The sequence below is a fragment of the Castor canadensis genome, chromosome 6, assembly GCF_047511655.1.
Source record: "Castor canadensis chromosome 6, mCasCan1.hap1v2, whole genome shotgun sequence".
NCBI classification, from domain to species: Eukaryota; Metazoa; Chordata; class Mammalia; order Rodentia; family Castoridae; genus Castor; species Castor canadensis.
In genome coordinates this window covers 54,605,373-54,677,461 of record NC_133391.1, presented here as the reverse complement: position 1 = coordinate 54,677,461, position 72,089 = coordinate 54,605,373, and positions in this window count along the sequence as shown.

Here is a 72,089-nt window from a genome sequence, read left to right as displayed (position 1 = left end):
AGCAACATCACCTTTGTGTTCAATCACCCTATTCAAGTGAATTTCAGAAGCACTGCAGCTCTTGTGAGACAAGCATTAATATTAAAAGCAAGAGGGTCTTGCACCTTGTTAAGCATGGGGAACTGGGTTAAGTTTTCAGAGGAACGCTGCCTAACCTTCAGCCTTTTCATGGGTGAGGAACATAAACTTTTGCAAAATCACCCCATACAAGTGAAAGGGAGAAAAACTGCAGTTTTTTAAAAAAATCCTTTTATGTTAGAAACAAGAGGGTCAAGCAACTTCGTTAATATTGTGAATTTAGTTTGCTCTTGACAGGAATATGCGTAACTCTCACCATTTTCCTGGATGAGCAACATCACCTTTGTGTTCGATCACCCCATTCAAGTGAATGGGAGAATCACTGCAGCTCTGTAAGAGAAGCATTACTGTTACAAGCAAGAGGGCCTTTCACCTTGTTATGCATGGTGAACCCAGTTAGCATTTGAAAAGAACGCTTCCTGACTGTCAGCGTTTTCAAAGGTGAAGAACATCAACATTGTGCAGAACAGCCTCTTTCAAGTGAAGGCAGAAAAACTGTAGCTTTTCTAAGAAAACAACTAATATTAGAAGCAAGATGATTTAGCCGCATGTTTAGGTTTGAGAATTGAGTGTGCTGTTTGAGGCAATACGCTCTAACTCTCAGTGTTTCCATGGTTGTGGAATTGCACAATTGTATGCACAATGAGAGCCTACAAGTGAATGGGAGAAAAACTGCAGTTTTTTAAGAGAATTCTTTTATGTTAGAAACAAGAGATTCTAGCAACTTGCTTAATATTGTGAATTCAGTTTGCTGTTTAAAGGAGTACTGAATACTTCTCAGTGTTTTCCTGGATCAGCAACATCAACTTTCTGCTGAATCTCCCCATTCAAGTGAAAGGGAGAAGCACTGCAGCTCTTGTAAGAGAAGCATTAATGTTACAAGCAAGAGGCTCTTGCAGCTTGTTAAGCATGGTGAACTGAGTTAGATTTTGAAAGGAACGCTGAGCAACTGTCAGCGTTTTCATGGTTGAGGATCGTCAACTTTGTGCAAAATCACCGCATAGAGGTAAATGGGAGAAACACTGCAGATTTGTAAGAGAATCTGTAATGTTAGAAAAAAGAGGGTCAAGCAACATGGTTAGTGTTGTGAATTCATTTTGCTCTTTAAAGGAATTCTGCCTACTTCTCACTGTTTTCCTGCATGAGCAACATCACCTTTGTGCTGAATCACCCCTTTCAAGTGAATGGGAGAAGCACTGGAGCTCTTGTAAGAGAAGGTTAACTTTACAAGCAAGAGGGTCTTGCACCTTGTTAAGCATGGTGAACTGTGTTAGTTTTTGAAAGGAACGCTGCCTAACCTTCAGCGTTTTCATGGGTGATCAACATAAACTTTGTGCAAACTCACGGCATACAAGTGACTTGGACAAAAACTGCAGTTTTTTAAGAGAATCCTTTGATGTTAGAAACAAGAGGGTCTAGCAACTTGGTTAATATTGGGAATTCAGTTTGCTGTTTAAAGGAGTACTGAATACTTCTCAGTGTTTTCCTGGATGAGCACATCACCTTTGTGTTCAATCCCCCTATTCAAGTGAATTTCAGAAGCACTGCAGCTCTTGTGAGACAAGCATTAATATTAAAAGCAATAGGGTCTTGCACCTTGTTAAGCATGGGGAACTGGGTTAATTTTTCAGAGGAACGCTGTCTAACCTTCAGGGTTTTCATGGGTGAGGAACATAAACTTTGTGCAAAATCACCTCCTAAAAGTAAATGGGAGAAAAACTGCAGCTTTTGTAAGAGAATCCTTTATGTTAGAAACAAGAAGGTCTAGCAACTTGGGTAATATATTGAATTCAGTTTGCTCTTTAAAGGAGAACTGAATACCTCTCAGTGCTTTCCTGGAGGAGCAATATCACCTTTCTGCAGAATCACCCCTCTCAATGAAAGAAGTGAAAGGGAGAAGAAATGCAGCTCTTGTAAGAGAAGCATTAATGTTCCAAGCAAGAGGGCCTTGCACCTTGTTAAGCATGTTGAACTAAGTTAGCTTTTGAAAGGAACGCTGCCTAACTGTCAGCATTTTCATGGGTGAGGAATATCAACTTTGTGCAAGATCACCGCATACAAGTAAATGGCAGAAAAACTGCAGGTTTGTAAGAGAATCCTTCATGTTAGAAACAAGAGGGTCCAGCAACATGGTTAGTATGGTGAATTCAGTCTGCTCTTTAAAGGAGTACTGCCTACCTCTCAGTGTTTTCCTGGATCAGCACATCAACTTTCTGCTGAATCTCCCCATTCAAGTGAATGGGAGAAGCACTGGAGCTCTTGTAAGAGAAGGTTAACTTTACAAGCAAGAGGGTCTTGCACCTTGTTAAGCATGGTGAACTGTGTTAGTTTTGGAAAGGAATGCTGCCTAATCTTCAGCGTTTTCATGGATGATCAACATAAACGTTGTGCAAACTCACCGCATACAAGTGACTAGGACAAAAACTGCAGTTTTTTAAGAGAATCCTTTGATGTTAGAAACAAGAGGGTCTAGCAACTTGGTTATTATTGTGAATTCAGTTTTCTGTTTAAAGGAGTACTGAATACTTCTCAGTGTTTTCCTGGATCAGCAACATCAACTTTCTGCTGAATCTCCCCATTCAAGTGAAAGGGAGAAGCACTGCAGCTCTTGTAAGAGAAGCATTAATGTTACAAGCAAGAGGGTCTTGCAGCTTGTTAAGCATGGTGAACTGAGTTAGATTTTGAAAGGAACGCTGAGCAACTGTCAGCGTTTTCATGGTTGAGGATCGTCAACTTTGTGCAAAATCACCGCATAGAGGTAAATGGGAGAAACACTGCAGATTTGTAAGAGAATCTGTAATGTTAGAAAAAAGAGGGTCTAGCAACATGGTTAGTGTTGTGAATTCATTTTGCTCTTTAAAGGAATTCTGCCTACTTCTCACTGTTTTCCTGCATGAGCAACATCACCTTTGTGCTGAATCACCCCATTCAAGTGAATGGGAGAAGCACTGGAGCTCTTGTAAGAGAAGGTTAACTTTACAAGCAAGAGGGTCTTGCACCTTGTTAAGCATGGTGAACTGTGTTAGTTTTTGAAAGGAACGCTGCCTAATCTTCAGCGTTTTCATGGGTGACCAACATAAACTTTGTGCAAACTCACGGCATACAAGTGACTTGGACAAAAAGTGCAGTTTTTTAAGAGAATCCTTTGATGTTAGAAACAAGAGGGTCTAGCAACTTGGTTAATATTGGGAATTCAGTTTGCTGTTTAAAGGAGTACTGAATACTTCTCAGTGTTTTCCTGGATGAGCACATCACCTTTGTGTTCAATCCCCCTATTCAAGTGAATTTCAGAAGCACTGCAGCTCTTGTGAGACAAGCATTAATATTAAAAGCAATAGGGTCTTGCACCTTGTTAAGCATGGGGAACTGGGTTAATTTTTCAGAGGAACGCTGTCTAACCTTCAGGGTTTTCATGGGTGAGGAACATAAACTTTGTGCAAAATCACCTCCTAAAAGTAAATGGGAGAAAAACTGCAGCTTTTGTCAGAGAATCCTTCATGTTAGAAACAAGAGGGTCTAGCAACTTGGGTAATATATTGAATTCAGTTTGCTCTTTAAAGGAGAACTGAATACCTCTCAGTGCTTTCCTGGAGGAGCAATATCACCTTTCTGCAGAATCACCCCTCTCAATGAAAGAAGTGAAAGGGAGAAGAAATGCAGCTCTTGTAAGAGAAGCATTAATGTTCCAAGCAAGAGGGCCTTGCACCTTGTTAAGCATGTTGAACTAAGTTAGCTTTTGAAAGGAACGCTGCCTAACTGTCAGCATTTTCATGGGTGAGGAATATCAACTTTGTGCAAGATCACCGCATACAAGTAAATGGCAGAAAAACTGCAGGTTTGTAAGAGAATCCTTCATGTTAGAAACAAGAGGGTCCAGCAACATGGTTAGTATTGTGAATTCAGTCTGCTCTTTAAAGGAGTACTGCCTACCTCTCAGTGTTTTCCTGGATCAGCACATCAACTTTCTGCTGAATCTCCCCATTCAAGTGAATGGGAGAAGCACTGGAGCTCTTGTAAGAGAAGGTTAACTTTACAAGCAAGAGGGTCTTGCACCTTGTTAAGCATGGTGAACTGTGTTAGTTTTGGAAAGGAATGCTGCCTAATCTTCAGCGTTTTCATGGATGATCAACATAAACTGTGCAAACTCACCGCATACAAGTGACTAGGACAAAAACTGCAGTTTTTTAAGAGAATCCTTTGATGTTAGAATCAAGAGGGTGCAGCAACATGGTTAGTATGGTGAATTCAGTTTGCTATTTAAAGGAGTACTGCCTACCTCTCAGTGTTTTCCTGGATCAGCAACATCACCTTTCTGCTGAATCTCCCCATTCAAGTGAATGGGAGAAGCACTGGAGCTCTTGTAAGAGAAGGTTAACTTTACAACCAAGAGGGTCTTGCACCTTGTTAAGCATGGGGAAGTGGGTTAGTTTTTGAAAGGAATGCTGCCTAACCTTCAGCCTTTTCATGGGTGAGGAACATAAACTTTGTGCAAAATCACCACATACAAGTGAATGGGAGAAAAACTGCAGTTTTTTAAGAAAATCCTTTTATGTTGGAAACAAGAGGGTCTAGCAACTTGGTTAATATTGTGAATTTAGTTTGCTCTTGACAGGAATATGCGTAACTCTCACCATTTTCCTGGATGAGCAACATCACCTTTGTGTTCAATCACCCCATTCAAGTGAATGGGAGAATCACTGCAGCTCTGTAAGAGAAGCATTACTGTTACAAGCAAGAGGGCCTTTCACCTTGTTATGCATGGTGAACCCAGTTAGCATTTGAAAAGAACGCTTCCTGACTGTCAGCGTTTTCAAAGGTGAAGAACATCAACATTGTGCAGAACAGCCTCTTTCAAGTGAAGGCAGAAAAACTGTAGCTTTTCTAAGAAAACAACTAATATTAGAAGCAAGATGATTTAGCCGCATGTTTAGGTTTGAGAATTGAGTGTGCTGTTTGAGGCAATACGCTCTAACTCTCAGTGTTTCCATGGTTGTGGAATTGCACAATTGTATGCACAATGAGAGCATACAAGTGAATGGGAGAAAAACTGCAGTTTTTTAAGAGAATTCTTTTATGTTAGAAACAAGAGATTCTAGCAACTTGCTTAATATTGTGAATTCAGTTTGCTGTTTAAAGGAGTACTGAATACTTCTCAGTGTTTTCCTGGATCAGCAACATCAACTTTCTGCTGAATCTCCCCATTCAAGTGAAAGGGAGAAGCACTGCAGCTCTTGTAAGAGAAGCATTAATGTTACAAGCAAGAGGCTCTTGCAGCTTGTTAAGCATGGTGAACTGAGTTAGATTTTGAAAGGAACGCTGAGCAACTGTCAGCGTTTTCATGGTTGAGGATCGTCAACTTTGTGCAAAATCACCGCATAGAGGTAAATGGGAGAAACACTGCAGATTTGTAAGAGAATCTGTAATGTTAGAAAAAAGAGGGTCTAGCAACATGGTTAGTGTTGTGAATTCATTTTACTCTTTAAAGGAATTCTGCCTACTTCTCACTGTTTTCCTGCATGAGCAACATCACCTTTGTGCTGAATCACCCCATTCAAGTGAATGGGAGAAGCACTGGAGCTCTTGTAAGAGAAGGTTAACTTTACAAGCAAGAGGGTCTTGCACCTTGTTAAGCATGGTGAACTGTGTTAGTTTTTGAAAGGAACGCTGCCTAACCTTCAGCGTTTTCATGGGTGATCAACATAAACTTTGTGCAAACTCACGGCATACAAGTGACTTGGACAAAAACTGCAGTTTTTTAAGAGAATCCTTTGATGTTAGAAACAAGAGGGTCTAGCAACTTGGTTAATATTGGGAATTCAGTTTGCTGTTTAAAGGAGTACTGAATACTTCTCAGTGTTTTCCTGGATGAGCACATCACCTTTGTGTTCAATCCCCCTATTCAAGTGAATTTCAGAAGCACTGCAGCTCTTGTGAGACAAGCATTAATATTAAAAGCAATAGGGTCTTGCACCTTGTTAAGCATGGGGAACTGGGTTAATTTTTCAGAGGAACGCTGTCTAACCTTCAGGGTTTTCATGGGTGAGGAACATAAACTTTGTGCAAAATCACCTCCTAAAAGTAAATGGGAGAAAAACTGCAGCTTTTGTCAGAGAATCCTTCATGTTAGAAACAAGAGGGTCTAGCAACTTGGGTAATATATTGAATTCAGTTTGCTCTTTAAAGGAGAACTGAATACCTCTCAGTGCTTTCCTGGAGGAGCAATATCACCTTTCTGCAGAATCACCCCTCTCAATGAAAGAAGTGAAAGGGAGAAGAAATGCAGCTCTTGTAAGAGAAGCATTAATGTTCCAAGCAAGAGGGCCTTGCACCTTGTTAAGCATGTTGAACTAAGTTAGCTTTTGAAAGGAACGCTGCCTAACTGTCAGCATTTTCATGGGTGAGGAATATCAACTTTGTGCAAGATCACCGCATACAAGTAAATGGCAGAAAAACTGCAGGTTTGTAAGAGAATCCTTCATGTTAGAAACAAGAGGGTCCAGCAACATGGTTAGTATTGTGAATTCAGTCTGCTCTTTAAAGGAGTACTGCCTACCTCTCAGTGTTTTCCTGGATCAGCACATCAACTTTCTGCTGAATCTCCCCATTCAAGTGAATGGGAGAAGCACTGGAGCTCTTGTAAGAGAAGGTTAACTTTACAAGCAAGAGGGTCTTGCACCTTGTTAAGCATGGTGAACTGTGTTAGTTTTGGAAAGGAATGCTGCCTAATCTTCAGCGTTTTCATGGATGATCAACATAAACTGTGCAAACTCACCGCATACAAGTGACTAGGACAAAAACTGCAGTTTTTTAAGAGAATCCTTTGATGTTAGAATCAAGAGGGTGCAGCAACATGGTTAGTATGGTGAATTCAGTTTGCTATTTAAAGGAGTACTGCCTACCTCTCAGTGTTTTCCTGGATCAGCAACATCACCTTTCTGCTGAATCTCCCCATTCAAGTGAATGGGAGAAGCACTGGAGCTCTTGTAAGAGAAGGTTAACTTTACAACCAAGAGGGTCTTGCACCTTGTTAAGCATGGGGAAGTGGGTTAGTTTTTGAAAGGAATGCTGCCTAACCTTCAGCCTTTTCATGGGTGAGGAACATAAACTTTGTGCAAAATCACCACATACAAGTGAATGGGAGAAAAACTGCAGTTTTTTAAGAAAATCCTTTTATGTTGGAAACAAGAGGGTCTAGCAACTTGGTTAATATTGTGAATTTAGTTTGCTCTTGACAGGAATATGCGTAACTCTCACCATTTTCCTGGATGAGCAACATCACCTTTGTGTTCAATCACCCCATTCAAGTGAATGGGAGAATCACTGCAGCTCTGTAAGAGAAGCATTACTGTTACAAGCAAGAGGGCCTTTCACCTTGTTATGCATGGTGAACCCAGTTAGCATTTGAAAAGAACGCTTCCTGACTGTCAGCGTTTTCAAAGGTGAAGAACATCAACATTGTGCAGAACAGCCTCTTTCAAGTGAAGGCAGAAAAACTGTAGCTTTTCTAAGAAAACAACTAATATTAGAAGCAAGATGATTTAGCCGCATGTTTAGGTTTGAGAATTGAGTGTGCTGTTTGAGGCAATACGCTCTAACTCTCAGTGTTTCCATGGTTGTGGAATTGCACAATTGTATGCACAATGAGAGCATACAAGTGAATGGGAGAAAAACTGCAGTTTTTTAAGAGAATTCTTTTATGTTAGAAACAAGAGATTCTAGCAACTTGCTTAATATTGTGAATTCAGTTTGCTGTTTAAAGGAGTACTGAATACTTCTCAGTGTTTTCCTGGATCAGCAACATCAACTTTCTGCTGAATCTCCCCATTCAAGTGAAAGGGAGAAGCACTGCAGCTCTTGTAAGAGAAGCATTAATGTTACAAGCAAGAGGCTCTTGCAGCTTGTTAAGCATGGTGAACTGAGTTAGATTTTGAAAGGAACGCTGAGCAACTGTCAGCGTTTTCATGGTTGAGGATCGTCAACTTTGTGCAAAATCACCGCATAGAGGTAAATGGGAGAAACACTGCAGATTTGTAAGAGAATCTGTAATGTTAGAAAAAAGAGGGTCTAGCAACATGGTTAGTGTTGTGAATTCATTTTACTCTTTAAAGGAATTCTGCCTACTTCTCACTGTTTTCCTGCATGAGCAACATCACCTTTGTGCTGAATCACCCCATTCAAGTGAATGGGAGAAGCACTGGAGCTCTTGTAAGAGAAGGTTAACTTTACAAGCAAGAGGGTCTTGCACCTTGTTAAGCATGGTGAACTGTGTTAGTTTTTGAAAGGAACGCTGCCTAACCTTCAGCGTTTTCATGGGTGATCAACATAAACTTTGTGCAAACTCACGGCATACAAGTGACTTGGACAAAAACTGCAGTTTTTTAAGAGAATCCTTTGATGTTAGAAACAAGAGGGTCTAGCAACTTGGTTAATATTGGGAATTCAGTTTGCTGTTTAAAGGAGTACTGAATACTTCTCAGTGTTTTCCTGGATGAGCACATCACCTTTGTGTTCAATCCCCCTATTCAAGTGAATTTCAGAAGCACTGCAGCTCTTGTGAGACAAGCATTAATATTAAAAGCAATAGGGTCTTGCACCTTGTTAAGCATGGGGAACTGGGTTAATTTTTCAGAGGAACGCTGTCTAACCTTCAGGGTTTTCATGGGTGAGGAACATAAACTTTGTGCAAAATCACCTCCTAAAAGTAAATGGGAGAAAAACTGCAGCTTTTGTCAGAGAATCCTTCATGTTAGAAACAAGAAGGTCTAGCAACTTGGGTAATATATTGAATTCAGTTTGCTCTTTAAAGGAGAACTGAATACCTCTCAGTGCTTTCCTGGAGGAGCAATATCACCTTTCTGCAGAATCACCCCTCTCAATGAAAGAAGTGAAAGGGAGAAGAAATGCAGCTCTTGTAAGAGAAGCATTAATGTTCCAAGCAAGAGGGCCTTGCACCTTGTTAAGCATGTTGAACTAAGTTAGCTTTTGAAAGGAACGCTGCCTAACTGTCAGCATTTTCATGGGTGAGGAATATCAACTTTGTGCAAGATCACCGCATACAAGTAAATGGCAGAAAAACTGCAGGTTTGTAAGAGAATCCTTCATGTTAGAAACAAGAGGGTCCAGCAACATGGTTAGTATGGTGAATTCAGTCTGCTCTTTAAAGGAGTACTGCCTACCTCTCAGTGTTTTCCTGGATCAGCACATCAACTTTCTGCTGAATCTCCCCATTCAAGTGAATGGGAGAAGCACTGGAGCTCTTGTAAGAGAAGGTTAACTTTACAAGCAAGAGGGTCTTGCACCTTGTTAAGCATGGTGAACTGTGTTAGTTTTGGAAAGGAATTCTGCCTAATCTTCAGCGTTTTCATGGATGATCAACATAAACGTTGTGCAAACTCACCGCATACAAGTGACTAGGACAAAAACTGCAGTTTTTTAAGAGAATCCTTTGATGTTAGAAACAAGAGGGTCTAGCAACTTGGTTATTATTGTGAATTCAGTTTTCTGTTTAAAGGAGTACTGAATACTTCTCAGTGTTTTCCTGGATCAGCAACATCAACTTTCTGCTGAATCTCCCCATTCAAGTGAAAGGGAGAAGCACTGCAGCTCTTGTAAGAGAAGCATTAATGTTACAAGCAAGAGGGTCTTGCAGCTTGTTAAGCATGGTGAACTGAGTTAGATTTTGAAAGGAAAGCTGAGCAACTGTCAGCGTTTTCATGGTTGAGGATCGTCAACTTTGTGCAAAATCACCGCATAGAGGTAAATGGGAGAAACACTGCAGATTTGTAAGAGAATCTGTAATGTTAGAAAAAAGAGGGTCTAGCAACATGGTTAGTGTTGTGAATTCATTTTGCTCTTTAAAGGAATTCTGCCTACTTCTCACTGTTTTCCTGCATGAGCAACATCACCTTTGTGCTGAATCACCCCATTCAAGTGAATGGGAGAAGCACTGGATCTCTTGTAAGAGAAGGTTAACTTTACAAGCAAGAGGGTCTTGCACCTTGTTAAGCATGGTGAACTGTGTGAGTTTTTGAAAGGAACGCTGCCTAACCTTCAGCGTTTTCATGGGTGACCAACATAAACTTTGTGCAAACTCACGGCATACAAGTGACTTGGACAAAAAGTGCAGTTTTTTAAGAGAATCCTTTGATGTTAGAAACAAGAGGGTCTAGCAACTTGGTTAATATTGGGAATTCAGTTTGCTGTTTAAAGGAGTACTGAATACTTCTCAGTGTTTTCCTGGATGAGCACATCACCTTTGTGTTCAATCCCCCTATTCAAGTGAATTTCAGAAGCACTGCAACTCTTGTGAGACAAGCATTAATATTAAAAGCAATAGGGTCTTGCACCTTGTTAAGCATGGGGAACTGGGTTAATTTTTCAGAGGAACGCTGTCTAACCTTCAGGGTTTTCATGGGTGAGGAACATAAACTTTGTGCAAAATCACCTCCTAAAAGTAAATGGGAGAAAAACTGCAGCTTTTGTCAGAGAATCCTTCATGTTAGAAACAAGAGGGTCTAGCAACTTGGGTAATATATTGAATTCAGTTTGCTCTTTAAAGGAGAACTGAATACCTCTCAGTGCTTTCCTGGAGGAGCAGTATCACCTTTTTGCAGAATCACCCCTCTCAATGAAAGAAGTGAAAGGGAGAAGAAATGCAGCTCTTGTAAGAGAAGCATTAATGTTCCAAGCAAGAGGGCCTTGCACCTTGTTAAGCATGTTGAACTAAGTTAGCTGTTGAAAGGAACGCTGCCTAACTGTCAGCATTTTCATGGGTGAGGAATATCAACTTTGTGCAAGGTCACCGCATACAAGGAAATGGAAGAAAAACTGCAGATTTTTAAGAGAATCCTTCATGTTAGAAACAAGAGGGTCCAGCAACATGGTTAGTATGGTGAATTCAGTTTGCTATTCAAAGGAGTACTGTCTACCTCTCAGTGTTTTCCTGGATCAGCAACATCAACTTTTTGCTGAATCTCCCCATTCAAGTGAATGGGAGAAGCACTGGAGCTCTTGTAAGAGAAGGTTAACTTTACAAGCAAGAGTGTCTTGCACCTTGTTAAGCATGGTGAAATGTGTTAGTTTTTGAAAGGAACGCTCCCTAACCTTCAGCGTTTTTATGGATGAGCAACATAAACTTTGTGCAAACTAACCGCATACAAGTGACTTGGACAAAAACTGCAGTTTTTTAAGAGAATCCTTTGATGTTAGAATCAAGAGGGTGCAGCAACATGGTTATTATGGTGAATTCAGTTTGCTATTTAAAGGAGTACTGCCTACCTCTCAGTGTTTTCCTGGATCAGCAACATCACCTTTCTGCTGAATCTCCCCATTCAAGTGAATGGGAGAAGCACTGGAGCTCTTGTAAGAGAAGGTTAACTTTACAAGCAAGAGGGTCTTGCACCTTGTTAAGCATGGGGAACTGGGTTAGTTTTTGAAAGGAACGCTGCCTAACCTTCAGCCTTTTCATGGGTGAGGAACATAAACTTTGTGCAAAATCACCACATACAAGTGAATGGAAGAAAAACTGCAGTTTTTTAAGAAAATCCTTTTATGTTGGAAACAAGAGGGTCTAGCAACTTGGTTAATATTGTGAATTTAGTTTGCTCTTGACAGGAATATGCGTAACTCTCACCATTTTCCTGGATGAGCAACATCACCTTTGTGTTCAATCACCCCATTCAAGTGAATGGGAGAATCACTGCAGCTCTGTAAGAGAAGCATTACTGTTACAAGCAAGAGGGCCTTTCACCTTGTTATGCATGGTGAACCCAGTTAGCATTTGAAAAGAACGCTTCCTGACTGTCAGCGTTTTCAAAGGTGAAGAACATCAACATTGTGCAGAACAGCCTCTTTAAAGTGAAGGCAGAAAAACTGTAGCTTTTCTAAGAAAACAACTAATATTAGAAGCAAGATGATTTAGCCGCATGTTTAGGTTTGAGAATTGAGTGTGTTGTTTGAGGCAATACGCTCTAACTCTCAGTGTTTCCATGGTTGTGGAATTGCACAATTGTATGCACAATGAGAGCATACAAGTGAATGGGAGAAAAACTGCAGTTTTTTAAGAGAATTCTTTTATGTTAGAAACAAGAGATTCTAGCAACTTGCTTAATATTGTGAATTCAGTTTGCTGTTTAAAGGAGTACTGAATACTTCTCAGTGTTTTCCTGGATCAGCAACATCAACTTTCTGCTGAATCTCCCCATTCAAGTGAAAGGGAGAAGCACTGCAGCTCTTGTAAGAGAAGCATTAATGTTACAAGCAAGAGGCTCTTGCAGCTTGTTAAGCATGGTGAACTGAGTTAGGTTTTGAAAGGAACGCTGAGCAAGTGTCAGCGTTTTCATGGTTGAGGATCGTCAACTTTGTGCGAAATCACCACATAGAAGTAAGTGGGAGAAACACTGCAGATTTGTAAGAGAATCTGTAATGTTAGAAAAAAGAGGGTCTAGCAACATGGTTAGTGTTGTGAATTCATTTTGCTCTTTAAAGGAATTCTGCCTACTTCTCACTGTTTTCCTGCATGAGCAACATCACCTTTGTGCTGAATCACCCCATTCAAGTGAATGGGAAAAGCACTGGAGCTCTTGTAAGAGAAGGTTAACTTTACAAGCAAGAGGGTCTTGCACCTTGTTAAGCATGGTGAACTGTGTTAGTTTTTGAAAGGAACGCTGCCTAACCTTCAGCGTTTTCATGGGTGACCAACATAAACTTTGTGCAAACTCACGGCATACAAGTGACTTGGACAAAAAGTGCAGTTTTTAAGAGAATCCTTTGATGTTAGAAACAAGAGGGTCTAGCAACTTGGTTAATATTGGGAATTCAGTTTGCTGTTTAAAGGAGTACTGAATACTTCTCAGTGTTTTCCTGGATGAGCACATCACCTTTGTGTTCAATCCCCCTATTCAAGTGAATTTCAGAAGCACTGCAGCTCTTGTGAGACAAGCATTAATATTAAAAGCAATAGGGTCTTGCACCTTGTTAAGCATGGGGAACTGGGTTAATTTTTCAGAGGAACGCTGTCTAACCTTCAGGGTTTTCATGGGTGAGGAACATAAACTTTGTGCAAAATCACCTCCTAAAAGTAAATGGGAGAAAAACTGCAGCTTTTGTCAGAGAATCCTTCATGTTAGAAACAAGAAGGTCTAGCAACTTGGGTAATATATTGAATTCAGTTTGCTCTTTAAAGGAGAACTGAATACCTCTCAGTGCTTTCCTGGAGGAGCAATATCACCTTTCTGCAGAATCACCCCTCTCAATGAAAGAAGTGAAAGGGAGAAGAAATGCAGCTCTTGTAAGAGAAGCATTAATGTTCCAAGCAAGAGGGCCTTGCACCTTGTTAAGCATGTTGAACTAAGTTAGCTTTTGAAAGGAACGCTGCCTAACTGTCAGCATTTTCATGGGTGAGGAATATCAACTTTGTGCAAGATCACCGCATACAAGTAAATGGCAGAAAAACTGCAGGTTTGTAAGAGAATCCTTCATGTTAGAAACAAGAGGGTCCAGCAACATGGTTAGTATGGTGAATTCAGTCTGCTCTTTAAAGGAGTACTGCCTACCTCTCAGTGTTTTCCTGGATCAGCACATCAACTTTCTGCTGAATCTCCCCATTCAAGTGAATGGGAGAAGCACTGGAGCTCTTGTAAGAGAAGGTTAACTTTACAAGCAAGAGGGTCTTGCACCTTGTTAAGCATGGTGAACTGTGTTAGTTTTGGAAAGGAATTCTGCCTAATCTTCAGCGTTTTCATGGATGATCAACATAAACGTTGTGCAAACTCACCGCATACAAGTGACTAGGACAAAAACTGCAGTTTTTTAAGAGAATCCTTTGATGTTAGAAACAAGAGGGTCTAGCAACTTGGTTATTATTGTGAATTCAGTTTTCTGTTTAAAGGAGTACTGAATACTTCTCAGTGTTTTCCTGGATCAGCAACATCAACTTTCTGCTGAATCTCCCCATTCAAGTGAAAGGGAGAAGCACTGCAGCTCTTGTAAGAGAAGCATTAATGTTACAAGCAAGAGGGTCTTGCAGCTTGTTAAGCATGGTGAACTGAGTTAGATTTTGAAAGGAAAGCTGAGCAACTGTCAGCGTTTTCATGGTTGAGGATCGTCAACTTTGTGCAAAATCACCGCATAGAGGTAAATGGGAGAAACACTACAGATTTGTAAGAGAATCTGTAATGTTAGAAAAAAGAGGGTCTAGCAACATGGTTAGTGTTGTGAATTCATTTTGCTCTTTAAAGGAATTCTGCCTACTTCTCACTGTTTTCCTGCATGAGCAACATCACCTTTGTGCTGAATCACCCCATTCAAGTGAATGGGAGAAGCACTGGATCTCTTGTAAGAGAAGGTTAACTTTACAAGCAAGAGGGTCTTGCACCTTGTTAAGCATGGTGAACTGTGTGAGTTTTTGAAAGGAACGCTGCCTAACCTTCAGCGTTTTCATGGGTGACCAACATAAACTTTGTGCAAACTCACGGCATACAAGTGACTTGGACAAAAAGTGCAGTTTTTTAAGAGAATCCTTTGATGTTAGAAACAAGAGGGTCTAGCAACTTGGTTAATATTGGGAATTCAGTTTGCTGTTTAAAGGAGTACTGAATACTTCTCAGTGTTTTCCTGGATGAGCACATCACCTTTGTGTTCAATCCCCCTATTCAAGTGAATTTCAGAAGCACTGCAACTCTTGTGAGACAAGCATTAATATTAAAAGCAATAGGGTCTTGCACCTTGTTAAGCATGGGGAACTGGGTTAATTTTTCAGAGGAACGCTGTCTAACCTTCAGGGTTTTCATGGGTGAGGAACATAAACTTTGTGCAAAATCACCTCCTAAAAGTAAATGGGAGAAAAACTGCAGCTTTTGTCAGAGAATCCTTCATGTTAGAAACAAGAGGGTCTAGCAACTTGGGTAATATATTGAATTCAGTTTGCTCTTTAAAGGAGAACTGAATACCTCTCAGTGCTTTCCTGGAGGAGCAGTATCACCTTTTTGCAGAATCACCCCTCTCAATGAAAGAAGTGAAAGGGAGAAGAAATGCAGCTCTTGTAAGAGAAGCATTAATGTTCCAAGCAAGAGGGCCTTGCACCTTGTTAAGCATGTTGAACTAAGTTAGCTGTTGAAAGGAACGCTGCCTAACTGTCAGCATTTTCATGGGTGAGGAATATCAACTTTGTGCAAGGTCACCGCATACAAGGAAATGGAAGAAAAACTGCAGATTTTTAAGAGAATCCTTCATGTTAGAAACAAGAGGGTCCAGCAACATGGTTAGTATGGTGAATTCAGTTTGCTATTCAAAGGAGTACTGTCTACCTCTCAGTGTTTTCCTGGATCAGCAACATCAACTTTTTGCTGAATCTCCCCATTCAAGTGAATGGGAGAAGCACTGGAGCTCTTGTAAGAGAAGGTTAACTTTACAAGCAAGAGTGTCTTGCACCTTGTTAAGCATGGTGAAATGTGTTAGTTTTTGAAAGGAACGCTCCCTAACCTTCAGCGTTTTTATGGATGAGCAACATAAACTTTGTGCAAACTAACCGCATACAAGTGACTTGGACAAAAACTGCAGTTTTTTAAGAGAATCCTTTGATGTTAGAATCAAGAGGGTGCAGCAACATGGTTATTATGGTGAATTCAGTTTGCTATTTAAAGGAGTACTGCCTACCTCTCAGTGTTTTCCTGGATCAGCAACATCACCTTTCTGCTGAATCTCCCCATTCAAGTGAATGGGAGAAGCACTGGAGCTCTTGTAAGAGAAGGTTAACTTTACAAGCAAGAGGGTCTTGCACCTTGTTAAGCATGGGGAACTGGGTTAGTTTTTGAAAGGAACGCTGCCTAACCTTCAGCCTTTTCATGGGTGAGGAACATAAACTTTGTGCAAAATCACCACATACAAGTGAATGGAAGAAAAACTGCAGTTTTTTAAGAAAATCCTTTTATGTTGGAAACAAGAGGGTCTAGCAACTTGGTTAATATTGTGAATTTAGTTTGCTCTTGACAGGAATATGCGTAACTCTCACCATTTTCCTGGATGAGCAACATCACCTTTGTGTTCAATCACCCCATTCAAGTGAATGGGAGAATCACTGCAGCTCTGTAAGAGAAGCATTACTGTTACAAGCAAGAGGGCCTTTCACCTTGTTATGCATGGTGAACCCAGTTAGCATTTGAAAAGAACGCTTCCTGACTGTCAGCGTTTTCAAAGGTGAAGAACATCAACATTGTGCAGAACAGCCTCTTTAAAGTGAAGGCAGAAAAACTGTAGCTTTTCTAAGAAAACAACTAATATTAGAAGCAAGATGATTTAGCCGCATGTTTAGGTTTGAGAATTGAGTGTGTTGTTTGAGGCAATACGCTCTAACTCTCAGTGTTTCCATGGTTGTGGAATTGCACAATTGTATGCACAATGAGAGCATACAAGTGAATGGGAGAAAAACTGCAGTTTTTTAAGAGAATTCTTTTATGTTAGAAACAAGAGATTCTAGCAACTTGCTTAATATTGTGAATTCAGTTTGCTGTTTAAAGGAGTACTGAATACTTCTCAGTGTTTTCCTGGATCAGCAACATCAACTTTCTGCTGAATCTCCCCATTCAAGTGAAAGGGAGAAGCACTGCAGCTCTTGTAAGAGAAGCATTAATGTTACAAGCAAGAGGCTCTTGCAGCTTGTTAAGCATGGTGAACTGAGTTAGGTTTTGAAAGGAACGCTGAGCAAGTGTCAGCGTTTTCATGGTTGAGGATCGTCAACTTTGTGCGAAATCACCACATAGAAGTAAGTGGGAGAAACACTGCAGATTTGTAAGAGAATCTGTAATGTTAGAAAAAAGAGGGTCTAGCAACATGGTTAGTGTTGTGAATTCATTTTGCTCTTTAAAGGAATTCTGCCTACTTCTCACTGTTTTCCTGCATGAGCAACATCACCTTTGTGCTGAATCACCCCATTCAAGTGAATGGGAAAAGCACTGGAGCTCTTGTAAGAGAAGGTTAACTTTACAAGCAAGAGGGTCTTGCACCTTGTTAAGCATGGTGAACTGTGTTAGTTTTTGAAAGGAACGCTGCCTAACCTTCAGCGTTTTCATGGGTGACCAACATAAACTTTGTGCAAACTCACGGCATACAAGTGACTTGGACAAAAAGTGCAGTTTTTAAGAGAATCCTTTGATGTTAGAAACAAGAGGGTCTAGCAACTTGGTTAATATTGGGAATTCAGTTTGCTGTTTAAAGGAGTACTGAATACTTCTCAGTGTTTTCCTGGATGAGCACATCACCTTTGTGTTCAATCCCCCTATTCAAGTGAATTTCAGAAGCACTGCAGCTCTTGTGAGACAAGCATTAATATTAAAAGCAATAGGGTCTTGCACCTTGTTAAGCATGGGGAACTGGGTTAATTTTTCAGAGGAACGCTGTCTAACCTTCAGGGTTTTCATGGGTGAGGAACATAAACTTTGTGCAAAATCACCTCCTAAAAGTAAATGGGAGAAAAACTGCAGCTTTTGTCAGAGAATCCTTCATGTTAGAAACAAGAGGGTCTAGCAACTTGGGTAATATATTGAATTCAGTTTGCTCTTTAAAGGAGAACTGAATACCTCTCAGTGCTTTCCTGGAGGAGCAATATCACCTTTCTGCAGAATCACCCCTCTCAATGAAAGAAGTGAAAGGGAGAAGAAATGCAGCTCTTGTAAGAGAAGCATTAATGTTCCAAGCAAGAGGGCCTTGCACCTTGTTAAGCATGTTGAACTAAGTTAGCTTTTGAAAGGAACGCTGCCTAACTGTCAGCATTTTCATGGGTGAGGAATATCAACTTTGTGCAAGATCACCGCATACAAGTAAATGGCAGAAAAACTGCAGGTTTGTAAGAGAATCCTTCATGTTAGAAACAAGAGGGTCCAGCAACATGGTTAGTATGGTGAATTCAGTCTGCTCTTTAAAGGAGTACTGCCTACCTCTCAGTGTTTTCCTGGATCAGCACATCAACTTTCTGCTGAATCTCCCCATTCAAGTGAATGGGAGAAGCACTGGAGCTCTTGTAAGAGAAGGTAAACTTTACAAGCAAGAGGGTCTTGCACCTTGTTAAGCATGGTGAACTGTGTTAGTTTTGGAAAGGAATGCTGCCTAATCTTCAGCGTTTTCATGGATGATCAACATAAACTTTGTGCAAACTCACCGCATACAAGTGACTAGGACAAAAACTGCAGTTTTTTAAGAGAATCCTTTGATGTTAGAAACAAGAGGGTCTAGCAACTTGGTTAATATTGTGAATTCAGTTTTCTGTTTGAAGGAGTACTGAATACTTCTCAGTGTTTTCCTGGATGAGCAACATCACCTTTGTGTTCAATCACCCTATTCAAGTGAATTTCAGAAGCACTGCAGCTCTTGTGAGACAAGCATTAATATTAAAATCAAGAGGGTCTTGCACCTTGTTAAGCATGGGGAACTGGGATAATTTTTCAGAGGAACGCTGGATAACCTTCAGGGTTTTCATGGGTGAGGAACATAAATTTTGTGCAAAATCACCTCCTGAAAGTAAATTGGAGAAAAACTGCAGCTTTTGTAAGAGAATCCTTCATGTTAGAAACAAGAGGGTCCAGCAACATGGTTAGTATGGTGAATTCAGTTTGCTATTTAAAGGAGAACTGAATACCTCTCAGTGCTTTCCTGGAGGAGCAATATCACCTTTGTACAGAATCACCCCTCTCAATGAAAGAAGTGAAAGGGAGAAGAAATGCAGCTCTTGTAAGAGAAGCATTAATGTTCCAAGCAAGAGGGCCTTGCACCTTGTTAAGCATGTTGAACTAAGTTAGCTGTTGAAAGGAACGCTGCCTAACTGTCAGCATTTTCATGGGTGAGGAATATCAACTTTGTGCAAGGTCACCGCATACAAGGAAATGGCAGAAAAACTGCAGATTTTTAAGAGAATCCTTCATGTTAGAAACAAGAGGGTCCAGCAACATGGTTAGTATGGTGAATTCAGTTTGCTATTCAAAGGAGTACTGTCTACCTCTCAGTGTTTTCCTGGATCAGCAACATCAACTTTCTGCTGAATCTCCCCATTCAAGTGAATGGGAGAAGCACTGGAGCTCTTGTAAGAGAAGGTTAACTTTACAAGCAAGAGGGTCTTGCACCTTGTTAAGCATGGTGAACTGTGTTAGTTTTTGAAAGGAACGCTCCCTAACCTTCAGCGTTTTTATGGATGAGCAACATAAACTTTGTGCAAACTAACCGCATACAAGTGACTTGGACAAAAACTGCAGTTTTTTAAGAGAATCCTTTGATGTTAGAATCAAGAGGGTGCAGCAACATGGTTAGTATGGTGAATTCAGTTTGCTATTTAAAGGAGTACTGCCTACCTCTCAGTGTTTTCCTGGATCAGCAACATCACCTTTCTGCTGAATCTCCCCATTCAAGTGAATGGGAGAAGCACTGGAGCTCTTGTAAGAGAAGGTTAACTTTACAAGCAAGAGGGTCTTGCACCTTGTTAAGCATGGGGAACTGGGTTAGTTTTTGAAAGGAACGCTGCCTAACCTTCAGCCTTTTCATGGGTGAGGAACATAAACTTTGTGCAAAATCACCACATACAAGTGAATGGGAGAAAAACTGCAGTTTTTTAAGAAAATCCTTTTATGTTGGAAACAAGAGGATCTAGCAACTTGGTTAATATTGTGAATTTAGTTTGCTCTTGACAGGAATATGCGTAACTCTCACCATTTTCCTGGATGAGCAACATCACCTTTGTGTTCAATCACCCCATTCAAGTGAATGGGAGAATCACTGCAGCTCTGTAAGAGAAGCATTACTGTTACAAGCAAGAGGGCCTTTCACCTTGTTATGCATGGTGAACCCAGTTAGCATTTGAAAAGAATGCTTCCTGACTGTCAGCGTTTTCAAAGGTGAAGAACATCAACATTGTGCAGAACAGCCTCTTTCAAGTGAAGGCAGAAAAACTGTAGCTTTTCTAAGAAAACAACTAATATTAGAAGCAAGATGATTTAGCCGCATGTTTAGGTTTGAGAATTGAGTGTGCTGTTTAAGGCAATACGCTCTAACTCTCAGTGTTTCCATGGTTGTGGAATTGCACAATTGTATGCACAATGAGAGCATACAAGTGAATGGGAGAAAAACTGCAGTTTTTTAAGAGAATTCTTTTATGTTACAAACAAGTGATTCTAGCAACTTGCTTAATATTGTGAATTCAGTTTGCTGTTTAAAGGAGTACTGAATACTTCTCAGTGTTTTCCTGGATCAGCAACATCAACTTTCTGCTGAATCTCCCCATTCAAGTGAAAGGGAGAAGCACTGCAGCTCTTGTAAGAGAAGCATTAATGTTACAAGCAAGAGGCTCTTGCAGCTTGTTAAGCATGGTGAACTGAGTTAGGTTTTGAAAGGAACGCTGAGCAACTGTCAGCGTTTTCATGGTTGAGGATCGTCAACTTTGTGCAAAATCACCACATAGAAGTAAGTGGGAGAAAACCTGCAGGTTTGTAAGAGAATCTGTAATGTTAGAAAAAAGAGGGTCTAGCAACATGGTTAGTATTGTGAATTCATTTTGCTCTTTAAAGGAATTCTGCCTACTTCTCACTGTTTTCCTGCATGAGCAACATCACCTTTGTGCTGAATCACCCCATTCAAGTGAAAGGGAGAAGCACTGGAGCTCTTGTAAGAGAAGGATTAACTTTACAAGCAAGAGGGTCTTGCATCTTGTTAAGCATGGTGAACTGTGTTAGTTTTTGAAAGGAACGCTGCCTAACCTTCAGCGTTTTCATGGGTGATCAACATAAACTTTGTGCAAACTCACGGCATACAAGTGACTTGGACAAAAACTGCAGGTTTTAAGAGAATCCTTTGATGTTAGAAACAAGAGGGTCTAGCAACTTGGTTAATATTGTGAATTCAGTTTGCTGTTTAAAGGAGTACTGAATACTTCTCAGTGTTTTCCTGGATGAGCAACATCACCTTTGTGTTCAATCACCCTATTCAAGTGAATTTCAGAAGCACTGCAGCTCTTGTGAGACAAGCATTAATATTAAAAGCAATAGGGTCTTGCACCTTGTTAAGCATGGGGAACTGGGTTAATTTTTCAGAGGAACGCTGCCTAACCTTCAGCGTTTTCATGGGTGAGGAACATAAACTTTGTGCAAAATCACCACATACAAGTGAATGGGAGAAAAACTGCAGTTTTTAAAGAAAATCCATTTATGTTGGAAACAAGAGGGTCTAGCAACTTGTTTAATATTGTGAATTTAGTTTGCTCTTGACAGGAATATGCGTAACTCTCACCGTTTTCCTGGATGAGCAACATCACCTTTGTGTTCAATCACCCCATTCAAGTGAACGGGAGAATCACTGCAGCTCTGTAAGAGAAGCATTAGTGTTACAAGCAAGAGGGCCTTTCACCTTGTTAAGCATGGTGAACCGAGTTAGCATTTAAAAAGAACGCTTCCTGACTGTCAGCGTTTTCAAAGGTGAAGAACATCAACATTGTGCAGAACAGCCTCTTTCAAGTGAAGGGAGAAAAACTGTAGCATTTCTAAGAAAACAATTAATGTTAGAAGCAAGATGATTTAGCCGCATGTTTAGGTTTGAGAATTGAGTGTGCTGTTTAAGGCAATACGCTCTCCCTCTCAGTTTCCATGGTTGAGGACATCATCTTTGTGCACAATGAGAGCATACAAGTGAATGGGAGAAAAACTGCAGTTTTTTAAGAGAATTCTTTTATGTTAGAAACAAGAGATTCTAGCAACTTGCTTAATATTGTGAATTCAGTTTGCTGTTTAAAGGAGTACTGAATATTTCTCAGTGTTTTCCTGGATCAGCAACATCAACTTTCTACTGAATCTCCCCATTCAAGTGAAAGGGAGAAGCACTGCAGCTCTTGTAAGAGAAGCATTAATGTTACAAGCAAGAGGCTCTTGCAGCTTGTTAAGCATGGTGAACTGAGTCAGCTTTTGAAAGGAATGCTGAGCAACTGTCAGCGTTTTCATGGTTGAGGATCATCAACATTGTGCAAAATCACCGGATAGAAGTAAATGGGAGAAAAACTGCAGGTTTGTAAGAGAATCTGTAATGTTAGAAAAAAGAGGGTCTAGCAACATGGTTAGTATTGTGAATTCATTTTGCTCTTTAAAGGAATTCTGCCTACTTCTCACTGTTTTCCTGCATGAGCAACATCACCTTTGTGCTGAATCACCCCATTGAAGTGAAAGGGAGAAGCACTGGAGCTCTTGTAAGAGAAGGATTAACTTTACAAGCAAGAGGGTCTTGCACCTTGTTAAGCATGGTGAACTGTGTTAGTTTTTGAAAGGAACGCTGCCTAACCTTCAGCGTTTTCATGGGCGATCAACATAAACTTTGGGCAAACTCACGGCATTCAAGTGACTGGGACAAAAACTGCAGTTTCTTAAGAGAATCCTTTGATGTTAGAAACAAGAGGGTCTAGCAACTTGGTCAATATTGTGAATTCAGTTTGCTGTTTAAAGGAGTACTGAATACTTCTCAGTGTTTTCCTAGATGAGCAACATCACCTTTGTGTTCAATCACCCTATTCAAGTGAATTTCAGAAGCACTGCAGCTCTTGTGAGACAAGCATTAATATTAAAAGCAAGAGGGTCTTGCACCTTGTTAAGCATGGTGAACTGGGTTAAGTTTTCAGAGGAACGCTGCCTAACCTTCAGCCTTTTCATGGGTGAGGAACATAAACTTTTGCAAAATCACCCCATACAAGTGAATGGGAGAAAAACTGCAGTTTTTTTAAAAAAATCCTTTTATGTTAGAAACAAGAGGGTCAAGCAACTTGGTTAATATTGTGAATTTAGTTTGCTCTTGACAGGAATATGCGTAACTCTCACCATTTTCCTGGATGAGCAACATCACCTTTGTGTTCAATCACCCCATTCAAGTGAATGGGAGAATCACTGCAGCTCTGTAACAGAAGCATTACTGTTACAAGCAAGAGGGCCTTTCACCTTGTTATGCATGGTGAACCCAGTTAGCATTTGAAAAGAACGCTTCCTGACTGTCAGCGTTTTCAAAGGTGAAGAACATCAACATTGTGCAGAACAGCCTCTTTCAAGTGAAGGCAGAAAAACTGTAGCTTTTCTAAGAAAACAACTAATATTAGAAGCAAGATGATTTAGCCGCATGTTTAGGTTTGAGAATTGAGTGTGCTGTTTAAGGCAATACGCTCTAACTCTCAGTGTTTCCATGGTTGTGGAAGTGCACAATTGTATGCACAATGAGAGCATACAAGTGAATGGGAGAAAAACTGCAGGTTTGTAAGAGAATCCTTCATGTTAGAAACAAGAGGGTCCAGCAACATGGTTAATATGGTGAATTCAGTCTGCTCTTTAAAGGAGTACTGCCTACCTCTCAGTGTTTTCCTGGATCAGCACATCAACTTTCTGCTGAATCTCCCCATTCAAGTGAATGGGAGAAGCACTGGAGCTCTTGTAAGAGAAGGTTAACTTTACAAGCAAGAGGGTCTTGCACCTTGTTAAGCATGGTGAACTGTGTTAGTTTTGGAAAGGAATGCTGCCTAATCTTCAGCGTTTTCATGGATGATCAACATAAACGTTGTGCAAACTCACCGCATACAAGTGACTAGGACAAAAACTGCAGTTTTTTAAGAGAATCCTTTGATGTTAGAAACAAGAGGGTCTAGCAACTTGGTTATTATTGTGAATTCAGTTTTCTGTTTAAAGGAGTACTGAATACTTCTCAGTGTTTTCCTGGATCAGCAACATCAACTTTCTGCTGAATCTCCCCATTCAAGTGAAAGGGAGAAGCACTGCAGCTCTTGTAAGAGAAGCATTAATGTTACAAGCAAGAGGCTCTTGCAGCTTGTTAAGCATGGTGAACTGAGTTAGATTTTGAAATCAACGCTGAGCAACTGTCAGCGTTTTCATGGTTGAGGATCGTCAACTTTGTGCAAAATCACCGCATAGAGGTAAATGGGAGAAACACTGCAGATTTGTAAGAGAATCTGTAATGTTAGAAAAAAGAGGGTCTAGCAACATGGTTAGTGTTGTGAATTCATTTTGCTCTTTAAAGGAATTCTGCCTACTTCTCACTGTTTTCCTGCATGAGCAACATCACCTTTGTGCTGAATCACCCCATTCAAGTGAATGGGAGAAGCACTGGAGCTCTTGTAAGAGAAGGTTAACTTTAGAAGCAAGAGGGTCTTGCACCTTGTTAAGCATGGTGAACTGTGTTAGTTTTTGAAAGGAACGCTGCCTAACCTTCAGCGTTTTCATGGGTGACCAACATAAACTTTGTGCAAACTCACGGCATACAAGTGACTTGGACAAAAAGTGCAGTTTTTTAAGAGAATCCTTTGATGTTAGAAACAAGAGGGTCTAGCAACTTGGTTAATATTGGGAATTCAGTTTGCTGTTTAAAGGAGTACTGAATACTTCTCAGTGTTTTCCTGGATGAGCACATCACCTTTGTGTTCAATCCCCCTATTCAAGTGAATTTCAGAAGCACTGCAGCTCTTGTGAGACAAGCATTAATATTAAAAGCAATAGGGTCTTGCACCTTGTTAAGCATGGGGAACTGGGTTAATTTTTCAGAGGAACGCTGTCTAACCTTCAGGGTTTTCATGGGTGAGGAACATAAACTTTGTGCAAAATCACCTCCTAAAAGTAAATGGGAGAAAAACTGCAGCTTTTGTCAGAGAATCCTTCATGTTAGAAACAAGAGGGTCTAGCAACTTGGGTAATATATTGAATTCAGTTTGCTCTTTAAAGGAGAACTGAATACCTCTCAGTGCTTTCCTGGAGGAGCAATATCACCTTTCTGCAGAATCACCCCTCTCAATGAAAGAAGTGAAAGGGAGAAGAAATGCAGCTCTTGTAAGAGAAGCATTAATGTTCCAAGCAAGAGGGCCTTGCACCTTGTTAAGCATGTTGAACTAAGTTAGCTTTTGAAAGGAACGCTGCCTAACTGTCAGCATTTTCATGGGTGAGGAATATCAACTTTGTGCAAGATCACCGCATACAAGTAAATGGCAGAAAAACTGCAGGTTTGTAAGAGAATCCTTCATGTTAGAAACAAGAGGGCCCAGCAACATGGTTAGTATGGTGAATTCAGTCTGCTCTTTAAAGGAGTCCTGCCTACGTCTCAGTGTTTTCCTGGATCAGCACATCAACTTTCTGCTGAATCTCCCCATTCAAGTGAATGGGAGAAGCACTGGAGCTCTTGTAAGAGAAGGTTAACTTTACAAGCAAGAGGGTCTTGCACCTTGTTAAGCATGGTGAACTGTGTTAGTTTTGGAAAGGAATGCTGCCTAATCTTCAGCGTTTTCATGGATGATCAACATAAACTTTGTGCAAACTCACCGCATACAAGTGACTAGGACAAAAACTGCAGTTTTTTAAGAGAATCCTTTGATGTTAGAAACAAGAGGGTCTAGCAACTTGGTTAATATTGTGAATTCAGTTTTCTGTTTGAAGGAGTACTGAATACTTCTCAGTGTTTTCCTGGATGAGCAACATCACCTTTATGTTCAATCACCCTATTCAAGTGAATTTCAGAAGCACTGCAGCTCTTGTGAGACAAGCATTAATATTAAAAGCAAGAGGGTCTTGCACCTTGTTAAGCATGGGGAACTGGGATAATTTTTCAGAGGAACGCTGCCTAACCTTCAGGGTTTTCATGGGTGAGGAACATAAATTTTGTGCAAAATCACCTCCTAAAAGTAAATTGGAGAAAAACTGCAGCTTTTGTAAGAGAATCCTTCATGTTAGAAACAAGAGGGTCCAGCAACATGGTTAGTATGGTGAATTCAGTTTGCTATTTAAAGGAGAACTGAATACCTCTCAGTGCTTTCCTGGAGGAGCAATATCACCTTTCTGCAGAATCACCCCTCTCAATGAAAGAAGTGAAAGGGAGAAGAAATGCAGCTCTTGTAAGAGAAGCATTAATGTTCCAAGCAAGAAGGCCTTGCACCTTGTTAAGCATGTTGAACTAAGTTAGCTGTTGAAAGGAACGCTGCCTAACTGTCAGCATTTTCATGGGTGAGGAATATCAACTTTGTGCAAGGTCACCGCATACAAGGAAATGGCAGAAAAACTGCGGATTTTTAAGAGAATCCTTCATGTTAGAAACAAGAGGGTCCAGCAACATGGTTAGTATGGTGAATTCAGTTTGCTATTCAAAGGAGTACTGTCTACCTCTCAGTGTTTTCCTGGATCAGCAACATCAACTTTCTGCTGAATCTCCCCATTAAAGTGAATGGGAGAAGCACTGGAGCTCTTGTAAGAGAAGGTTAACTTTACAAGCAAGAGGGTCTTGCACCTTGTTAAGCATGGTGAACTGTGTTAGTTTTTGAAAGGAACGCTCCCTAACCTTCAGCGTTTTTATGGATGAGCAACATAAACTTTGTGCAAACTAACCGCATACAAGTGACTTGGACAAATACTGCAGTTTTTTAAGAGAATCCTTTGATGTTAGAATCAAGAGGGTGCAGCAACATGGTTAGTATGGTGAATTCAGTTTGCCATTTAAAGGAGTACTGCCTACCTCTCAGTGTTTTCCTGGATCAGCAACATCACCTTTCTGCTGAATCTCCCCATTCAAGTGAATGGGAGAAGCACTGGAGCTCTTGTAAGAGAAGGTTAACTTTACAAGCAAGAGGGTCTTGCACCTTGTTAAGCATGGGGAAGTGGGTTAGTTTTTGAAAGGAATGCTGCCTAACCTTCAGCCTTTTCATGGGTGAGGAACATAAACTTTGTGCAAAATCACCACATACAAGTGAATGGGAGAAAAACTGCAGTTTTTTAAGAAAATCCTTTTATGTTGGAAACAAGAGGGTCTAGCAACTTGGTTAATATTGTGAATTTAGTTTGCTCTTGACAGGAATATGCGTAACTCTCACCATTTTCCTGCATGAGCAACATCACCTTTGTGTTCAATCACCCCATTCAAGTGAATGGGAGAATCACTGCAGCTCTGTAAGAGAAGCATTACTGTTACAAGCAAGAGGGCCTTTCACCTTGTTATGCATGGTGAACCCAGTTAGCATTTGAAAAGAACGCTTCCTGACTGTCAGCGTTTTCAAAGGTGAAGAACATCAACATTGTGCAGAACAGCCTCTTTCAAGTGAAGGCAGAAAAACTGTAGCTTTTCTAAGAAAACAACTAATATTAGAAGCAAGATGATTTAGCCGCATGTTTAGGTTTCAGAATTGAGTGTGCTGTTTAAGGCAATACGCTCTAACTCTCAGTGTTTCCATGGTTGTGGAATTGGACAATTGTATGCACAATGAGAGCATACAAGTGAATGGGAGAAAAACTGCAGTTTTTTAAGAGAATTCTTTTATGTTAGAAACAAGAGATTCTAGCAACTTGCTTAATATTGTGAATTCAGTTTGCTGTTTAAAGGAGTACTGAATACTTCTCAGTGTTTTCCTGGATCAGCAACATCAACTTTCTGCTGAATCTCCCCATTCAAGTGAAAGGGAGAAGCACTGCAGCTCTTGTAAGAGAAGCATTAATGTTACAAGCAAGAGGCTCTTGCAGCTTGTTAAGCATGGTGAACTGAGTTAGATTTTGAAAGGAACGCTGAGCAACTGTCAGCGTTTTCATGGTTGAGGATCGTCAACTTTGTGCAAAATCACCGCATAGAGGTAAATGGGAGAAACACTGCAGATTTGTAAGAGAATCTGTAATGTTAGAAAAAAGAGGGTCTAGCAACATGGTTAGTGTTGTGAATTCATTTTGCTCTTTAAAGGAATTCTGCCTACTTCTCACTGTTTTCCTGCATGAGCAACATCACCTTTGTGCTGAATCACCCCATTCAAGTGAATGGGAAAAGCACTGGAGCTCTTGTAAGAGAAGGTTAACTTTACAAGCAAGAGGGTCTTGCACCTTGTTAAGCATGGTGAACTGTGTTAGTTTTTGAAAGGAACGCTGCCTAACCTTCAGCGTTTTCATGGGTGACCAACATAAACTTTGTGCAAACTCACGGCATACAAGTGACTTGGACAAAAAGTGCAGTTTTTAAGAGAATCCTTTGATGTTAGAAACAAGAGGGTCTAGCAACTTGGTTAATATTGGGAATTCAGTTTGCTGTTTAAAGGAGTACTGAATACTTCTCAGTGTTTTCCTGGATGAGCATATCACCTTTGTGTTCAATCCCCCTATTCAAGTGAATTTCAGAAGCACTGCAGCTCTTGTGAGACAAGCATTAATATTAAAAGCAATAGGGTCTTGCACCTTGTTAAGCATGGGGAACTGGGTTAATTTTTCAGAGGAACGCTGTCTAACCTTCAGGGTTTTCATGGGTGAGGAACATAAACTTTGTGCAAAATCACCTCCTAAAAGTAAATGGGAGAAAAACTGCAGCTTTTGTCAGAGAATCCTTCATGTTAGAAACAAGAGGGTCTAGCAACTTGGGTAATATATTGAATTCAGTTTGCTCTTTAAAGGAGAACTGAATACCTCTCAGTGCTTTCCTGGAGGAGCAATATCACCTTTCTGCAGAATCACCCCTCTCAATGAAAGAAGTGAAAGGGAGAAGAAATGCAGCTCTTGTAAGAGAAGCATTAATGTTCCAAGCAAGAGGGCCTTGCACCTTGTTAAGCATGTTGAACTAAGTTAGCTTTTGAAAGGAACGCTGCCTAACTGTCAGCATTTTCATGGGTGAGGAATATCAACTTTGTGCAAGATCACCGCATACAAGTAAATGGCAGAAAAACTGCAGGTTTGTAAGAGAATCCTTCATGTTAGAAACAAGAGGGTCCAGCAACATGGTTAGTATGGTGAATTCAGTCTGCTCTTTAAAGGAGTACTGCCTACCTCTCAGTGTTTTCCTGGATCAGCACATCAACTTTCTGCTGAATCTCCCCATTCAAGTGAATGGGAGAAGCACTGGAGCTCTTGTAAGAGAAGGTAAACTTTACAAGCAAGAGGGTCTTGCACCTTGTTAAGCATGGTGAACTGTGTTAGTTTTGGAAAGGAATGCTGCCTAATCTTCAGCGTTTTCATGGATGATCAACATAAACTTTGTGCAAACTCACCGCATACAAGTGACTAGGACAAAAACTGCAGTTTTTTAAGAGAATCCTTTGATGTTAGAAACAAGAGGGTCTAGCAACTTGGTTAATATTGTGAATTCAGTTTTCTGTTTGAAGGAGTACTGAATACTTCTCAGTGTTTTCCTGGATGAGCAACATCACCTTTGTGTTCAATCACCCTATTCAAGTGAATTTCAGAAGCACTGCAGCTCTTGTGAGACAAGCATTAATATTAAAATCAAGAGGGTCTTGCACCTTGTTAAGCATGGGGAACTGGGATAATTTTTCAGAGGAACGCTGCCTAACCTTCAGGGTTTTCATGGGTGAGGAACATAAATTTTGTGCAAAATCACCTCCTGAAAGTAAATTGGAGAAAAACTGCAGCTTTTGTAAGAGAATCCTTCATGTTAGAAACAAGAGGGTCCAGCAACATGGTTAGTATGGTGAATTCAGTTTGCTATTTAAAGGAGAACTGAATACCTCTCAGTGCTTTCCTGGAGGAGCAATATCACCTTTGTACAGAATCACCCCTCTCAATGAAAGAAGTGAAAGGGAGAAGAAATGCAGCTCTTGTAAGAGAAGCATTAATGTTCCAAGCAAGAGGGCCTTGCACCTTGTTAAGCATGTTGAACTAAGTTAGCTGTTGAAAGGAACGCTGCCTAACTGTCAGCATTTTCATGGGTGAGGAATATCAACTTTGTGCAAGGTCACCGCATACAAGGAAATGGCAGAAAAACTGCAGATTTTTAAGAGAATCCTTCATGTTAGAAACAAGAGGGTCCAGCAACATGGTTAGTATGGTGAATTCAGTTTGCTATTCAAAGGAGTACTGTCTACCTCTCAGTGTTTTCCTGGATCAGCAACATCAACTTTCTGCTGAATCTCCCCATTCAAGTGAATGGGAGAAGCACTGGAGCTCTTGTAAGAGAAGGTTAACTTTACAAGCAAGAGGGTCTTGCACCTTGTTAAGCATGGTGAACTGTGTTAGTTTTTGAAAGGAACGCTCCCTAACCTTCAGCGTTTTTATGGATGAGCAACATAAACTTTGTGCAAACTAACCGCATACAAGTGACTTGGACAAAAACTGCAGTTTTTTAAGAGAATCCTTTGATGTTAGAATCAAGAGGGTGCAGCAACATGGTTAGTATGGTGAATTCAGTTTGCTATTTAAAGGAGTACTGCCTACCTCTCAGTGTTTTCCTGGATCAGCAACATCACCTTTCTGCTGAATCTCCCCATTCAAGTGAATGGGAGAAGCACTGGAGCTCTTGTAAGAGAAGGTTAACTTTACAAGCAAGAGGGTCTTGCACCTTGTTAAGCATGGGGAACTGGGTTAGTTTTTGAAAGGAACGCTGCCTAACCTTCAGCCTTTTCATGGGTGAGGAACATAAACTTTGTGCAAAATCACCACATACAAGTGAATGGGAGAAAAACTGCAGTTTTTTAAGAAAATCCTTTTATGTTGGAAACAAGAGGATCTAGCAACTTGGTTAATATTGTGAATTTAGTTTGCTCTTGACAGGAATATGCGTAACTCTCACCATTTTCCTGGATGAGCAACATCACCTTTGTGTTCAATCACCCCATTCAAGTGAATGGGAGAATCACTGCAGCTCTGTAAGAGAAGCATTACTGTTACAAGCAAGAGGGCCTTTCACCTTGTTATGCATGGTGAACCCAGTTAGCATTTGAAAAGAACGCTTCCTGACTGTCAGCGTTTTCAAAGGTGAAGAACATCAACATTGTGCAGAACAGCCTCTTTCAAGTGAAGGCAGAAAAACTGTAGCTTTTCTAAGAAAACAACTAATATTAGAAGCAAGATGATTTAGCCGCATGTTTAGGTTTGAGAATTGAGTGTGCTGTTTAAGGCAATACGCTCTAACTCTCAGTGTTTCCATGGTTGTGGAATTGCACAATTGTATGCACAATGAGAGCATACAAGTGAATGGGAGAAAAACTGCAGTTTTTTAAGAGAATTCTTTTATGTTACAAACAAGTGATTCTAGCAACTTGCTTAATATTGTGAATTCAGTTTGCTGTTTAAAGGAGTACTGAATACTTCTCAGTGTTTTCCTGGATCAGCAACATCAACTTTCTGCTGAATCTCCCCATTCAAGTGAAAGGGAGAAGCACTGCAGCTCTTGTAAGAGAAGCATTAATGTTACAAGCAAGAGGCTCTTGCAGCTTGTTAAGCATGGTGAACTGAGTTAGGTTTTGAAAGGAACGCTGAGCAACTGTCAGCGTTTTCATGGTTGAGGATCGTCAACTTTGTGCAAAATCACCACATAGAAGTAAGTGGGAGAAAACCTGCAGGTTTGTAAGAGAATCTGTAATGTTAGAAAAAAGAGGGTCTAGCAACATGGTTAGTATTGTGAATTCATTTTGCTCTTTAAAGGAATTCTGCCTACTTCTCACTGTTTTCCTGCATGAGCAACATCACCTTTGTGCTGAATCACCCCATTCAAGTGAAAGGGAGAAGCACTGGAGCTCTTGTAAGAGAAGGATTAACTTTACAAGCAAGAGGGTCTTGCATCTTGTTAAGCATGGTGAACTGTGTTAGTTTTTGAAAGGAACGCTGCCTAACCTTCAGCGTTTTCATGGGTGATCAACATAAACTTTGTGCAAACTCACGGCATACAAGTGACTTGGACAAAAACTGCAGGTTTTAAGAGAATCCTTTGATGTTAGAAACAAGAGGGTCTAGCAACTTGGTTAATATTGTGAATTCAGTTTGCTGTTTAAAGGAGTACTGAATACTTCTCAGTGTTTTCCTGGATGAGCAACATCACCTTTGTGTTCAATCACCCTATTCAAGTGAATTTCAGAAGCACTGCAGCTCTTGTGAGACAAGCATTAATATTAAAAGCAATAGGGTCTTGCACCTTGTTAAGCATGGGGAACTGGGTTAATTTTTCAGAGGAACGCTGCCTAACCTTCAGCGTTTTCATGGGTGAGGAACATAAACTTTGTGCAAAATCACCACATACAAGTGAATGGGAGAAAAACTGCAGTTTTTAAAGAAAATCCATTTATGTTGGAAACAAGAGGGTCTAGCAACTTGTTTAATATTGTGAATTTAGTTTGCTCTTGACAGGAATATGCGTAACTCTCACCGTTTTCCTGGATGAGCAACATCACCTTTGTGTTCAATCACCCCATTCAAGTGAACGGGAGAATCACTGCAGCTCTGTAAGAGAAGCATTAGTGTTACAAGCAAGAGGGCCTTTCACCTTGTTAAGCATGGTGAACCGAGTTAGCATTTAAAAAGAACGCTTCCTGACTGTCAGCGTTTTCAAAGGTGAAGAACATCAACATTGTGCAGAACAGCCTCTTTCAAGTGAAGGGAGAAAAACTGTAGCATTTCTAAGAAAACAATTAATGTTAGAAGCAAGATGATTTAGCCGCATGTTTAGGTTTGAGAATTGAGTGTGCTGTTTAAGGCAATACGCTCTCCCTCTCAGTTTCCATGGTTGAGGACATCATCTTTGTGCACAATGAGAGCATACAAGTGAATGGGAGAAAAACTGCAGTTTTTTAAGAGAATTCTTTTATGTTAGAAACAAGAGATTCTAGCAACTTGCTTAATATTGTGAATTCAGTTTGCTGTTTAAAGGAGTACTGAATATTTCTCAGTGTTTTCCTGGATCAGCAACATCAACTTTCTACTGAATCTCCCCATTCAAGTGAAAGGGAGAAGCACTGCAGCTCTTGTAAGAGAAGCATTAATGTTACAAGCAAGAGGCTCTTGCAGCTTGTTAAGCATGGTGAACTGAGTCAGCTTTTGAAAGGAATGCTGAGCAACTGTCAGCGTTTTCATGGTTGAGGATCATCAACATTGTGCAAAATCACCGGATAGAAGTAAATGGGAGAAAAACTGCAGGTTTGTAAGAGAATCTGTAATGTTAGAAAAAAGAGGGTCTAGCAACATGGTTAGTATTGTGAATTCATTTTGCTCTTTAAAGGAATTCTGCCTACTTCTCACTGTTTTCCTGCATGAGCAACATCACCTTTGTGCTGAATCACCCCATTGAAGTGAAAGGGAGAAGCACTGGAGCTCTTGTAAGAGAAGGATTAACTTTACAAGCAAGAGGGTCTTGCACCTTGTTAAGCATGGTGAACTGTGTTAGTTGTTGAAAGGAACGCTGCCTAACCTTCAGCGTTTTCATGGGTGATCAACATAAACTTTGTGCAAACTCACGGCATTCAAGTGACGGGGACAAAAACTGCAGTTTCTTAAGAGAATCCTTTGATGTTAGAAACAAGAGGGTCTAGCAACTTGGTCAATATTGTGAATTCAGTTTGCTGTTTAAAGGAGTACTGAATACTTCTCAGTGTTTTCCTAGATGAGCAACATCACCTTTGTGTTCAATCACCCTATTCAAGTGAATTTCAGAAGCACTGCAGCTCTTGTGAGACAAGCATTAATATTAAAAGCAAGAGGGTCTTGCACCTTGTTAAGCATGGGGAACTGGGTTAAGTTTTCAGAGGAACGCTGCCTAACCTTCAGCCTTTTCATGGGTGAGGAACATAAACTTTTGCAAAATCACCCCATACAAGTGAATGGGAGAAAAACTGCAGTTTTTTTAAAAAAATCCTTTTATGTTAGAAACAAGAGGGTCAAGCAACTTGGTTAATATTGTGAATTTAGTTTGCTCTTGACAGGAATATGCGTAACTCTCACCATTTTCCTGGATGAGCAACATCACCTTTGTGTTCAATCACCCCATTCAAGTGAATGGGAGAATCACTGCAGCTCTGTAACAGAAGCATTACTGTTACAAGCAAGAGGGCCTTTCACCTTGTTATGCATGGTGAACCCAGTTAGCATTTGAAAAGAACGCTTCCTGACTGTCAGCGTTTTCAAAGGTGAAGAACATCAACATTGTGCAGAACAGCCTCTTTCAAGTGAAGGCAGAAAAACTGTAGCTTTTCTAAGAAAACAACTAATATTAGAAGCAAGATGATTTAGCCGCATGTTTAGGTTTGAGAATTGAGTGTGCTGTTTAAGGCAATACGCTCTAACTCTCAGTGTTTCCATGGTTGTGGAAGTGCACAATTGTATGCACAATGAGAGCATACAAGTGAATGGGAGAAAAACTGCAGGTTTGTAAGAGAATCCTTCATGTTAGAAACAAGAGGGTCCAGCAACATGGTTAATATGGTGAATTCAGTCTGCTCTTTAAAGGAGTACTGCCTACCTCTCAGTGTTTTCCTGGATCAGCACATCAACTTTCTGCTGAATCTCCCCATTCAAGTGAATGGGAGAAGCACTGGAGCTCTTGTAAGAGAAGGTTAACTTTACAAGCAAGAGGGTCTTGCACCTTGTTAAGCATGGTGAACTGTGTTAGTTTTGGAAAGGAATGCTGCCTAATCTTCAGCGTTTTCATGGATGATCAACATAAACGTTGTGCAAACTCACCGCATACAAGTGACTAGGACAAAAACTGCAGTTTTTTAAGAGAATCCTTTGATGTTAGAAACAAGAGGGTCTAGCAACTTGGTTATTATTGTGAATTCAGTTTTCTGTTTAAAGGAGTACTGAATACTTCTCAGTGTTTTCCTGGATCAGCAACATCAACTTTCTGCTGAATCTCCCCATTCAAGTGAAAGGGAGAAGCACTGCAGCTCTTGTAAGAGAAGCATTAATGTTACAAGCAAGAGGCTCTTGCAGCTTGTTAAGCATGGTGAACTGAGTTAGATTTTGAAATCAACGCTGAGCAACTGTCAGCGTTTTCATGGTTGAGGATCGTCAACTTTGTGCAAAATCACCGCATAGAGGTAAATGGGAGAAACACTGCAGATTTGTAAGAGAATCTGTAATGTTAGAAAAAAGAGGGTCTAGCAACATGGTTAGTGTTGTGAATTCATTTTGCTCTTTAAAGGAATTCTGCCTACTTCTCACTGTTTTCCTGCATGAGCAACATCACCTTTGTGCTGAATCACCCCATTCAAGTGAATGGGAGAAGCACTGGAGCTCTTGTAAGAGAAGGTTAACTTTAGAAGCAAGAGGGTCTTGCACCTTGTTAAGCATGGTGAACTGTGTTAGTTTTTGAAAGGAACGCTGCCTAACCTTCAGCGTTTTCATGGGTGACCAACATAAACTTTGTGCAAACTCACGGCATACAAGTGACTTGGACAAAAAGTGCAGTTTTTTAAGAGAATCCTTTGATGTTAGAAACAAGAGGGTCTAGCAACTTGGTTAATATTGGGAATTCAGTTTGCTGTTTAAAGGAGTACTGAATACTTCTCAGTGTTTTCCTGGATGAGCACATCACCTTTGTGTTCAATCCCCCTATTCAAGTGAATTTCAGAAGCACTGCAGCTCTTGTGAGACAAGCATTAATATTAAAAGCAATAGGGTCTTGCACCTTGTTAAGCATGGGGAACTGGGTTAATTTTTCAGAGGAACGCTGTCTAACCTTCAGGGTTTTCATGGGTGAGGAACATAAACTTTGTGCAAAATCACCTCCTAAAAGTAAATGGGAGAAAAACTGCAGCTTTTGTCAGAGAATCCTTCATGTTAGAAACAAGAGGGTCTAGCAACTTGGGTAATATATTGAATTCAGTTTGCTCTTTAAAGGAGAACTGAATACCTCTCAGTGCTTTCCTGGAGGAGCAATATCACCTTTCTGCAGAATCACCCCTCTCAATGAAAGAAGTGAAAGGGAGAAGAAATGCAGCTCTTGTAAGAGAAGCATTAATGTTCCAAGCAAGAGGGCCTTGCACCTTGTTAAGCATGTTGAACTAAGTTAGCTTTTGAAAGGAACGCTGCCTAACTGTCAGCATTTTCATGGGTGAGGAATATCAACTTTGTGCAAGATCACCGCATACAAGTAAATGGCAGAAAAACTGCAGGTTTGTAAGAGAATCCTTCATGTTAGAAACAAGAGGGCCCAGCAACATGGTTAGTATGGTGAATTCAGTCTGCTCTTTAAAGGAGTCCTGCCTACGTCTCAGTGTTTTCCTGGATCAGCACATCAACTTTCTGCTGAATCTCCCCATTCAAGTGAATGGGAGAAGCACTGGAGCTCTTGTAAGAGAAGGTTAACTTTACAAGCAAGAGGGTCTTGCACCTTGTTAAGCATGGTGAACTGTGTTAGTTTTGGAAAGGAATGCTGCCTAATCTTCAGCGTTTTCATGGATGATCAACATAAACTTTGTGCAAACTCACCGCATACAAGTGACTAGGACAAAAACTGCAGTTTTTTAAGAGAATCCTTTGATGTTAGAAACAAGAGGGTCTAGCAACTTGGTTAATATTGTGAATTCAGTTTTCTGTTTGAAGGAGTACTGAATACTTCTCAGTGTTTTCCTGGATGAGCAACATCACCTTTATGTTCAATCACCCTATTCAAGTGAATTTCAGAAGCACTGCAGCTCTTGTGAGACAAGCATTAATATTAAAAGCAAGAGGGTCTTGCACCTTGTTAAGCATGGGGAACTGGGATAATTTTTCAGAGGAACGCTGCCTAACCTTCAGGGTTTTCATGGGTGAGGAACATAAATTTTGTGCAAAATCACCTCCTAAAAGTAAATTGGAGAAAAACTGCAGCTTTTGTAAGAGAATCCTTCATGTTAGAAACAAGAGGGTCCAGCAACATGGTTAGTATGGTGAATTCAGTTTGCTATTTAAAGGAGAACTGAATACCTCTCAGTGCTTTCCTGGAGGAGCAATATCACCTTTCTGCAGAATCACCCCTCTCAATGAAAGAAGTGAAAGGGAGAAGAAATGCAGCTCTTGTAAGAGAAGCATTAATGTTCCAAGCAAGAAGGCCTTGCACCTTGTTAAGCATGTTGAACTAAGTTAGCTGTTGAAAGGAACGCTGCCTAACTGTCAGCATTTTCATGGGTGAGGAATATCAACTTTGTGCAAGGTCACCGCATACAAGGAAATGGCAGAAAAACTGCGGATTTTTAAGAGAATCCTTCATGTTAGAAACAAGAGGGTCCAGCAACATGGTTAGTATGGTGAATTCAGTTTGCTATTCAAAGGAGTACTGTCTACCTCTCAGTGTTTTCCTGGATCAGCAACATCAACTTTCTGCTGAATCTCCCCATTAAAGTGAATGGGAGAAGCACTGGAGCTCTTGTAAGAGAAGGTTAACTTTACAAGCAAGAGGGTCTTGCACCTTGTTAAGCATGGTGAACTGTGTTAGTTTTTGAAAGGAACGCTCCCTAACCTTCAGCGTTTTTATGGATGAGCAACATAAACTTTGTGCAAACTAACCGCATACAAGTGACTTGGACAAATACTGCAGTTTTTTAAGAGAATCCTTTGATGTTAGAATCAAGAGGGTGCAGCAACATGGTTAGTATGGTGAATTCAGTTTGCCATTTAAAGGAGTACTGCCTACCTCTCAGTGTTTTCCTGGATCAGCAACATCACCTTTCTGCTGAATCTCCCCATTCAAGTGAATGGGAGAAGCACTGGAGCTCTTGTAAGAGAAGGTTAACTTTACAAGCAAGAGGGTCTTGCACCTTGTTAAGCATGGGGAAGTGGGTTAGTTTTTGAAAGGAATGCTGCCTAACCTTCAGCCTTTTCATGGGTGAGGAACATAAACTTTGTGCAAAATCACCACATACAAGTGAATGGGAGAAAAACTGCAGTTTTTTAAGAAAATCCTTTTATGTTGGAAACAAGAGGGTCTAGCAACTTGGTTAATATTGTGAATTTAGTTTGCTCTTGACAGGAATATGCGTAACTCTCACCATTTTCCTGCATGAGCAACATCACCTTTGTGTTCAATCACCCCATTCAAGTGAATGGGAGAATCACTGCAGCTCTGTAAGAGAAGCATTACTGTTACAAGCAAGAGGGCCTTTCACCTTGTTATGCATGGTGAACCCAGTTAGCATTTGAAAAGAACGCTTCCTGACTGTCAGCGTTTTCAAAGGTGAAGAACATCAACATTGTGCAGAACAGCCTCTTTCAAGTGAAGGCAGAAAAACTGTAGCTTTTCTAAGAAAACAACTAATATTAGAAGCAAGATGATTTAGCCGCATGTTTAGGTTTCAGAATTGAGTGTGCTGTTTAAGGCAATACGCTCTAACTCTCAGTGTTTCCATGGTTGTGGAATTGGACAATTGTATGCACAATGAGAGCATACAAGTGAATGGGAGAAAAACTGCAGTTTTTTAAGAGAATTCTTTTATGTTAGAAACAAGAGATTCTAGCAACTTGCTTAATATTGTGAATTCAGTTTGCTGTTTAAAGGAGTACTGAATACTTCTCAGTGTTTTCCTGGATCAGCAACATCAACTTTCTGCTGAATCTCCCCATTCAAGTGAAAGGGAGAAGCACTGCAGCTCTTGTAAGAGAAGCATTAATGTTACAAGCAAGAGGCTCTTGCAGCTTGTTAAGCATGGTGAACTGAGTTAGATTTTGAAAGGAACGCTGAGCAACTGTCAGCGTTTTCATGGTTGAGGATCGTCAACTTTGTGCAAAATCACCGCATAGAGGTAAATGGGAGAAACACTGCAGATTTGTAAGAGAATCTGTAATGTTAGAAAAAAGAGGGTCTAGCAACATGGTTAGTGTTGTGAATTCATTTTGCTCTTTAAAGGAATTCTGCCTACTTCTCACTGTTTTCCTGCATGAGCAACATCACCTTTGTGCTGAATCACCCCATTCAAGTGAATGGGAAAAGCACTGGAGCTCTTGTAAGAGAAGGTTAACTTTACAAGCAAGAGGGTCTTGCACCTTGTTAAGCATGGTGAACTGTGTTAGTTTTTGAAAGGAACGCTGCCTAACCTTCAGCGTTTTCATGGGTGACCAACATAAACTTTGTGCAAACTCACGGCATACAAGTGACTTGGACAAAAAGTGCAGTTTTTAAGAGAATCCTTTGATGTTAGAAACAAGAGGGTCTAGCAACTTGGTTAATATTGGGAATTCAGTTTGCTGTTTAAAGGAGTACTGAATACTTCTCAGTGTTTTCCTGGATGAGCATATCACCTTTGTGTTCAATCCCCCTATTCAAGTGAATTTCAGAAGCACTGCAGCTCTTGTGAGACAAGCATTAATATTAAAAGCAATAGGGTCTTGCACCTTGTTAAGCATGGGGAACTGGGTTAATTTTTCAGAGGAACGCTGTCTAACCTTCAGGGTTTTCATGGGTGAGGAACATAAACTTTGTGCAAAATCACCTCCTAAAAGTAAATGGGAGAAAAACTGCAGCTTTTGTCAGAGAATCCTTCATGTTAGAAACAAGAGGGTCTAGCAACTTGGGTAATATATTGAATTCAGTTTGCTCTTTAAAGGAGAACTGAATACCTCTCAGTGCTTTCCTGGAGGAGCAATATCACCTTTCTGCAGAATCACCCCTCTCAATGAAAGAAGTGAAAGGGAGAAGAAATGCAGCTCTTGTAAGAGAAGCATTAATGTTCCAAGCAAGAGGGCCTTGCACCTTGTTAAGCATGTTGAACTAAGTTAGCTTTTGAAAGGAACGCTGCCTAACTGTCAGCATTTTCATGGGTGAGGAATATCAACTTTGTGCAAGATCACCGCATACAAGTAAATGGCAGAAAAACTGCAGGTTTGTAAGAGAATCCTTCATGTTAGAAACAAGAGGGTCCAGCAACATGGTTAGTATGGTGAATTCAGTCTGCTCTTTAAAGGAGTACTGCCTACCTCTCAGTGTTTTCCTGGATCAGCACATCAACTTTCTGCTGAATCTCCCCATTCAAGTGAATGGGAGAAGCACTGGAGCTCTTGTAAGAGAAGGTAAACTTTACAAGCAAGAGGGTCTTGCACCTTGTTAAGCATGGTGAACTGTGTTAGTTTTGGAAAGGAATGCTGCCTAATCTTCAGCGTTTTCATGGATGATCAACATAAACTTTGTGCAAACTCACCGCATACAAGTGACTAGGACAAAAACTGCAGTTTTTTAAGAGAATCCTTTGATGTTAGAAACAAGAGGGTCTAGCAACTTGGTTAATATTGTGAATTCAGTTTTCTGTTTGAAGGAGTACTGAATACTTCTCAGTGTTTTCCTGGATGAGCAACATCACCTTTGTGTTCAATCACCCTATTCAAGTGAATTTCAGAAGCACTGCAGCTCTTGTGAGACAAGCATTAATATTAAAATCAAGAGGGTCTTGCACCTTGTTAAGCATGGGGAACTGGGATAATTTTTCAGAGGAACGCTGCCTAACCTTCAGGGTTTTCATGGGTGAGGAACATAAATTTTGTGCAAAATCACCTCCTGAAAGTAAATTGGAGAAAAACTGCAGCTTTTGTAAGAGAATCCTTCATGTTAGAAACAAGAGGGTCCAGCAACATGGTTAGTATGGTGAATTCAGTTTGCTATTTAAAGGAGAACTGAATACCTCTCAGTGCTTTCCTGGAGGAGCAATATCACCTTTGTACAGAATCACCCCTCTCAATGAAAGAAGTGAAAGGGAGAAGAAATGCAGCTCTTGTAAGAGAAGCATTAATGTTCCAAGCAAGAGGGCCTTGCACCTTGTTAAGCATGTTGAACTAAGTTAGCTGTTGAAAGGAACGCTGCCTAACTGTCAGCATTTTCATGGGTGAGGAATATCAACTTTGTGCAAGGTCACCGCATACAAGGAAATGGCAGAAAAACTGCAGATTTTTAAGAGAATCCTTCATGTTAGAAACAAGAGGGTCCAGCAACATGGTTAGTATGGTGAATTCAGTTTGCTATTCAAAGGAGTACTGTCTACCTCTCAGTGTTTTCCTGGATCAGCAACATCAACTTTCTGCTGAATCTCCCCATTCAAGTGAATGGGAGAAGCACTGGAGCTCTTGTAAGAGAAGGTTAACTTTACAAGCAAGAGGGTCTTGCACCTTGTTAAGCATGGTGAACTGTGTTAGTTTTTGAAAGGAACGCTCCCTAACCTTCAGCGTTTTTATGGATGAGCAACATAAACTTTGTGCAAACTAACCGCATACAAGTGACTTGGACAAAAACTGCAGTTTTTTAAGAGAATCCTTTGATGTTAGAATCAAGAGGGTGCAGCAACATGGTTAGTATGGTGAATTCAGTTTGCTATTTAAAGGAGTACTGCCTACCTCTCAGTGTTTTCCTGGATCAGCAACATCACCTTTCTGCTGAATCTCCCCATTCAAGTGAATGGGAGAAGCACTGGAGCTCTTGTAAGAGAAGGTTAACTTTACAAGCAAGAGGGTCTTGCACCTTGTTAAGCATGGGGAACTGGGTTAGTTTTTGAAAGGAACGCTGCCTAACCTTCAGCCTTTTCATGGGTGAGGAACATAAACTTTGTGCAAAATCACCACATACAAGTGAATGGGAGAAAAACTGCAGTTTTTTAAGAAAATCCTTTTATGTTGGAAACAAGAGGATCTAGCAACTTGGTTAATATTGTGAATTTAGTTTGCTCTTGACAGGAATATGCGTAACTCTCACCATTTTCCTGGATGAGCAACATCACCTTTGTGTTCAATCACCCCATTCAAGTGAATGGGAGAATCACTGCAGCTCTGTAAGAGAAGCATTACTGTTACAAGCAAGAGGGCCTTTCACCTTGTTATGCATGGTGAACCCAGTTAGCATTTGAAAAGAACGCTTCCTGACTGTCAGCGTTTTCAAAGGTGAAGAACATCAACATTGTGCAGAACAGCCTCTTTCAAGTGAAGGCAGAAAAACTGTAGCTTTTCTAAGAAAACAACTAATATTAGAAGCAAGATGATTTAGCCGCATGTTTAGGTTTGAGAATTGAGTGTGCTGTTTAAGGCAATACGCTCTAACTCTCAGTGTTTCCATGGTTGTGGAATTGCACAATTGTATGCACAATGAGAGCATACAAGTGAATGGGAGAAAAACTGCAGTTTTTTAAGAGAATTCTTTTATGTTACAAACAAGTGATTCTAGCAACTTGCTTAATATTGTGAATTCAGTTTGCTGTTTAAAGGAGTACTGAATACTTCTCAGTGTTTTCCTGGATCAGCAACATCAACTTTCTGCTGAATCTCCCCATTCAAGTGAAAGGGAGAAGCACTGCAGCTCTTGTAAGAGAAGCATTAATGTTACAAGCAAGAGGCTCTTGCAGCTTGTTAAGCATGGTGAACTGAGTTAGGTTTTGAAAGGAACGCTGAGCAACTGTCAGCGTTTTCATGGTTGAGGATCGTCAACTTTGTGCAAAATCACCACATAGAAGTAAGTGGGAGAAAACCTGCAGGTTTGTAAGAGAATCTGTAATGTTAGAAAAAAGAGGGTCTAGCAACATGGTTAGTATTGTGAATTCATTTTGCTCTTTAAAGGAATTCTGCCTACTTCTCACTGTTTTCCTGCATGAGCAACATCACCTTTGTGCTGAATCACCCCATTCAAGTGAAAGGGAGAAGCACTGGAGCTCTTGTAAGAGAAGGATTAACTTTACAAGCAAGAGGGTCTTGCATCTTGTTAAGCATGGTGAACTGTGTTAGTTTTTGAAAGGAACGCTGCCTAACCTTCAGCGTTTTCATGGGTGATCAACATAAACTTTGTGCAAACTCACGGCATACAAGTGACTTGGACAAAAACTGCAGGTTTTAAGAGAATCCTTTGATGTTAGAAACAAGAGGGTCTAGCAACTTGGTTAATATTGTGAATTCAGTTTGCTGTTTAAAGGAGTACTGAATACTTCTCAGTGTTTTCCTGGATGAGCAACATCACCTTTGTGTTCAATCACCCTATTCAAGTGAATTTCAGAAGCACTGCAGCTCTTGTGAGACAAGCATTAATATTAAAAGCAATAGGGTCTTGCACCTTGTTAAGCATGGGGAACTGGGTTAATTTTTCAGAGGAACGCTGCCTAACCTTCAGCGTTTTCATGGGTGAGGAACATAAACTTTGTGCAAAATCACCACATACAAGTGAATGGGAGAAAAACTGCAGTTTTTAAAGAAAATCCATTTATGTTGGAAACAAGAGGGTCTAGCAACTTGTTTAATATTGTGAATTTAGTTTGCTCTTGACAGGAATATGCGTAACTCTCACCGTTTTCCTGGATGAGCAACATCACCTTTGTGTTCAATCACCCCATTCAAGTGAACGGGAGAATCACTGCAGCTCTGTAAGAGAAGCATTAGTGTTACAAGCAAGAGGGCCTTTCACCTTGTTAAGCATGGTGAACCGAGTTAGCATTTAAAAAGAACGCTTCCTGACTGTCAGCGTTTTCAAAGGTGAAGAACATCAACATTGTGCAGAACAGCCTCTTTCAAGTGAAGGGAGAAAAACTGTAGCATTTCTAAGAAAACAATTAATGTTAGAAGCAAGATGATTTAGCCGCATGTTTAGGTTTGAGAATTGAGTGTGCTGTTTAAGGCAATACGCTCTCCCTCTCAGTTTCCATGGTTGAGGACATCATCTTTGTGCACAATGAGAGCATACAAGTGAATGGGAGAAAAACTGCAGTTTTTTAAGAGAATTCTTTTATGTTAGAAACAAGAGATTCTAGCAACTTGCTTAATATTGTGAATTCAGTTTGCTGTTTAAAGGAGTACTGAATATTTCTCAGTGTTTTCCTGGATCAGCAACATCAACTTTCTACTGAATCTCCCCATTCAAGTGAAAGGGAGAAGCACTGCAGCTCTTGTAAGAGAAGCATTAATGTTACAAGCAAGAGGCTCTTGCAGCTTGTTAAGCATGGTGAACTGAGTCAGCTTTTGAAAGGAATGCTGAGCAACTGTCAGCGTTTTCATGGTTGAGGATCATCAACATTGTGCAAAATCACCGGATAGAAGTAAATGGGAGAAAAACTGCAGGTTTGTAAGAGAATCTGTAATGTTAGAAAAAAGAGGGTCTAGCAACATGGTTAGTATTGTGAATTCATTTTGCTCTTTAAAGGAATTCTGCCTACTTCTCACTGTTTTCCTGCATGAGCAACATCACCTTTGTGCTGAATCACCCCATTGAAGTGAAAGGGAGAAGCACTGGAGCTCTTGTAAGAGAAGGATTAACTTTACAAGCAAGAGGGTCTTGCACCTTGTTAAGCATGGTGAACTGTGTTAGTTGTTGAAAGGAACGCTGCCTAACCTTCAGCGTTTTCATGGGTGATCAACATAAACTTTGTGCAAACTCACGGCATTCAAGTGACGGGGACAAAAACTGCAGTTTCTTAAGAGAATCCTTTGATGTTAGAAACAAGAGGGTCTAGCAACTTGGTCAATATTGTGAATTCAGTTTGCTGTTTAAAGGAGTACTGAATACTTCTCAGTGTTTTCCTAGATGAGCAACATCACCTTTGTGTTCAATCACCCTATTCAAGTGAATTTCAGAAGCACTGCAGCTCTTGTGAGACAAGCATTAATATTAAAAGCAAGAGGGTCTTGCACCTTGTTAAGCATGGGGAACTGGGTTAAGTTTTCAGAGGAACGCTGCCTAACCTTCAGCCTTTTCATGGGTGAGGAACATAAACTTTTGCAAAATCACCCCATACAAGTGAATGGGAGAAAAACTGCAGTTTTTTTAAAAAAATCCTTTTATGTTAGAAACAAGAGGGTCAAGCAACTTGGTTAATATTGTGAATTTAGTTTGCTCTTGACAGGAATATGCGTAACTCTCACCATTTTCCTGGATGAGCAACATCACCTTTGTGTTCAATCACCCCATTCAAGTGAATGGGAGAATCATTGCAGCTCTGTAAGAGAAGCATTACTGTTACAAGCAAGAGGGCCTTTCACCTTGTTATGCATGGTGAACCCAGTTAGCATTTGAAAAGAACGCTTCCTGACTGTCAGCGTTTTCAAAGGTGAAGAACATCAACATTGTGCAGAACAGCCTCTTTTAAGTGAAGGCAGAAAAACTGTAGCTTTTCTAAGAAAACAACTAATATTAGAAGCAAGATGACTTAGCCGCATGTTTAGGTTTGAGAATTGAGTGTGCTGTTTAAGGCAATACGCTCTAACTCTCAGTGTTTCCATGGTTGTGGAATTGCACAATTGTATGCACAATGAGAGCATACAAGTGAATGGGAGAAAAACTGCAGTTTTTTAAGAGAATTCTTTTATGTTAGAAACAAGAGATTCTAGCAACTTGCTTAATATTGTGAATTCAGTTTGCTGTTTAAAGGAGTACTGAATACTTCTCAGTGTTTTCCTGGATCAGCAACATCAACTTTCTGCTGAATCTCCCCATTCAAGTGAAAGGGAGAAGCACTGCAGCTCTTGTAAGAGAAGCATTAATGTTACAAGCAAGAGGCTCTTGCAGCTTGTTAAGCATGGTGAACTGAGTTAGCTTTTGAAAGGAACGCTGAGCAACTGTCAGCGTTTTCATGGTTGAGGATCGTCAACTTTGTGCAAAATCACCGCCTAGAGGTAAATGGGAGAAACACTGCAGATTTGTAAGAGAATCTGTAATGTTAGAAAAAAGAGGGTCTAGCAACATGGTTAATGTTGTGAATTCATTTTGCTCTTTAAAGGAATTCTGCCTACTTCTCACTGTTTTCCTGCATGAGCAACATCACCTTTGTGCTGAATCACCCCTTTCAAGTGAATGGGAGAAGCACTGGAGCTCTTGTAAGAGAAGGTTAACTTTACAAGCAAGAGGGTCTTGCACCTTGTTAAGCATGGTGAACTGTGTTAGTTTTTGAAAGGAACGCTGCCTAACCTTCAGTGTTTTCATGGGTGATCAACATAAACTTTGTGCAAACTCACGGCATACAAGTGACTTGGACAAAAACTGCAGTTTTTTAAGAGAATCCTTTGATGTTAGAAACAAGAGGGTCTAGCAACTTGGTTAATATTGGGAATTCAGTTTGCTGTTTAAAGGAGTACTGAATACTTCTCAGTGTTTTCCTGGATGAGCACATCACCTTTGTGTTCAATCCCCCTATTCAAGTGAATTTCAGAAGCACTGCAGCTCTTGTGAGACAAGCATTAATATTAAAAGCAATAGGGTCTTGCACCTTGTTAAGCATGGGGAACTGGGTTAATTTTTCAGAGGAACGCTGTCTAACCTTCAGGGTTTTCATGGGTGAGGAACATAAACTTTGTGCAAAATCACCTCCTAAAAGTAAATGGGAGAAAAACTGCAGCTTTTGTCAGAGAATCCTTCATGTTAGAAACAAGAAGGTCTAGCAACTTGGGTAATATATTGAATTCAGTTTGCTCTTTAAAGGAGAACTGAATACCTCTCAGTGCTTTCCTGGAGGAGCAATATCACCTTTCTGCAGAATCACCCCTCTCAATGAAAGAAGTGAAAGGGAGAAGAAATGCAGCTCTTGTAAGAGAAGCATTAATGTTCCAAGCAAGAGGGCCTTGCACCTTGTTAAGCATGTTGAACTAAGTTAGCTTTTGAAAGGAACGCTGCCTAACTGTCAGCATTTTCATGGGTGAGGAATATCAACTTTGTGCAAGATCACCGCATACAAGTAAATGGCAGAAAAACTGCAGGTTTGTAAGAGAATCCTTCATGTTAGAAACAAGAGGGTCCAGCAACATGGTTAGTATGGTGAATTCAGTCTGCTCTTTAAAGGAGTACTGCCTACGTCTCAGTGTTTTCCTGGATCAGCACATCAACTTTCTGCTGAATCTCCCCATTCAAGTGAAAGGGAGAAGCACTGGAGCTCTTGTAAGAGAAGGTTAACTTTACAAGCAAGAGGGTCTTGCACCTTGTTAAGCATGGTGAACTGTGTTAGTTTTGGAAAGGAATGCTACCTAATCTTCAGCGTTTTCATGGATGATCAACATAAACTTTGTGCAAACTCACCGCATACAAGTGACTAGGACAAAAACTGCAGTTTTTTAAGAGAATCCTTTGATGTTGGAAACAAGAGGGTCTAGCAACTTGGTTATTATTGTGAAGTCAGTTTTCTGTTTAAAGGAGTACTGAATACTTCTCAGTGTTTTCCTGGATGAGCAACATCACCTTTGTGTTCAATAACCCTATTCAAGTGAATTTCAGAAGCACTGCAGCTCTTGTGAGACAAGCATTAATATTAAAAGCAAGAGGGTCTTGCACCTTGTTAAGCATGGGGAACTGGGTTAATTTTTCAGAGGAACGCTGCCTAACCTTCAGCCTTTTCATGGGTGAGGAACATAAACTTTGTGCAAAATCACCACATACAAGTGAATGGGAGAAAAACTGCAGTTTTTTAAGAAAATCCTTTTATGTTGGAAACAAGAGGGTCTAGCAACTTGGTTAATATTGTGAATTTAGTTTGCTCTTGACAGGAATATGCGTAACTCTCACCATTTTCCTGGATGAGCAACATCACCTTTGTGTTCAATCACCCCATTCAAGTGAATGGGAGAATCACTGCAGCTCTGTAAGAGAACCATTAGTGTTACAAGCAAGAGGGCCTTTCACCTTGTTAGGCATGGTGAACCGAGTTAGCATTTGAAAAGAACGCTTCCTGACTGTCAGCGTTTTCAAAGGTGAAGAACATCAACATTGTGCAGAACAGCCTCTTTCAAGTGAAGGGAGAAAAACTGTAGCTTTTCTAAGAAAACAATTAATGTTAGAAGCAAGATGATTTAGCCGCATGTTTAGGTTTGAGAATTGAGTGTGCTGTTTAAGGCAATACGCTCTCCCTCTCAGTGTTTCCATGGTTGAGGACATCATCTTTGTGCACAATGAGAGCATACAAGTGAATGGGAGAAAAACTGCAGTTTTTTAAGAGAATTCTTTTATGTTAGAAACAAGTGATTCTAGCAACTTGCTTAATATTGTGAATTCAGTTTGCTGTTTAAAGGAGTACTGAATACTTCTCAGTGTTTTCCTGGATCAGCAACATCAACTTTCTGCTGAATCTCCCCATTCAAGTGAAAGGGAGAAGCACTGCAGCTCTTGTAAGAGAAGCATTAATGTTACAAGCAAGAGGCTCTTGCAGCTTGTTAAGCATGGTGAACTGAGTTAGCTTTTGAAAGGAACGCTGAGCAACTGTCAGCGTTTTCATGGTTGAGGATCGTCAACTTTCTGCAAAATCACCACATAGAAGTAAGTGGGAGAAAAACTGCAGGTTTGTAAGAGAATCTGTAATGTTAGAAAAAAGAGGGTCTAGCAACATGGTTAGTATTGTGAATTCATTTTGCTCTTTAAAGGAATTCTGCCTACTTCTCACTGTTTTCCTTCATGAGCAACATCACCTTTGTGCTGAATCACCCCATTCAAGTGAAAGGGAGAAGCACTGGAGCTCTTGTAAGAGAAGGATTAACTTTACAAGCAAGAGGGTCTTGCATCTTGTTAAGCATGGTGAACTGTGTTAGTTGTTGAAAGGAACGCTGCCTAACCTTCAGCGTTTTCATGGGTGATCAACATAAACTTTGTGCAAACTCACGGCATTCAAGTGACGGGGACAAAAACTGCAGTTTCTTAAGAGAATCCTTTGATGTTAGAAACAAGAGGGTCTAGCAACTTGGTCAATATTGTGAATTCAGTTTGCTGTTTAAAGGAGTACTGAATACTTCTCAGTGTTTTCCTAGATGAGCAACATCACCTTTGTGTTCAATCACCCTATTCAAGTAAATTTCAGAAGCACTGCAGCTCTTGTGAGACAAGCATTAATATTAAAAGCAAGAGGGTCTTGCACCTTGTTAAGCATGGGGAACTGGGTTACGTTTTCAGAGGAACGCTGCCTAACCTTCAGCCTTTTCATGGGTGAGGAACATAAACTTTTGCAAAATCACCCCATACAAGTGAATGGGAGAAAAACTGCAGTTTTTTTAAAAAAATCCTTTTATGTTAGAAACAAGAGGGTCAAGCAACTTGGTTAATATTGTGAATTTAGTTTGCTCTTGACAGGAATATGCGTAACTCTCACCATTTTCCTGGATGAGCAACATCACCTTTGTGTTCAATCACCCCATTCAAGTGAACGGGAGAATCACTGCAGCTCTGTAAGAGAAGCATTAGTGTTACAAGCAAGAGGGCCTTTCACCTTGTTAAGCATGGTGAACCGAGTTAGCATTTAAAAAGAACGCTTCCTGACTGTCAGCGTTTTCAAAGGTGAAGAACATCAACATTGTGCAGAACAGCCTCTTTCAAGTGAAGGGAGAAAAACTGTAGCATTTCTAAGAAAACAATTAATGTTAGAAGCAAGATGATTTAGCCGCATGTTTAGGTTTGAGAATTGAGTGTGCTGTTTAAGGCAATACGCTCTCCCTCTCAGTTTCCATGGTTGAGGACATCATCTTTGTGCACAATGAGAGCATACAAGTGAATGGGAGAAAAACTGCAGTTTTTTAAGAGAATTCTTTTATGTTAGAAACAAGAGATTCTAGCAACTTGCTTAATATTGTGAATTCAGTTTGCTGTTTAAAGGAGTACTGAATATTTCTCAGTGTTTTCCTGGATCAGCAACATCAACTTTCTACTGAATCTCCCCATTCAAGTGAAAGGGAGAAGCACTGCAGCTCTTGTAAGAGAAGCATTAATGTTACAAGCAAGAGGCTCTTGCAGCTTGTTAAGCATGGTGAACTGAGTCAGCTTTTGAAAGGAATGCTGAGCAACTGTCAGCGTTTTCATGGTTGAGGATCATCAACATTGTGCAAAATCACCGGATAGAAGTAAATGGGAGAAAAACTGCAGGTTTGTAAGAGAATCTGTAATGTTAGAAAAAAGAGGGTCTAGCAACATGGTTAGTATTGTGAATTCATTTTGCTCTTTAAAGGAATTCTGCCTACTTCTCACTGTTTTCCTGCATGAGCAACATCACCTTTGTGCTGAATCACCCCATTGAAGTGAAAGGGAGAAGCACTGGAGCTCTTGTAAGAGAAGGATTAACTTTACAAGCAAGAGGGTCTTGCACCTTGTTAAGCATGGTGAACTGTGTTAGTTGTTGAAAGGAACGCTGCCTAACCTTCAGCGTTTTCATGGGTGATCAACATAAACTTTGTGCAAACTCACGGCATTCAAGTGACGGGGACAAAAACTGCAGTTTCTTAAGAGAATCCTTTGATGTTAGAAACAAGAGGGTCTAGCAACTTGGTCAATATTGTGAATTCAGTTTGCTGTTTAAAGGAGTACTGAATACTTCTCAGTGTTTTCCTAGATGAGCAACATCACCTTTGTGTTCAATCACCCTATTCAAGTGAATTTCAGAAGCACTGCAGCTCTTGTGAGACAAGCATTAATATTAAAAGCAAGAGGGTCTTGCACCTTGTTAAGCATGGGGAACTGGGTTAAGTTTTCAGAGGAACGCTGCCTAACCTTCAGCCTTTTCATGGGTGAGGAACATAAACTTTTGCAAAATCACCCCATACAAGTGAATGGGAGAAAAACTGCAGTTTTTTTAAAAAAATCCTTTTATGTTAGAAACAAGAGGGTCAAGCAACTTGGTTAATATTGTGAATTTAGTTTGCTCTTGACAGGAATATGCGTAACTCTCACCATTTTCCTGGATGAGCAACATCACCTTTGTGTTCAATCACCCCATTCAAGTGAATGGGAGAATCATTGCAGCTCTGTAAGAGAAGCATTACTGTTACAAGCAAGAGGGCCTTTCACCTTGTTATGCATGGTGAACCCAGTTAGCATTTGAAAAGAACGCTTCCTGACTGTCAGCGTTTTCAAAGGTGAAGAACATCAACATTGTGCAGAACAGCCTCTTTTAAGTGAAGGCAGAAAAACTGTAGCTTTTCTAAGAAAACAACTAATATTAGAAGCAAGATGACTTAGCCGCATGTTTAGGTTTGAGAATTGAGTGTGCTGTTTAAGGCAATACGCTCTAACTCTCAGTGTTTCCATGGTTGTGGAATTGCACAATTGTATGCACAATGAGAGCATACAAGTGAATGGGAGAAAAACTGCAGTTTTTTAAGAGAATTCTTTTATGTTAGAAACAAGAGATTCTAGCAACTTGCTTAATATTGTGAATTCAGTTTGCTGTTTAAAGGAGTACTGAATACTTCTCAGTGTTTTCCTGGATCAGCAACATCAACTTTCTGCTGAATCTCCCCATTCAAGTGAAAGGGAGAAGCACTGCAGCTCTTGTAAGAGAAGCATTAATGTTACAAGCAAGAGGCTCTTGCAGCTTGTTAAGCATGGTGAACTGAGTTAGCTTTTGAAAGGAACGCTGAGCAACTGTCAGCGTTTTCATGGTTGAGGATCGTCAACTTTGTGCAAAATCACCGCCTAGAGGTAAATGGGAGAAACACTGCAGATTTGTAAGAGAATCTGTAATGTTAGAAAAAAGAGGGTCTAGCAACATGGTTAATGTTGTGAATTCATTTTGCTCTTTAAAGGAATTCTGCCTACTTCTCACTGTTTTCCTGCATGAGCAACATCACCTTTGTGCTGAATCACCCCTTTCAAGTGAATGGGAGAAGCACTGGAGCTCTTGTAAGAGAAGGTTAACTTTACAAGCAAGAGGGTCTTGCACCTTGTTAAGCATGGTGAACTGTGTTAGTTTTTGAAAGGAACGCTGCCTAACCTTCAGTGTTTTCATGGGTGATCAACATAAACTTTGTGCAAACTCACGGCATACAAGTGACTTGGACAAAAACTGCAGTTTTTTAAGAGAATCCTTTGATGTTAGAAACAAGAGGGTCTAGCAACTTGGTTAATATTGGGAATTCAGTTTGCTGTTTAAAGGAGTACTGAATACTTCTCAGTGTTTTCCTGGATGAGCACATCACCTTTGTGTTCAATCCCCCTATTCAAGTGAATTTCAGAAGCACTGCAGCTCTTGTGAGACAAGCATTAATATTAAAAGCAATAGGGTCTTGCACCTTGTTAAGCATGGGGAACTGGGTTAATTTTTCAGAGGAACGCTGTCTAACCTTCAGGGTTTTCATGGGTGAGGAACATAAACTTTGTGCAAAATCACCTCCTAAAAGTAAATGGGAGAAAAACTGCAGCTTTTGTCAGAGAATCCTTCATGTTAGAAACAAGAAGGTCTAGCAACTTGGGTAATATATTGAATTCAGTTTGCTCTTTAAAGGAGAACTGAATACCTCTCAGTGCTTTCCTGGAGGAGCAATATCACCTTTCTGCAGAATCACCCCTCTCAATGAAAGAAGTGAAAGGGAGAAGAAATGCAGCTCTTGTAAGAGAAGCATTAATGTTCCAAGCAAGAGGGCCTTGCACCTTGTTAAGCATGTTGAACTAAGTTAGCTTTTGAAAGGAACGCTGCCTAACTGTCAGCATTTTCATGGGTGAGGAATATCAACTTTGTGCAAGATCACCGCATACAAGTAAATGGCAGAAAAACTGCAGGTTTGTAAGAGAATCCTTCATGTTAGAAACAAGAGGGTCCAGCAACATGGTTAGTATGGTGAATTCAGTCTGCTCTTTAAAGGAGTACTGCCTACGTCTCAGTGTTTTCCTGGATCAGCACATCAACTTTCTGCTGAATCTCCCCATTCAAGTGAAAGGGAGAAGCACTGGAGCTCTTGTAAGAGAAGGTTAACTTTACAAGCAAGAGGGTCTTGCACCTTGTTAAGCATGGTGAACTGTGTTAGTTTTGGAAAGGAATGCTACCTAATCTTCAGCGTTTTCATGGATGATCAACATAAACTTTGTGCAAACTCACCGCATACAAGTGACTAGGACAAAAACTGCAGTTTTTTAAGAGAATCCTTTGATGTTGGAAACAAGAGGGTCTAGCAACTTGGTTATTATTGTGAAGTCAGTTTTCTGTTTAAAGGAGTACTGAATACTTCTCAGTGTTTTCCTGGATGAGCAACATCACCTTTGTGTTCAATAACCCTATTCAAGTGAATTTCAGAAGCACTGCAGCTCTTGTGAGACAAGCATTAATATTAAAAGCAAGAGGGTCTTGCACCTTGTTAAGCATGGGGAACTGGGTTAATTTTTCAGAGGAACGCTGCCTAACCTTCAGCCTTTTCATGGGTGAGGAACATAAACTTTGTGCAAAATCACCACATACAAGTGAATGGGAGAAAAACTGCAGTTTTTTAAGAAAATCCTTTTATGTTGGAAACAAGAGGGTCTAGCAACTTGGTTAATATTGTGAATTTAGTTTGCTCTTGACAGGAATATGCGTAACTCTCACCATTTTCCTGGATGAGCAACATCACCTTTGTGTTCAATCACCCCATTCAAGTGAATGGGAGAATCACTGCAGCTCTGTAAGAGAACCATTAGTGTTACAAGCAAGAGGGCCTTTCACCTTGTTAGGCATGGTGAACCGAGTTAGCATTTGAAAAGAACGCTTCCTGACTGTCAGCGTTTTCAAAGGTGAAGAACATCAACATTGTGCAGAACAGCCTCTTTCAAGTGAAGGGAGAAAAACTGTAGCTTTTCTAAGAAAACAATTAATGTTAGAAGCAAGATGATTTAGCCGCATGTTTAGGTTTGAGAATTGAGTGTGCTGTTTAAGGCAATACGCTCTCCCTCTCAGTGTTTCCATGGTTGAGGACATCATCTTTGTGCACAATGAGAGCATACAAGTGAATGGGAGAAAAACTGCAGTTTTTTAAGAGAATTCTTTTATGTTAGAAACAAGTGATTCTAGCAACTTGCTTAATATTGTGAATTCAGTTTGCTGTTTAAAGGAGTACTGAATACTTCTCAGTGTTTTCCTGGATCAGCAACATCAACTTTCTGCTGAATCTCCCCATTCAAGTGAAAGGGAGAAGCACTGCAGCTCTTGTAAGAGAAGCATTAATGTTACAAGCAAGAGGCTCTTGCAGCTTGTTAAGCATGGTGAACTGAGTTAGCTTTTGAAAGGAACGCTGAGCAACTGTCAGCGTTTTCATGGTTGAGGATCGTCAACTTTCTGCAAAATCACCACATAGAAGTAAGTGGGAGAAAAACTGCAGGTTTGTAAGAGAATCTGTAATGTTAGAAAAAAGAGGGTCTAGCAACATGGTTAGTATTGTGAATTCATTTTGCTCTTTAAAGGAATTCTGCCTACTTCTCACTGTTTTCCTTCATGAGCAACATCACCTTTGTGCTGAATCACCCCATTCAAGTGAAAGGGAGAAGCACTGGAGCTCTTGTAAGAGAAGGATTAACTTTACAAGCAAGAGGGTCTTGCATCTTGTTAAGCATGGTGAACTGTGTTAGTTGTTGAAAGGAACGCTGCCTAACCTTCAGCGTTTTCATGGGTGATCAACATAAACTTTGTGCAAACTCACGGCATTCAAGTGACGGGGACAAAAACTGCAGTTTCTTAAGAGAATCCTTTGATGTTAGAAACAAGAGGGTCTAGCAACTTGGTCAATATTGTGAATTCAGTTTGCTGTTTAAAGGAGTACTGAATACTTCTCAGTGTTTTCCTAGATGAGCAACATCACCTTTGTGTTCAATCACCCTATTCAAGTAAATTTCAGAAGCACTGCAGCTCTTGTGAGACAAGCATTAATATTAAAAGCAAGAGGGTCTTGCACCTTGTTAAGCATGGGGAACTGGGTTACGTTTTCAGAGGAACGCTGCCTAACCTTCAGCCTTTTCATGGGTGAGGAACATAAACTTTTGCAAAATCACCCCATACAAGTGAATGGGAGAAAAACTGCAGTTTTTTTAAAAAAATCCTTTTATGTTAGAAACAAGAGGGTCAAGCAACTTGGTTAATATTGTGAATTTAGTTTGCTCTTGACAGGAATATGCGTAACTCTCACCATTTTCCTGGATGAGCAACATCACCTTTGTGTTCAATCACCCCATTCAAGTGAATGGGAGAATCACTGCAGCTCTGTAAGAGAAGCATTACTGTTACAAGCAAGAGGGCCTTTCACCTTGTTATGCATGGTGAACCCAGTTAGCATTTGAAAAGAAAGCTTCCTGACTGTCAGCGTTTTCAAAGGTGAAGAACATCAACATTGTGCAGAACAGCCTCTTTCAAGTGAAGGCAGAAAAACTGGAGCTTTTCTAAGAAAACAACTAATATTAGAAGCAAGATGATTTAGCCGCATGTTTAGGTTTGAGAATTGAGTGTGCTGTTTAAGGCAATACGCTCTAACTCTCAGTGTTTCCATGGTTGTGGAATTGCACAATTGTATGCACAATGAGAGCATACAAGTGAATGGGAGAAAAACTGCAGTTTTTTAAGAGAATTCTTTTATGTTAGAAACAAGAGATTCTAGCAACTTGCTTAATATTGTGAATTCAGTTTGCTGTTTAAAGGAGTACTGAATACTTCTCAGTGTTTTCCTGGATCAGCAACATCAACTTTCTGCTGAATCTCCCCATTCAAGTGAAAGGGAGAAGCACTGCAGCTCTTGTAAGAGAAGCATTAATGTTACAAGCAAGAGGTTCTTGCAGCTTGTTAAGCATGGTGAACTGAGTTAGCTTTTGAAAGGAACGCTGAGCAACTGTCAGCGTTTTCATGGTTGAGGATCGTCAACTTTGTGCAAAATCACCGCATAGAGGTAAATGGGAGAAACACTGCAGATTTGTAAGAGAATCTGTAATGTTAGAAAAAAGAGGGTCTAGCAACATGGTTAGTGTTGTGAATTCATTTTGCTCTTTAAAGGAATTCTGCCTACTTCTCACTGTTTTCCTGCATGAGCAACATCACCTTTGTGCTGAATCACCCATTTCAAGTGAATGGGAGAAGCACTGGAGCTCTTCTAAGAGAAGGTTAACTTTACAAGCAAGAGGGTCTTGCACCTTGTTAAGCATGGTGAACTGTGTTAGTTTTTGAAAGGAACGCTGCCTAACCTTCAGCGTTTTCACGGGTGATCAACATAAACTTTGTGCAAACTCACGGCATACAAGTGACTTGGACAAAAACTGCAGTTTTTTAAGAGAATCCTTTGATGTTAGAAACAAGAGGGTCTAGCAACTTGGTTAATATTGGGAATTCAGTTTGCTGTTTAAAGGAGTACTGAATACTTCTCAGTGTTTTCCTGGATGAGCACATCACCTTTGTGTTCAATCCCCCTATTCAAGTGAATTTCAGAAGCACTGCAGCTCTTGTGAGACAAGCATTAATATTAAAAGCAATAGGGTCTTGCACCTTGTTAAGCATGGGGAACTGGGTTAATTTTTCAGAGGAACGCTGTCTAACCTTCAGGGTTTTCATGGGTGAGGAACATAAACTTTGTGCAAAATCACCTCCTAAAAGTAAATGGGAGAAAAACTGCAGCTTTTGTCAGAGAATCCTTCATGTTAGAAACAAGAAGGTGTAGCAACTTGGGTAATATATTGAATTCAGTTTGCTCTTTAAAGGAGAACTGAATACCTCTCAGTGCTTTCCTGGAGGAGCAATATCACCTTTCTGCAGAATCACCCCTCTCAATGAAAGAAGTGAAAGGGAGAAGAAATGCAGCTCTTGTAAGAGAAGCATTAATGTTCCAAGCAAGAGGGCCTTGCACCTTGTTAAGCATGTTGAACTAAGTTAGCTTTTGAAAGGAACGCTGCCTAACTGTCAGCATTTTCATGGGTGAGGAATATCAACTTTGTGCAAGATCACCGCATACAAGTAAATGGCAGAAAAACTGCAGGTTTGTAAGAGAATCCTTCATGTTAGAAACAAGAGGGTCCAGCAACATGGTTAGTATGGTGAATTCAGTCTGCTCTTTAAAGGAGTACTGCCTACCTCTCAGTGTTTTCCTGGATCAGCACATCAACTTTCTGCTGAATCTCCCCATTCAAGTGAATGGGAGAAGCACTGGAGCTCTTGTAAGAGAAGGTTAACTTTACAAGCAAGAGGGTCTTGCACCTTGTTAAGCATGGTGAACTGTGTTAGTTTTGGAAAGGAATGCTGCCTAATCTTCAGCGTTTTCATGGATGATCAACATAAACTTTGTGCAAACTCACCGCATACAAGTGACTAGGACAAAAACTGCAGTTTTTTAAGAGAATCCTTTGATGTTAGAAACAAGAGGGTCTAGCAACTTGGTTATTATTGTGAATTCAGTTTTCTGTTTAAAGGAGTACTGAATACTTCTCAGTGTTTTCCTGGATGAGCAACATCACCTTTGTGTTCAATCACCCTATGCAAGTGAATTTCAGAAGCACTGCAGCTCTTGTGAGACAAGCATTAATATTAAAAGCAAGAGGGTCTTGCACCTTGTTAAGCATGGGGAACTGGGTTAATTTTTCAGAGGATCGCTGCCTAACCTTCAGCCTTTTCATGGGTGAGGAACATAAACTTTGTGCAAAATCACCACATACAAGTGAATGGGAGAAAAACTGCAGTTTTTTAAGAAAATCCTTTTATGTTGGAAACAAGAGGGTCTAGCAACTTGGTTAATATTGTGAATTTAGTTTGCTCTTGACAGGAATATGCGTAACTCTCACCGTTTTCCTGGATGAGCAACATCACCTTTGTGTTAGATCTCCCCATTCAAGTGAACGGGAGAATCACTGCAGCTCTGTAAGAGAACCATTAGTGTTACAAGCAAGAGGGCCTTTCACCTTGTTAGGCATGGTGAACCGAGTTAGCATTTAAAAAGAACGCTTCCTGACTGTCAGCGTTTTCAAAGGTGAAGAACATCAACATTGTGCAGAACAGCCTCTTTCAAGTGAAGGGAGAAAAACTGTAGCATTTCTAAGAAAACAATTAATGTTAGAAGCAAGATGATTTAGACGCATGTTTAGGTTTGAGAATTGAGTGTGCTGTTTAAGGCAATACGCTCTCCCTCTCAGTTTCCATGGTTGAGGACATCATCTTTGTGCACAATGAGAGCATACAAGTGAATGGGAGAAAAACTGCAGTTTTTTAAGAGAATTCTTTTATGTTCGAAACAAGAGATTCTAGCAACTTGCTTAATATTGTGAATTCAGTTTGCTGTTTAAAGGAGTACTGAATACTTCTCAGTGTTTTCCTGGATCAGCAACATCAACTTTCTGCTGAATCTCCCCATTCAAGTGAAAGGGAGAAGCACTGCAGCTCTTGTAAGAGAAGCATTAATGTTACAAGCAAGAGGCTCTTGCAGCTTGTTAAGCATGGTGAACTGAGTTAGCTTTTGAAAGGAACGCTGAGCAACTGTCAGCGTTTTCATGGTTGAGGATCGTCAACTTTGTGCAAAATCACCGCCTAGAGGTAAATGGGAGAAACACTGCAGATTTGTAAGAGAATCTGTAATGTTAGAAAAAAGAGGGTCTAGCAACATGGTTAGTGTTGTGAATTCATTTTGCTCTTTAAAGGAATTCTGCCTACTTCTCACTGTTTTCCTGCATGAGCAACATCACCTTTGTGCTGAATCACCCCATTCAAGTGAATGGGAGAAGCACTGGAGCTCTTGTAAGAGAAGGTTAACTTTACAAGCAAGAGGGTCTTGCACCTTGTTAAGCATGGTGAACTGTGTTAGTTTTTGAAAGGAACGCTGCCTAACCTGCAGCGTTTTCATGGGTGATCAACATAAACTTTGTGCAAACTCACGGCATACAAGTGACTTGGACAAAAACTGCAGTTTTTTAAGAGAATCCTTTGATGTTAGAAACAAGAGGGTCTAGCAACTTGGTTAATATTGGGAATTCAGTTTGCTGTTTAAAGGAGTACTGAATACTTCTCAGTGTTTTCCTGGATGAGCACATCACCTTTGTGTTCAATCCCCCTATTCAAGTGAATTTCAGAAGCACTGCAGCTCTTGTGAGACAAGCATTAATATTAAAAGCAATAGGGTCTTGCACCTTGTTAAGCATGGGGAACTGGGTTAATTTTTCAGAGGAACGCTGTCTAACCTTCAGGGTTTTCATGGGTGAGGAACATAAACTTTGTGCAAAATCACCTCCTAAAAGTAAATGGGAGAAAAACTGCAGCTTTTGTCAGAGAATCCTTCATGTTAGAAACAAGAAGGTCTAGCAACTTGGGTAATATATTGAATTCAGTTTGCTCTTTAAAGGAGAACTGAATACCTCTCAGTGCTTTCCTGGAGGAGCAATATCACCTTTCTGCAGAATCACCCCTCTCAATGAAAGAAGTGAAAGGGAGAAGAAATGCAGCTCTTGTAAGAGAAGCATTAATGTTCCAAGCAAGAGGGCCTTGCACCTTGTTAAGCATGTTGAACTAAGTTAGCTTTTGAAAGGAACGCTGCCTAACTGTCAGCATTTTCATGGGTGAGGAATATCAACTTTGTGCAAGATCACCGCATACAAGTAAATGGCAGAAAAACTGCAGGTTTGTAAGAGAATCCTTCATGTTAGAAACAAGAGGGTCCAGCAACATGGTTAGTATGGTGAATTCAGTCTGCTCTTTAAAGGAGTACTGCCTACGTCTCAGTGTTTTCCTGGATCAGCACATCAACTTTCTGCTGAATCTCCCCATTCAAGTGAATGGGAGAAGCACTGGAGCTCTTGTAAGAGAAGGTTAACTTTACAAGCAAGAGGGTCTTGCACCTTGTTAAGCATGGTGAACTGTGTTAGTTTTGGAAAGGAATGCTGCCTAATCTTCAGCGTTTTCATGGATGATCAACATAAACTTTGTGCAAACTCACCGCATACAAGTGACTAGGACAAAAACTGCAGTTTTTTAAGAGAATCCTTTGATGTTAGAAACAAGAGGGTCTAGCAACTTGGTTATTATTGTGAATTCAGTTTTCTGTTTAAAGGAGTACTGAATACTTCTCAGTGTTTTCCTGGATGAGCAACATCACCTTTGTGTTCAATCACCCTATTCAAGTGAATTTCAGAAGCACTGCAGCTCTTGTGAGACAAGCATTAATATTAAAAGCAAGAGGGTCTTGCACCTTGTTAAGCATGGGGAACTGGGTTAATTTTTCAGAGGATCGCTGCCTAACCTTCAGCCTTTTCATGGGTGAGGAACATAAACTTTGTGCAAAATCACCACATACAAGTGAATGGGAGAAAAACTGCAGTTTTTTAAGAAAATCCTTTTATGTTGGAAACAAGAGGGTCTAGCAACTTGGTTAATATTGTGAATTTAGTTTGCTCTTGACAGGAATATGCGTAACTCTCACCGTTTTCCTGGATGAGCAACATCACCTTTGTGTTCGATCTCCCCATTCAAGTGAACGGGAGAATCACTGCAGCTCTGTAAGAGAACCATTAGTGTTACAAGCAAGAGGGCCTTTCACCTTGTTAGGCATGGTGAACCGAGTTGGCATTTGAAAAGAACGCTTCCTGACTGTCAGCGTTTTCAAAGGTGAAGAACATCAACATTGTGCAGAACAGCCTCTTTCAAGTGAAGGGAGAAAAACTGTAGCTTTTCTAAGAAAACAATTAATGTTAGAAGCAAGATGATTTAGCCGCATGTTTAGGTTTGAGAATTGAGTGTGCTGTTTAAGGCAATACGCTCTCCCTCTCAGTGTTTCCATGGTTGAGGACATCATCTTTGTGCACAATGAGAGCATGCAAGTGAATGGGAGAAAAACTGCAGTTTTTTAAGAGAATTCTTTTATGTTAGAAACAAGTGATTCTAGCAACTTGCTTAATATTGTGAATTCAGTTTGCTGTTTAAAGGAGTACTGAATACTTCTCAGTGTTTTCCTGGATCAGCAACATCAACTTTCTGCTGAATCTCCCCATTCAAGTGAAAGGGATTAGCACTGCAGCTCTTGTAAGAGAAGCATTAATGTTACAAGCAAGAGGCTCTTGCAGCTTGTTAAGCTTGGTGAACTGAGTTAGATTTTGAAAGGAACGCTGAGCAACTGTCAGCGTTTTCATGGTTGAGGATCGTCAACTTTCTGCAAAATCACCGCATAGAGGTAAATGGGAGAAACACTGCAGATTTGTAAGAGAATCTGTAATGTTAGAAAAAAGAGGGTCTAGCAACATGGTTAGTATCGTGAATTCATTTTGCTCTTTAAAGGAATTCTGCCTACTTCTCACTGTTTTCCTGCATGAGCAACATCACCTTTGTGCTGAATCACCCCATTGAAGTGAAAGGGAGAAGCACTGGAGCTCTTGTAAGAGAAGGATTAACTTTACAAGCAAGAGGGTCTTGCACCTTGTTAAGCATGGTGAACTGTGTTAGTTGTTGAAAGGAACGCTGCCTAACCTTCAGCGTTTTCATGGGTGATCAACATAAACTTTGTGCAAACTCACGGCATTCAAGTGACGGGGACAAAAACTGCAGTTTCTTAAGAGAATCCTTTGATGTTAGAAACAAGAGGGTCTAGCAACTTGGTCAATATTGTGAATTCAGTTTGCTGTTTAAAGGAGTACTGAATACTTCTCAGTGTTTTCCTAGATGAGCAACATCACCTTTGTGTTCAATCACCCTATTCAAGTGAATTTCAGAAGCACTGCAGCTCTTGTGAGACAAGCATTAATATTAAAAGCAAGAGGGTCTTGCACCTTGTTAAGCATGGGGAACTGGGTTAAGTTTTCAGAGGAACGCTGCCTAACCTTCAGCCTTTTCATGGGTGAGGAACATAAACTTTTGCAAAATCACCCCATACAAGTGAATGGGAGAAAAACTGCAGTTTTTTTAAAAAAATCCTTTTATGTTAGAAACAAGAGGGTCAAGCAACTTGGTTAATATTGTGAATTTAGTTTGCTCTTGACAGGAATATGCGTAACTCTCACCATTTTCCTGGATGAGCAACATCACCTTTGTGTTCAATCACCCCATTCAAGTGAATGGGAGAATCATTGCAGCTCTGTAAGAGAAGCATTACTGTTACAAGCAAGAGGGCCTTTCACCTTGTTATGCATGGTGAACCCAGTTAGCATTTGAAAAGAACGCTTCCTGACTGTCAGCGTTTTCAAAGGTGAAGAACATCAACATTGTGCAGAACAGCCTCTTTTAAGTGAAGGCAGAAAAACTGTAGCTTTTCTAAGAAAACAACTAATATTAGAAGCAAGATGATTTAGCCGCATGTTTAGGTTTGAGAATTGAGTGTGCTGTTTAAGGCAATACGCTCTAACTCTCAGTGTTTCCATGGTTGTGGAATTGCACAATTGTATGCACAATGAGAGCATACAAGTGAATGGGAGAAAAACTGCAGTTTTTTAAGAGAATTCTTTTATGTTAGAAACAAGAGATTCTAGCAACTTGCTTAATATTGTGAATTCAGTTTGCTGTTTAAAGGAGTACTGAATACTTCTCAGTGTTTTCCTGGATCAGCAACATCAACTTTCTGCTGAATCTCCCCATTCAAGTGAAAGGGAGAAGCACTGCAGCTCTTGTAAGAGAAGCATTAATGTTACAAGCAAGAGGCTCTTGCAGCTTGTTAAGCATGGTGAACTGAGTTAGCTTTTGAAAGGAACGCTGAGCAACTGTCAGCGTTTTCATGGTTGAGGATCGTCAACTTTGTGCAAAATCACCGCATAGAGGTAAATGGGAGAAACACTGCAGATTTGTAAGAGAATCTGTAATGTTAGAAAAAAGAGGGTCTAGCAACATGGTTAATGTTGTGAATTCATTTTGCTCTTTAAAGGAATTCTGCCTACTTCTCACTGTTTTCCTGCATGAGCAACATCACCTTTGTGCTGAATCACCCCATTCAAGTGAATGGGAGAAGCACTGGAGCTCTTGTAAGAGAAGGTTAACTTTACAAGCAAGAGGGTCTTGCACCTTGTTAAGCATGGTGAACTGTGTTAGTTTTTGAAAGGAACGCTTCCTAACCTGCAGCGTTTTCATGGGTGATCAACATAAACTTTGTGCAAACTCACGGCATACAAGTGACTTGGACAAAAACTGCAGTTTTTTAAGAGAATCCTTTGATGTTAGAAACAAGAGGGTCTAGCAACTTGGTTAATATTGGGAATTCAGTTTGCTGTTTAAAGGAGTACTGAATACTTCTCAGTGTTTTCCTGGATGAGCACATCACCTTTGTGTTCAATCCCCCTATTCAAGTGAATTTCAGAAGCACTGCAGCTCTTGTGAGACAAGCATTAATATTAAAAGCAATAGGGTCTTGCACCTTGTTAAGCATGGGGAACTGGGTTAATTTTTCAGAGGAACGCTGTCTAACCTTCAGGGTTTTCATGGGTGAGGAACATAAACTTTGTGCAAAATCACCTCCTAAAAGTAAATGGGAGAAAAACTGCAGCTTTTGTCAGAGAATCCTTCATGTTAGAAACAAGAAGGTGTAGCAACTTGGGTAATATATTGAATTCAGTTTGCTCTTTAAAGGAGAACTGAATACCTCTCAGTGCTTTCCTGGAGGAGCAATATCACCTTTCTGCAGAATCACCCCTCTCAATGAAAGAAGTGAAAGGGAGAAGAAATGCAGCTCTTGTAAGAGAAGCATTAATGTTCCAAGCAAGAGGGCCTTGCACCTTGTTAAGCATGTTGAACTAAGTTAGCTTTTGAAAGGAACGCTGCCTAACTGTCAGCATTTTCATGGGTGAGGAATATCAACTTTGTGCAAGATCACCGCATACAAGTAAATGGCAGAAAAACTGCAGGTTTGTAAGAGAATCCTTCATGTTAGAAACAAGAGGGTCCAGCAACATGGTTAGTATGGTGAATTCAGTGTGCTCTTTAAAGGAGTACTGCCTACCTCTCAGTGTTTTCCTGGATCAGCACATCAACTTTCTGCTGAATCTCCCCATTCAAGTGAATGGGAGAAGCACTGGAGCTCTTGTAAGAGAAGGTTAACTTTACAAGCAAGAGGGTCTTGCACCTTGTTAAGCATGGTGAACTGTGTTAGTTTTGGAAAGGAATGCTGCCTAATCTTCAGCGTTTTCATGGATGATCAACATAAACTTTGTGCAAACTCACCGCATACAAGTGACTAGGACAAAAACTGCAGTTTTTTAAGAGAATCCTTTGATGTTAGAAACAAGAGGGTCTAGCAACTTGGTTATTATTGTGAAGTCAGTTTTCTGTTTAAAGGAGTACTGAATACTTCTCAGTGTTTTCCTGGATGAGCAACATCACCTTTGTGTTCAATAACCCTATTCAAGTGAATTTCAGAAGCACTGCAGCTCTTGTGAGACAAGCATTAATATTAAAAGCAAGAGGGTCTTGCACCTTGTTAAGCATGGGGAACTGGGTTAATTTTTCAGAGGATCGCTGCCTAACCTTCAGCCTTTTCATGGGTGAGGAACATAAACTTTGTGCAAAATCACCACATACAAGTGAATGGGAGAAAAACTGCAGTTTTTTAAGAAAATCCTTTTATGTTGGAAACTAGAGGGTCTAGCAACTTGGTTAATATTGTGAATTTAGTTTGCTCTTAACAGGAATATGCGTAACTCTCACCGTTTTCCTGGATGAGCAACATCACCTTTGTGTTCGATCTCCCCATTCAAGTGAATGGGAGAATCACTGCAGCTCTGTAAGAGAACCATTAGTGTTACAAGCAAGAGGGCCTTTCACCTTGTTAGGCATGGTGAACCGAGTTAGCATTTGAAAAGAACGCTTCCTGACTGTCAGCGTTTTCAAAGGTGAAGAACATCAACATTGTGCAGAACAGCCTCTTTCAAGTGAAGGGAGAAAAACTGTAGCTTTTCTAAGAAAACAATTAATGTTAGAAGCAAGATGATTTAGCCGCATGTTTAGGTTTGAGAATTGAGTGTGCTGTTTAAGGCAATACGCTCTCCCTCTCAGTGTTTCCATGGTTGAGGACATCATCTTTGTGCACAATGAGAGCATGCAAGTGAATGGGAGAAAAACTGCAGTTTTTTAAGAGAATTCTTTTATGTTAGAAACAAGTGATTCTAGCAACTTGCTTAATATTGTGAATTCAGTTTGCTGTTTAAAGGAGTACTGAATACTTCTCAGTGTTTTCCTGGATCAGCAACATCAACTTTCTGCTGAATCTCCCCATTCAAGTGAAAGGGATTAGCACTGCAGCTCTTGTAAGAGAAGCATTAATGTTACAAGCAAGAGGCCCTTGCAGCTTGTTAAGCATGGTGAACTGAGTCAGCTTTTGAAAGGAACGCTGAGCAACTGTCAGCGTTTTCATGGTTGAGGATCGTCAACTTTGTGCAAAATCACCACATAGAAGTAAGTGGGAGAAAACCTGCAGGTTTGTAAGAGAATCTGTAATGTTAGAAAAAAGAGGGTCTAGCAACATGGTTAGTATCGTGAATTCATTTTGCTCTTTAAAGGAATTCTGCCTACTTCTCACTGTTTTCCTGCATGAGCAACATCACCTTTGTGCTGAATCACCCCATTGAAGTGAAAGGGAGAAGCACTGGAGCTCTTGTAAGAGAAGGATTAACTTTACAAGCAAGAGGGTCTTGCACCTTGTTAAGCATGGTGAACTGTGTTAGTTGTTGAAAGGAACGCTGCCTAACCTTCAGCGTTTTCATGGGTGATCAACATAAACTTTGTGCAAACTCACGGCATTCAAGTGACGGGGACAAAAACTGCAGTTTCTTAAGAGAATCCTTTGATGTTAGAAACAAGAGGGTCTAGCAACTTGGTCAATATTGTGAATTCAGTTTGCTGTTTAAAGGAGTACTGAATACTTCTCAGTGTTTTCCTAGATGAGCAACATCACCTTTGTGTTCAATCACCGTATTCAAGTGAATTTCAGAAGCACTGCAGCTCTTGTGAGACAAGCATTAATATTAAAAGCAAGAGGGTCTTGCACCTTGTTAAGCATGGGGAACTGGGTTAAGTTTTCAGAGGAACGCTGCCTAACCTTCAGCCTTTTCATGGGTGAGGAACATAAACTTTTGCAAAATCACCCCATACAAGTGAATGGGAGAAAAACTGCAGTTTTTTTAAAAAAATCCTTTTATGTTAGAAACAAGAGGGTCAAGCAACGTGGTTAATATTGTGAATTTAGTTTGCTCTTCACAGGAATATGCGTAACTCTCACCATTTTCCTGGATGAGCAACATCACCTTTGTGTTCAATCACCCCATTCAAGTGAATGGGAGAATCATTGCAGCTCTGTAAGAGAAGCATTACTGTTACAAGCAAGAGGGCCTTTCACCTTGTTATGCATGGTGAACCCAGTTAGCATTTGAAAAGAACGCTTCCTGACTGTCAGCTTTTTCAAAGGTGAAGAACATCAACATTGTGCAGAACAGCCTCTTTTAAGTGAAGGCAGAAAAACTGTAGCTTTTCTAAGAAAACAACTAATATTAGAAGCAAGATGATTTAGCCGCATGTTTAGGTTTGAGAATTGAGTGTGCTGTTTAAGGCAATACGCTCTAACTCTCAGTGTTTCCATGGTTGTGGAATTGCACAATTGTATGCACAATGAGAGCATACAAGTGAATGGGAGAAAAACTGCAGTTTTTTAAGAGAATTCTTTTATGTTAGAAACAAGAGATTCTAGCAACTTGCTTAATATTGTGAATTCAGTTTGCTGTTTAAAGGAGTACTGAATACTTCTCAGTGTTTTCCTGGATCAGCAACATCAACTTTCTGCTGAATCTCCCCATTCAAGTGAAAGGGAGAAGCACTGCAGCTCTTGTAAGAGAAGCATTAATGTTACAAGCAAGAGGCTCTTGCAGCTTGTTAAGCATGGTGAACTGAGTTAGCTTTTGAAAGGAACGCTGAGCAACTGTCAGCGTTTTCATGGTTGAGGATCGTCAACTTTGTGCAAAATCACCGCATAGAGGTAAATGGGAGAAACACTGCAGATTTGTAAGAGATTCTGTAATGTTAGAAAAAAGAGGGTCTAGCAACATGGTTAGTGTTGTGAATTCATTTTGCTCTTTAAAGGAATTCTGCCTACTTCTCACTGTTTTCCTGCATGAGCAACATCACCTTTGTGCTGAATCACCCCTTTCAAGTGAATGGGAGAAGCACTGGAGCTCTTGTAAGAGAAGGTTAACTTTACAAGCAAGAGGGTCTTGCACCTTGTTAAGCATGGTGAACTGTGTTAGTTTTTGAAAGGAACGCTGCCTAACCTTCAGCGTTTTCATGGGTGATCAACATAAACTTTGTGCAAACTCACGGCATACAAGTGACTTGGACAAAAAGTGCAGTTTTTTAAGAGAATCCTTTGATGTTATAAACAAGAGGGTCTAGCAACTTGGTTAATATTGGGAATTCAGTTTGCTGTTTAAAGGAGTACTGAATACTTCTCAGTGTTTTCCTGGATGAGCACATCACCGTTGTGTTCAATCCCCCTATTCAAGTGAATTTCAGAAGCACTGCAGCTCTTGTGAGACAAGCATTAATATTAAAAGCAATAGGGTCTTGCACCTTGTTAAGCATGGGGAACTGGGTTAATTTTTCAGAGGAACGCTGTCTAACCTTCAGGGTTTTCATGGGTGAGGAACATAAACTTTGTGCAAAATCACCTCCTAGAAGTAAATGGGAGAAAAACTGCAGCTTTTGTCAGAGAATCCTTCATGTTAGAAACAAGAAGGTCTAGCAACTTGGGTAATATATTGAATTCAGTTTGCTCTTTAAAGGAGAACTGAATACCTCTCAGTGCTTTCCTGGAGGAGCAATATCACCTTTCTGCAGAATCACCCCTCTCAATGAAAGAAGTGAAAGGGAGAAGAAATGCAGCTCTTGTAAGAGAAGCATTAATGTTCCAAGCAAGAGGGCCTTGCACCTTGTTAAGCATGTTGAACTAAGTTAGCTTTTGAAAGGAACGCTGCCTAACTGTCAGCATTTTCATGGGTGAGGAATATCAACTTTGTGCAAGATCACCGCATACAAGTAAATGGCAGAAAAACTGCAGGTTTGTAAGAGAATCCTTCATGTTAGAAACAAGAGGGTCCAGCAACATGGTTAGTATGGTGAATTCAGTCTGCTTTTTAAAGGAGTACTGCCTACGTCTCAGTGTTTTCCTGGATCAGCACATCAACTTTCTGCTGAATCTCCCCATTCAAGTGAATGGGAGAAGCACTGGAGCTCTTGTAAGAGAAGGTTAACTTTACAAGCAAGAGGGTCTTGCACCTTGTTAAGCATGGTGAACTGTGTTAGTTTTGGAAAGGAATGCTGCCTAATCTTCAGCGTTTTCATGGATGATCAACATAAACTTTGTGCAAACTCACCGCATACAAGTGACTAGGACAAAAACTGCAGTTTTTTAAGAGAATCCTTTGATGTTAGAAACAAGAGGGTCTAGCAACTTGGTTATTATTGTGAAGTCAGTTTTCTGTTTAAAGGAGTACTGAATACTTCTCAGTGTTTTCCTGGATGAGCAACATCACCTTTGTGTTCAATAACCCTATTCAAGTGAATTTCAGAAGCACTGCAGCTCTTGTGAGACAAGCATTAATAATAAAAGCAAGAGGGTCTTGCACCTTGTTAAGCATGGGGAACTGGGTTAATTTTTCAGAGGATCGCTGCCTAACCTTCAGCCTTTTCATGGGTGAGGAACATAAACTTTGTGGAAAATCACCACATACAAGTGAATGGGAGAAAAACTGCAGTTTTTTAAGAAAATCCTTTTATGTTGGAAACAAGAGGGTCTAGCAACTTGGTTAATATTGTGAATTTAGTTTGCTCTTGACAGGAATATGCGTAACTCTCACCGTTTTCCTGGATGAGCAACATCACCTTTGTGTTCGATCTCCCCATTCAAGTGAACGGGAGAATCACTGCAGCTCTGTAAGAGAACCATTAGTGTTACAAGCAAGAGGGCCTTTCACCTTGTTACACATGGTGAACCGAGTTAGCATTTGAAAAGAACGCTTCCTGACTGTCAGCGTTTTCAAAGGTGAAGAACATCAACATTGTGCAGAACAGCCTCTTTCAAGTGAAGGGAGAAAAACTGTAGCTTTTCTAAGAAAACAATTAATGTTAGAAGCAAGATGATTTAGCCGCATGTTTAGGTTTGAGAATTGAGTGTGCTGTTTAAGGCAATACGCTCTCCCTCTCAGTGTTTCCATGGTTGAGGACATCATCTTTGTGCACAATGAGAGCATACAAGTGAATGGGAGAAAAACTGCAGTTTTTTAAGAGAATTCTTTTATGTTAGAAACAAGTGATTCTAGCAACTTGCTTAATATTGTGAATTCAGTTTGCTGTTTAAAGGAGTACTGAATACTTCTCAGTGTTTTCCTGGATCAGCAACATCAACTTTCTGCTGAATCTCCCCATTCAAGTGAAAGGGAGAAGCACTGCAGCTCTTGTAAGAGAAGCATTAATGTTACAAGCAAGAGGCTCTTGCAGCTTGTTAAGCATGGTGAACTGAGTTAGCTTTTGAAAGGAACGCTGAGCAACTGTCAGCGTTTTCATGGTTGAGGATCGTCAACTTTGTGCAAAATCACCACATAGAAGTAAGTGGGAGAAAAACTGCAGGTTTGTAAGAGAATCTGTAATGTTAGAAAAAAGAGGGTCTAGCAACATGGTTAGTATTGTGAATTCATTTTGCTCTTTAAAGGAATTCTGCCTACTTCTCACTGTTTTCCTGCATGAGCAACATCACCTTTGTGCTGAATCACCCCATTCAAGTGAAAGGGAGAAGCACTGGAGCTCTTGTAAGAGAAGGATTAACTTTACAAGCAAGAGGGTCTTGCATCTTGTTAAGCATGGTGAACTGTGTTAGTTGTTGAAAGGAACGCTGCCTAACCTTCAGCGTTTTCATGGGTGATCAACATAAACTTTGTGCAAACTCACGGCATTCAAGTGACGGGGACAAAAACTGCAGTTTCTTAAGAGAATCCTTTGATGTTAGAAACAAGAGGGTCTAGCAACTTGGTCAATATTGTGAATTCAGTTTGCTGTTTAAAGGAGTACTGAATACTTCTCAGTGTTTTCCTAGATGAGCAACATCACCTTTGTGTTCAATCACCCTATTCAAGTGAATTTCAGAAGCACTGCAGCTCTTGTGAGAAAAGCATTAATATTAAAAGCAAGAGGGTCTTGCACCTTGTTAAGCATGGGGAACTGGGTTAAGTTTTCAGAGGAACGCTGCCTAACCTTCAGCCTCTTCATGGGTGAGGAACATAAACTTTTGCAAAATCACCCCATACAAGTGAATGGGAGAAAAACTGTAGTTTTTTTAAAAAAATCCTTTTATGTTAGAAACAAGAGCGTCAAGCAACTTGGTTAATATTGTGAATTTAGTTTGCTCTTCACAGGAATATGCGTAACTCTCACCATTTTCCTGGATGAGCAACATCACCTTTGTGTTCAATCACCCCATTCAAGTGAATGGGAGAATCACTGCAGCTCTGTAAGAGAAGCATTACTGTTACAAGCAAGAGGGCCTTTCACCTTGTTATGCATGGTGAACCCAGTTAGCATTTGAAAAGAACGCTTCCTGACTGTCAGCGTTTTCAAAGGTGAAGAACATCAACATTGTGCAGAACAGCCTCTTTCAAGTGAAGGCAGAAAAACTGTAGCTTTTCTAAGAAAACAACTAATATTAGAAGCAAGATGATTTAGCCGCATGTTTAGGTTTGAGATTTGAGTGTGCTGTTTAAGGCAATACGCTCTAACTCTCAGTGTTTCCATGGTTGTGGAATTGCACAATTGTATGCACAATGAGAGCATACAAGAGAATGGGAGAAAAACTGCAGTTTTTTAAGAGAATTCTTTTATGTTAGAAACAAGAGATTCTAGCAACTTGCTTAATATTGTGAATTCAGTTTGCTGTTTAAAGGAGTACTGAATACTTCTCAGTGTTTTCCTGGATAAGCAACATCAACTTTCTGCTGAATCTCCCCATTCAAGTGAAAGGGAGAAGCACTGCAGCTCTTGTAAGAGAAGCATTAATGTTACAAGCAAGAGGTTCTTGCAGCTTGTTAAGCATGGTGAACTGAGTTAGCTTTTGAAAGGAACGCTGAGCAACTGTCAGCGTTTTCATGGTTGAGGATCGTCAACTTTGTGCAAAATCACCGCATAGAGGTAAATGGGAGAAACACTGCAGATTTGTAAGAGAATCTGTAATGTTAGAAAAAAGAGGGTCTAGCAACATGGTTAGTGTTGTGAATTCATTTTGCTCTTTAAAGGAATTCTGCCTACTTCTCACTGTTTTCCTGCATGAGCAACATCACCTTTGTGCTGAATCACCCCTTTCAAGTGAATGGGAGAAGCACTGGAGCTCTTGTAAGAGAAGGTTAACTTTACAAGCAAGAGGGTCTTGCACCTTGTTAAGCATGGTGAACTGTGTTAGTTTTTGAAAGGAACGCTGCCTAACCTTCAGCGTTTTCATGGGTGATCAACATAAACTTTGTGCAAACTCACGGCATACAAGTGACTTGGACAAAAAGTGCAGTTTTTTAAGAGAATCCTTTGATGTTAGAAACAAGAGGGTCTAGCAACTTGGTTAATATTGGGAATTCAGTTTGCTGTTTAAAGGAGTACTGAATACTTCTCAGTGTTTTCCTGGATGAGCACATCACCTTTGTGTTCAATCCCCCTATTCAAGTGAATTTCAGAAGCACTGCAGCTCTTGTGAGACAAGCATTAATATTAAAAGCAATAGGGTCTTGCACCTTGTTAAGCATGGGGAACTGGGTTAATTTTTCAGAGGAACGCTGTCTAACCTTCAGGGTTTTCATGGGTGAGGAACATAAACTTTGTGCAAAATCACCTCCTAAAAGTAAATGGGAGAAAAACTGCAGCTTTTGTCAGAGAATCCTTCATGTTAGAAACAAGAAGGTCTAGCAACTTGGGTAATATATTGAATTCAGTTTGCTCTTTAAAGGAGAACTGAATACCTCTCAGTGCTTTCCTGGAGGAGCAATATCACCTTTCTGCAGAATCACCCCTCTCAATGAAAGAAGTGAAAGGGAGAAGAAATGCAGCTCTTGTAAGAGAAGCATTAATGTTCCAAGCAAGAGGGCCTTGCACCTTGTTAAGCATGTTGAACTAAGTTAGCTTTTGAAAGGAACGCTGCCTAACTGTCAGCATTTTCATGGGTGAGGAATATCAACTTTGTGCAAGATCACCGCATACAAGTAAATGGCAGAAAAACTGCAGGTTTGTAAGAGAATCCTTCATGTTAGAAACAAGAGGGTCCAGCAACATGGTTAGTATGGTGAATTCAGTCTGCTCTTTAAAGGAGTACTGCCTATGTCTCAGTGTTTTCCTGGATCAGCACATCAACTTTCTGCTGAATCTCCCCATTCAAGTGAATGGGAGAAGCACTGGAGCTCTTGTAAGAGAAGGTTAACTTTACAAGCAAGAGGGTCTTGCACCTTGTTAAGCATGGTGAACTGTGTTAGTTTTGGAAAGGAATGCTGCCTAATCTTCAGCGTTTTCATGGATGATCAACATAAACTTTGTGCAAACTCACCGCATACAAGTGACTAGGACAAAAACTGCAGTTTTTTAAGAGAATCCTTTGATGTTAGAAACAAGAGGGTCTAGCAACTTGGTTATTATTGTGAAGTCAGTTTTCTGTTTAAAGGAGTACTGAATACTTCTCAGTGTTTTCCTGGATGAGCAACATCACTTTTGTGTTCAATAA